Source organism: Olea europaea, chromosome 2 (genome assembly GCF_002742605.1).
Source record: "Olea europaea var. sylvestris chromosome 2, O_europaea_v1, whole genome shotgun sequence".
NCBI classification, from domain to species: Eukaryota; Viridiplantae; Streptophyta; class Magnoliopsida; order Lamiales; family Oleaceae; genus Olea; species Olea europaea.
In genome coordinates, this window is record NC_036238.1 from 26,017,482 (window position 1) to 26,073,752 (window position 56,271).

Below are 56,271 nucleotides of genomic sequence, written 5' to 3' on the forward strand. Positions count from 1 at the left end.
ACATTTACAAAATTGATGGCAACGCTGTCGATTAACAATGCTGTCACATACCAGTACTCTCATGGGTCCCACATTACACACTTCCTTGAGTATAGCCCCACTCCACCCGCAGCCCTGCCTATATATGTGGCCTCACTCCACTCTCATCACAACACTCTAAATTTCTCACAGAACACAAAGTACACACAGCAAGGAACACAAAATAAACATAAAAAAATGTTTGGTTGCGCACACATCACCCCATTAATCCTCATCCTACAACCATAAGATCTGAGTTCAACAAAATATTCATTCCTCAGTTTGATTGCTATACAGATAATGGTGTGCTGTGTTCTGAGTCAATATCTTGGGCTCTGCCTGACTAAACACTGCAGAGATGGAGATGAAAGTATGTTAACTTTTTTCTTTTTTGTTCTCCGCTTATCTATTTGGAAATGATTGTTAATTGACAGTGTTGCCATGAATTTATGAATGTATTTCAAATTTTCTAGTGAGCTGTAGGTTATATGAACTTAGTTAAAAAAATTCTCTAGTGATGTGGGAATAACTTCAAATTGACAATTCGGTTGTCTTGTGGATTGGGTAAAGTTTGATTTACATGTAGCAGAAATAAATGTCACTTAGCAAAGGATGTACTCATTACATATATAACCTTGGTTTAGCTATTACATATTAAAAACCATGTGCTTTACTTGTAGCACTTTTCTATGTTGACTAATGTGGCTTGTTAACATTGCAAATTCTAATTATATTGTAGAAGTATCATGCAAATACTTAATATTATGGGTTGCTTTCCATGTGCAGAAATGTAATACACTTGCATGTTCTCCATTGACAAAGCAAATATATTTACTCCTTATAGTGTGTTCCTTCCCTGCTTTATATGGTCTCAATGCATAAATTGGGTTCGATGTTTCTTTTGAATGATCAGATAGATGCCAAGTGGAGTTGGGGGTGTCATTTCTTTCTTTCTTTTTACATTATTTGGATAGCGGCCAATTGACCTAACAGCTTCAGGTTGTCTGCAAGCAAAGGCTTTCTTTCTAATTGATATATTTTTCTTATAGCTAACATTAACTACTTTTCATATGTGTCTCTGTTACTAAAATTGTGGGGTTTTTCCTTATAGGAATGCTTATTCAACCAGAGAACAAATTGATGGTGAGTTGGAAGCATGTCTTGGAGTCAAGAATGTTATTGGTGTCCTGTGAGTCCGTGAGTTTTTGGTTGTTTCTTTTATATTTCTACTTACGTTTTCTACTTTTCAAGTTTGTTGAACCACCCTAAGTTGTTCAACATTGAAATTACTAGGATTATACTTTATTTGTATTTGTTATGGTTTTGGAGATAACTATCTATTAGTCTAACAATAATATGATTTTTTTTTATGTATTTTGTAATTATTTATATTTTAATTATTGTACATTGAAGCATTCTTTTTATAGTCATAATTTATCTTTAATGGAGTCTATGTACAATAATAGCAATTTTGTTGCAATGTAAGAAATTGAGTGTTATTATTTTTGAATTTATTGTGCAACGAATATCCATTGTCACAAAATAATATTAGCAATGCTTTTATATGTTTGTAATAGAGTGCATGATATACATAAATAAAGATGGAACAAATTAGACGACAATTATACATCGTTGAAGCGACGAACTTTTTGTATTGTAGAATAAATTTAAGTACAAGCACAACTTGGACTCATAAATAAAATAATATTTGCAACAAACATTTTTCTTGTAAAAACTTTATTGTAATAATCATAGCGACAAACTATTTTATCGCCCTTTTATTTTTTAGCAACATATATGCATTGCGACGACATTATTGCTACAAATGTCATGCTGCTATTTCGTATTTTTTGCGTCAAATAAATAGTGTTGCAATTTTGTTAATGTGATAAATTGTCAAAAGTTGTCGTAAAACACATTTTGTAACTCAACATTTGCAACAAACATATTTCTCGTAAAAACTTTATTGGAATACTCGTTGCGACAAACTAACTTGTTGCCTTTTTAATTTTTAGCGACATATATACATTGCGACGACATTATTGCTACAAATACTATGTTGCTATTTCATATTTTTTGCGTCAAACAAATATTGTTGCGATTTTGTTAATGCGATGAGTGGTCCAAAGTTGTCACAAAATGCATTCTGTGACTCATATAGCGCGACAATACCCGCAACAAACATATTGTCGTCGCTAAATTACTTTAGCAACAAAATCTCAATTTTTGCGACAACATTTTTTTTGTCGTGAAATCGGTTATTTTTTGTAGTGACCCTCTGACTGAAATATATAATCTGCCCCTCGGGTTAAGAACTTTCGCCACGGGCCATTAGCCCCTTCGTGAATGAAAGTCGGTCTCAAAAACATCTCATAATCAATTCTAGAACGCGACCAAGGCCCTCTGTAAACTATATATACACGATCAAGACCAATGTTAGGTCAAGACCCTCCGTGTATGATAGAACACGGCCAAGTCCCCTCTATGAACTAGAAGAAGTATATAATCATAGGTACTTTTCTGGCCGATCTCAATAGTGCATGTCTCACATACCAAACAAATCTCAATATCACATGTCTTACATACTAAATCACAAATATGCCATAAATAATCTTTGATATTCCACATGTATCATAATAAAAAGATATTTTCATAATAACTATATAATTCAAACACACAATTGCATATAATTGCACATACTTTAACAATATACTTAATTTATAAATATTTTAAAAATATTTATATTTTTTCACTCACAATACTATGTTTGCAAAATCAATCCGGTTGGTAAGCTGTTCTGATGTCAGTATCGTCTCCCGAAATATGATATAGTTTTTAAATAAACAATTAATTATTTTGAATATTTTCAATAATTAAATAGGCGATACCCAAATTTAATCATTTCACGTTTGGGCGATTTCTACAGTCTCTTTAATAACTAAAACTAGTTTTTCTTTCACTTTACTCAATTTCATAGTTTATTATACTTAACCCCTTCAATAAAATTGAATTTGGTCTAACAATCTAACAACTATAAAATTAAATATAACTTGATAATAAGTAACATTTTACTTACCTTTCAAAATTGAGGAATTTAAGCTTAATACTAGAAATCACTTATTTTTAAACCACCTTGTCGAAATTTCCTTTTTTTTTCCTCCCTTTCTTCTCTTTTTTTCTTCTTTTCTTCCTATCTTTCTGCCAATTTTTCTATGCTTTTGCCCCAGTTCATTCCTCTCATTTCTTGTGTGTATGTATGTATGAAAAATAAAAGGTTAAGTGATTACTTGCCACCCGTCCAATCCAGCTGGTGTGTGCATGCATGTAAAATGAAGGAATGTGTTATACAATTGACTCTTGTCTTGTACTAGCCCAATTTTGCCATTCAAGTCCTTCAATGTTCATATATCATAGCATTAAGTCCATAACTTCCATAAATAGAAAAATAAGTTCCTAGCTTTATATTTTATCCTTCTTAAATCCTCAAAGGATTTTTCATTATAAAATAAGCCCAAATAAACTGATTTATTTCATTTAAGTCCCTATTTGATTTTTATATTGACTATTCGGACCTTTAACTATGAATGACTTTAACTATGATGAATGGGGTATAACAATTCTACTGTTGTATGTTGACGACATGTTGGTAGCAAGGCCCAACAAAGATCGTATTAAAGATTAGAAGGTACAGTTGGCTAGGGAATTTGAAATGAAGGACATGGGACCAGCAAACAAGATTCTATGGATGCAAATTTACCGACACAAAAATAATCGGAAGATTTGGCTTATCCAAAGAATTACTTGGAGAAAATCTTGCGTCGGTTCAGTATGCAAGATTGTAAGCCAATTTTTACACCTCTTCCTATTAATTTCAAGTTATCCTCAAGTATGAGTCCTAGAAATGAAGCGGAGAGGATGAAGATGTCTCGAGTAATGTACGCATCAACAGTGGGTAGTTTGACTTTTGCTATGATCTATACAAGACCAGACATTGCACAAGCAGTGGGAGTGGTTAGTCAATACATGGCAAATCCCGATAAAAAGTAATAGAGTGCTATAAAGAGGATCTTGAGATATGTCAATGATATCTCAAATGCTACATTATTTTATGAAGGATCGAGTTTTATTGTCAGAGGCTATGTTGATTCAAATTATGCAAGTGATCTTGACAAAAGTAAGTCCACCATAGGATATGTGCTTACTCTTGCTAAATGATCTATAAGTTGGGTTACGAAACTGCAGTCTATCATGGCTACTTTTACGACGGAGGCAGAATACACAGTAGCTACACAAGCTAGCAAAGTGACAATCTAGTTGCAAATGTTAATGGAGGAGCTCGGATACAAACTAGAAAAGATTGCTCTATTTTGTGATAATCATCTCTTTGTACTTGGCAGAGAATTCGGCATTTAATCAAAAGATAAAGCACATTTGAGTTCAATATCACTTTGCTAAAAAAAAGGTGGAAGAAGGATGTGTGGAAACACAGAAAGCAACCTAGTAGATATGTTGACAAAGCAAATCAGTACCGACAAGTTTACATAGTGTCGATCCTCCATCAATCTAGCGAAACGTAAGTAGCATGGAAACTGCAAGTGCAGGAAGGATACAAGGTCAACAAAAGTGATTTTCTTTTACTAAAAGGGCAAGCAATTTTCTTCATAGCCACCTTTGCATTCAATGCAATATTAAAGATTGGATTTGATGAGATTTTCAATATGCAGCCGTAAATTTTAAAGATAAAGGCAGCCAAATTTTGTTGCTATTTTGGTGCATAATTAAGGTGACGGGTGGCAAATCTTCCGATAAGTAGAAGATGAGATCGAAGAGGAATGGAGCAGCAAATTGAGAGGAAATTAAAAGCAATGAGTAGAGAGATAAAATTATAAAGAGAGAAATATTGTCTTCTCCTCCATGTTTCCTACTTAGTTTCTCCTATTACAAGTGAGATTAATTGTTGTTATATCCATGTATTTAAATAGTGTTATTGTAGTTCTCCTACTATAGTGAAGCCCTCATATACTTGTCCGTGGACGTAACTTAAATTGGGTGAAGCAGGTAAATATTTGTGTCTATTTTTGCTGCATTTTCTCAATTCCATTTTCGTTATAAGCCAAACTTGACCCCATGAGTTACTAACATAAATAAGGAAGCAATTTTAAACACCATTTGTGGTTCCATTAATACAATGCAAAGCTTTCCCAAAATCCAATAACAGTGGCTGACTATGTAAAATAAAACTTTGTTGCAGGTACTATTTCGAAACAATACTACGTAGAGAAGAAAACTTATCAATCAAGATATGTGATATAGCATGATATCTTGACTACTATGATCCTTTTGAACAATCACTTTCAAGATACAACAATCAAACCATTTGTACAGCAATCACAAATGATATTCAGAACCCTCAAGTTATACTCCAAAATAATATCTCAAAAAATAGAATAATATGATTATTGAATTTTTCAGATATTACAGAAGTAGAAGAATGATTTTCAGTGTGCCTTTTTTTTCCAAGAAAATGTAGGGATTTATATAGTTGCAGAAATTATAACTTCCACCAAGAATAAGTTTGTATTGAATAATATATAACCATGATTTCTAGTGCTACGGTAAACAATTTTTTGTGTGTGTAGTTAAAAATAATTAAAATTATTCTCTCTTAAATTAAAGAATCGATTACACATTTCTTCCAAAAAATTAGGTGAATAGATAATTAAATATATAATTAAATAAATTAAGGTCACAATTTATCTTCCCAGTTACGTACTAATCACAATTACATAACGTCACAGTGTCAAATCACAAAGTTATAGGTCACAATTTATTTATCGAACACAATTTATCAAATTAATTGGTCGCCACTTTTTTTTTGTTTGTTTTTTTTTTTTTGAAAACACAAATTTTATATGTTACAACTTATTTTATGGTCAAAAATTATTAAATTAATTGATTACAACTTATTTCACAATCATAAATTATGAAATTAATTAATCGCAATTTATTTATCAACCACAAAACACACAAATTGTAGGTCATAATTACAAATTTAGTAAGAAATCACATATTTTTTAGGTTACATATTATTTATTGGTCAAAATTTATTCGTTTTATTGATCATAATTACTCAATAGTTGATCACAACTGCTCTTTATCCAACCCATTTCATCCCAACATCACCAAAAATCACCAATCTCACCTCACTACCAGATGGAGTGACGAAATTTGGTTGAGTGAAAATTTCACCAACCAAATATATTTATGAAAATAAAAATCTCAACCTTTTTTTTGTCACCCCATCAATATGTGAAAATTTTGTAAATGGTGATGTACAAAAAGTATTTTTTTTCTATATTAAATATACTTGTTTTTTGATTAAAAAAATAAATTAGAATAACTGCATTTTGAACTTAAAATTTAAAATGTAGAGAATTAGGTAATTTTTCCTTCTTTTTTGTTTTTGTTTTTGTTTTTTTTCCTCTTTTGGAACAATTCACATTTAAAGTAGTTAGAAGATACCATCTCAAAAATAACAAACATATTTTAAACTTTCAAAAATCGAGTCATAATTAAATTTTATTAATTAAAATAGATAATCAAATATATTTTGTTAATTAAATATATTATGGACATAATACTTTACAATTTATGATTACAGTTACTTAATAGTCACAAATCACAAATATCATAGTTTACAATTATTCACTGGTTAAAAATTATCTAATTAATTAGTCATGCATTATCTCTCTGCCACAAATCACAGATTATGTCTCATAAATTATTTATCAATTACAAATTATCAAATAAATAGGTCACATATTATTTTTTGATCACAAATAAAGAATTTTATAGTCCACAACTTCTTTTACGACCATAAATAATTAACTTAATTGGTCACAACTTAACAAATTGTCAATCATAATTACATATTTAGTCACAGTCTCACATTTATAGTTCACATTTTATTAGTTTTCACAAATAATCTATTTTATTGGTCACAATCATCCAAATATTTGGTTACAATCACTATTTATCCCACTCACAACCACCATTTGCAAATTGACCCCCTAATCTAAAATTACAAGCAAGGACCTATAATTTCACAAATTGCATTAGAGGCCTCCAACCCCAAACTCGGTCAAACCCTAATTATTCCACCTTTTCTCTACAGTGTCGACACTGCCCATCTTAGGTGTATCATTGATCAATGCTACTATTGTAGCAACAACAATGTCGTCATGCTGTCATTTGAGGCAACCCCAACTTTTTCGCAACAACTATGAAGAATTGTGTCTCAATGCTATCGTTCACAGCAGCACCAGGCTACTCACTGATGATCGGTGATGTGATCTCTCGATGGTAGACAATGGTCTTTTGTGTGATAAAGCGAAAGAGAAGAGGGAAGGAAGATGATAGAGAGAAGGGGGAAGTGATTTAGGGTTTGGGAGTGAAATTGGAAGGGTGGTTATAAAGATTAATTTAATTTAATAATAATATTATTAAAATTAAAAAGTTGAGTTTTCACCTGATTTTTGAATAAAATAAAACTTTTAAACTTGATTTTGTATTGAAAAATTAAAATTTATGTGCGCGTGTAATTTCTACTTTTGGGAAAACTTCATATCCAAGAGATTAAGTATAGTTCAATTCAAAACTAAGAAACAATGTTTCAAATTTCAAAAACCAAATATTAATTAATTTTTATTTATGAAATAATCTATTAAAAATATATTTTATTAATTCAATATATTAAAGTCACAATTATATACTATTTTGTCACAAATCATCCAATTAACTGGTGACAAATTATTTCTCGGTCACGGATCAAAAACTTTAGAGGTCACAAATTATTTCATGGTGGAAAATCATAAATTTTTTAAGTCACAATTTATTCATCGATCACAAATCAAAAAAAATTATAAGTTACAATTTATTTATCGGTAACAAATCACAAATTTTTAGATCATATATTATTTATTGGTTATAATTTATCGATCACATATTATTTATTGATAGCAAATTAACCAATTTATTAGTCACAATCAATCAAATAATTGATCATAAACACCCCGATCCCAATGAGCCATCCCACTCACAACCATCACACCACCGCTTCATCTACCACCACCACCATGTCAATATGTACCACCAATAACACCAATATATAGAAATCACCACCACCACTCCAACAACCAAAATCAAAACCAACACCTCACTGCAAATCCACCAACCACCTATAGCACTACTTTCACTACTTGCACCAACACCATTGCACATCACCAAAACCTCGATTGAGTAGATTAGAGGGAAAAACCAACTCAAAACTCCAAAATTGTCGCCGTTGTACTCCACCCGTACCACCACCGCAAACACCACCACCATCACTGCACAACCCCAAAACTCCGACTAATCAGGTTGGAGAAATAAACCAACCCAAAATGTACATATCACCGCAGCACCCCACCTCAACCGCCACCACTAGCATCATTGCACACACATCACACATATCACCACAACATAGATCCGCACACACCACGGCATGCACATATCACTATTGCAGACCATGTACCACCGCAAACCATAGATCAACACACCGCCCAGCACAAATTATCGCATCACCGCACGTTGGAGGAGGACATTAAATGGGAGATTAGTATTTCGAAGGACATCGACGACGTCACAGCAAATAGGGTAGTAACCGGCTGCGATGGAGGCGACGACGTTCATATATGAGTGATAGGGTAGAGAGAGGAGGGAGATAGAGAGGGAGAGGAAGAAAGAGAAAATGATTTTGGGGTTTGAATGGATTACGGTATGAATATATAAATTAATTTATAATATTAAAATTTCAATTATCTGATTTTTGAAAAAAATAAATTGTAAAATTTAATTTCGAATTGGAAAGTTTAAAACACTTGTTGTATGTAATTTCCACTTTTAATTATTGGATTGTTGTTATCTTATCTTTTTTTATTGGACCGCTGCCTTGTTAGATTATTTTTAAATTGGATTGTTTTTCCTTTTTAGCTCATTATTGAATAACTTTTATTGTTATTTCGTTATCGGCTTAATGTTGGATTGTCCTCTCTCTATCTCTTCCTCTCTTAACTTTTTATGTTTTTAGTATTTTCAAATGGAAGGTCAAACTAGTGAAAGTACATTTCATAATCAATTGACCCAAGATTAACCTAAAATTTTGACATTGCAACTTCCTCCAATTTCATCTTTAGAAATTGGACATCTGTCATCTAAACTCTTGAATTGCAACCATGGTACTAGTATTGAACGGGATCGTGTCAATCTATGAAATGATATTAGAATCACATATGCAAAAGTTAGGCTTTATAAACGAAAATTTAAAAAGTAACCCTAGATAAAGGAAAAAAAAAACCAAGTTTATTGCTTTCAGATAAATTGGTTCATTGAATTCTGTGGGTTGAAGTATGATCATTCAACTGAAAGGACATATTGTTTTTACTGATTTCTTTTTCAGACAGATGGTAATTCATCCAAAAGCTCATGATTTGTTGATGATGGATATAACAATTGAAAGAGGGTTAAAAATAAAAATAAATGTGCATTTTTTGTTCATGCTAGTTCATCACATCATAAGACATGTGAGACAAAAGCTAAAAAATTATTGAGACCGGTTCAACATAAATTTTATCACATTAACTTTCTTAAGTTTCAATCGCTCGTTAACCAAAATAGTTATTCCGTCCCTGATAACATGGGCAAATCTTCATTGCCGATCATCCGTATAACAGCATCCCTATAGAAACAATTGCACCAAGCAAAGCACAACATAAACAAATACAGAAAGACTAATATTAAATACAAACAATAATGACTAGAATTTGGCAACAGATGCTCTCATTGATCACTAACTTTATAAGAGCTTCATCCTCTTCCTCCTAATTTCCAGTTTTTGTTTTTGAATTTCGGTCAGAATTTTGAAAAATCCTAAATTGCCTTTACCCTAAATTGAAAGAGAGAAATTTGCAACGTGAAATGAAAATCGCCATACTGTAAGGAGAATTATCATTGTGTCATTATGTAAATTTCCTTACCATTTTCTTAGAACATAAATTTTAGTTTTAGTCCCCAAAAGAGGTATTTAGCGTAATTTCTATTAATTTTCAATTAACTTGGAGTAATGTTAAAAATATTCGGCAATATTTTAAAATTATGATGGCATACTTTAAAGAATAATATTTTACATTGATTAAATTCAACTATGATAGCATTAAAAATATTCTAATGTTACAATGAAAAAGATCTTAATAGTAAATTTTCCGTTTATTCACTATATAGGAATAGGTGGCAATAAATTGTATACGAAAAAATAGTTTATTTTCTTTTCAACTTCTTCTCAACAAACCGCTCCATGAAAACTATGTGACACCAAATATCTTGAAATTTGAAATATTTTAGTTATTTTGCACCTGAGTCATCTAGTTTGCAAACATTTTTAATAACTAGTGGGATGAACATGTGTTGCATGTTAGTTGATTAATTAATGTTAGAAATAAGTGCTTGTAAATTTTCGAGAAGTCATTTGTAAATGTGAAAAACATTTTGAAACTGGTTTTAAAAAAAAAAATGAACATCTTGTTTAGAAAGAATAAAGTTCATCTTTTGTTAGTGAGTGATTCATCTACATTAATGAAATATTGTTATTAGACAATATTTTGTATGAAGATTAAACTTGATGTTTGTGTGTTCAAATTATGACTTTGTTTTGTTTGTTAGTTTGGACTTTTTTGAATGACTTTTTTTACAAAATATTTCATTTGACGATTGATAATTTGAGGTTGAATTTGTTTGATGTTTATTTTTTAGATTTGGACATATGTTACTAATTTATGAATATAGTGATAGATTTTAATGTGCACTTATCATATGAAAATTTAAGTTATAGAATTAGAATTAAATCAAATCAAAATTAAATGGTTCGGTTTTGGTTTGATTTCATATCTTTTAAAAAAAAATCATTGGTTCCATTATTAAAAAATTATTGGGTTAAGGTTTGATTCGGTTCGCTTGGATCCATAATTAAATGGAATCCTGTCAATCTCTAATGACGAAATTAATACACAAAATTCCCAAAAAATTAAGTATGCATTCCATTTGATCAAACTCTAAAATTAAGTATGCATTCTATATTCAGTTATAATTTATGAATATAACTTATTTTACACTTAAAACTAGTGTTCTCCAAAATATAAAAGTGCTGCAAGATAATGAGATCAAGTTTAAAGTTTAAGCTGATGCAAGTGAAATTTATGTATTAAAAAAATACAAAGTATGATAAGACAACAATATCAAACTTCATTGAAATTTAGATGAGCTTTTCAGAATAATGATTGATATAATAATAAAAATTTACACTCGCACCATTTTTATATATTTTCTAAGAAAATCTCTTTTCTACCAAAATTTCTTTATTAAGTCAATAAATCAAAATTAACCTAAAATAAGGGCCAAATTAGTTTAGCCAAAAATCAAATTTTTAGTAGATTTTGATAAAAATAGATAAAACATGATCACCCAACTTCTTTTCATCTTTTTTTGCTAATTTTTAAAATCGTAAAATGGTAATATATATATATATATATATATAAACGTTTTTGTTAAACTAAATTTTATTTTATTTTGAAAACCCTTTTTTTAAAATAACTTTTTATTATATTTTATTTTTCTAAGTAACGTTTTTATTTTAAATAAGCTTTTATTTTATTTTAAAAATATTTTTTTAAAATAAGTTTTATTTTGTTTTAAAAAAGTTGTTTTTTGAACATAAGTTTTCATTTTATTTTTTAAGTAACATTTTTTAAGTAAGTTTTTATTTTAATTTTTAAATGTATTTTATATATAATGTGAAGTTACCATTTTACCCATTTTAAAATTAGTAAAAATGATGAAAAAAAGTTGGGGGATCATGATGAAACGTAATATGAATTTGGGCGATTATACCGACATTAAGTATAAAGTTAGATTGTCATGATGAAACAAAATCAAATTAAAAGATACACAATTATAAAATTGGGTGGTGGTTGGTGAATTTAACCCTATATTTATACTTAACCCTAATCCGACCTTACTCTACCCACTCCGACTCCGCTATCATTTCGTGGCTTCATCCCCCTCCATTAAGCACATGCACAGATGCACCCTACCATTTCCATTCTTTTTCTAACTATCTTCTTCTCTCTATATATATACGTAGACGTGATAATGAGGTTCGAGAAAATCCCATCAATATTTCTAATATTTTTTTCACTACAATTCCCAACCTAAAGATCTTGATTCATTCCACCAATGATAAAGCACTTTAATCATGTTCTGCACTTTTGTTTTATTCTTTCTAAGTCTAGAAACATATACTCAAATACATTGATTTATAGTCAAAACAAAATAAAAATATTATCTTGAAACCAAATAATTACTCAAGAGAGATTAAATTTTTAGCACTAAAATATACGAAATATAAATAATATATAAAATGCTAAACGGGAAAAATTCTAGCTATTTATTCACATTAAAAAAAAAGTCAAATTTTCAACTTCCTGTAAACAAAATTCCATTTAGAATAAGAGAGTGTAATGCAAAAATAAAAGAGAGAGAAATGAGGTCACAAGCAAGACAACAACTCTCCAGATCTATGGCGGCTGGCATAGAGAGAAAGGGTGAAAATTGAATTTGTCCTAAACGACTTAAATCTCGTCTCTTAACCAAATATGATTAAAATGGATATTTGGATACTATCTATTTAAAAATAATAATAAGGAGCCTAAAACAAGAGCCGATTAAAAATTAAATAAATAAGACACAAGGAGCAGCATCTCCCATTTTTATTTTTATTTTTTTGTTTAAAAAAAATGTTTTTATTCTCTACGCTCATTGCACATAAACAACATTATAAACTCTTTTTCTTTCTTAACACTATCCATCCAATCTACCTCACAAAAGATGTACAAAATTTCCACCAACTTTTCCTAAAACACAAATGAAATATGCAAAAAAAGAAAAAAAAGAAAAAAAAGGGAGATATTAAATTTAAAATGAAGTGGGAAAAGAGCACATACCTGCTATCCGACTAATTACTCCAAAGTCTAGTTACCCCCTTTCTCCTTATCCCGTCTAATAATCATTATTCCTAAGTTTTGCCCTTCTATATCTTTTTAATACAAAATTGCAAGTGTCAAATTTACAAGCTTTTCATTTCTAAGAGAAATTAATTTCAATAATATAGTCTTACAAAATTATCTTAGAAGCTAATTGACCATTATCTAGAAGGTATTTTCGAACAAAATAATACCATGCCTGTTTACATAAACGATAATCAAATGAAAACTTAAGAAAAATGATGATTAATTCAAAAGAACAAGAAATCAAAAAAATATACATACATACAAATTAGAGAGATTCATGATGATATGTGACCATGGAATTGCTCATCTTGAATTGGTATAAAACAGTCTATGAAGGAGTTTGGTCGCAGTTATTGCAATTTTGGTCAAAATTGGAGAAATAATAACAAACTAAACCTTGTTTCTACGAACTTTTTAGAAGAAAGAGAGAGAAAATTGAAAAATCAATTTACAGTAAGAAAGAGACAAGAGGTGAGGTTATGGCAGTGGGGCTGGCGAATTTCGTGCAAAAATGGATAAATATAGGATGGTTGCGTGAAGCAAAAAAGAAAGGGAAAAAATTTCCGTACAAGACGATGCATATGCGCTACACGTGTCCAGCCTTTACTTCACTCTTTTATATATGTATGACAGTTGACAAATCAATTGTCATTATGTAGCTTTATGCGATATTGTTTCATTTGACTGAAAAATGTTGTGTAGTGAAATGTGCATATCAAAGATGACTCGATATCAATATCATAGCTTTCACCCTTACCACGGATAATGTAAATGTCACCTTATATAATTTAGTTACATTATTGATAGAAACAAAATACGGCTCAGTCAAAAGTACAAATATTGACAGAGAGTATGTTAAATAGCCCCCATGACAGAAAGAGAAGAACTGAATGAGAGAGCATTTTATTGATCTCTAGGCAATCTAATAAAGAGAAAATGATTAACAAAAGAGCACAATAAAATTGTAGAATTGACAACAGAAAATATTTACAATGAAATTGTTTGTTAAAATATATTATTTCTAATTTAGAGTTAAGGAGTTCCACTGAAATTAACAATTATTTGGAAGGAACTTTTCTTGATACATACTTGATTGATTTGTTCATGAGATCCATAAATTGGAATTATTCATACTTTATATTTCTAATTTCACATAATTTATAATTAACGAGCCCAAAATTTTGTGCCTTCTGCAAAATCCAAATGCATTATCTCTTGCAGTAATTATCCCAACATCTTTCTACTTGTTTATCAAAAAATATATCTAAATAACTAAGTTGATATTGCCCAAAATGCACTCAGAGTTGGAAAATTAGTAAAACCCTCGCTCGTGCGAGCATTTGGCTTGTACACGAGCGAGTGTACGCAAAGCTTAAATAGGACACCTGACCATTTGAAGATAAATGCTAAGATATCCCATGTTGCTATTTCGATTCGATAGGTTTTTCAATAATATATTATATACGTGGTAGAAGTCCATTTTTGATATCTTGACACTCTAGAATATCCATGTGTCCCATGCTCACGACCTTCTTCTTTGCACTCTTTCATTGCAAACATTTATCTTAAAAGAGCAACGTTATTTAGCACCGTTGATATTTTAACACCAGTGTAGATGGCACTAATGTGACATTAAATTAGAAGTATAATTATAGAACAATGTTATTCATAATCGTGACTAAGTCGTCCTACGTAGCATCCAACTTTTGATTATTTCATTATTAACTAGTCTGCGTCTCGTGCGTTGCACGAATTTTGTATTTATTTTGGTTTTATTAGCATAGAATTTATAGATTGTACAAAAAGTATTTGGAAATAAGAAATGTTTGTTTGATTCTCATCTTTTGGTCAACTGTATATTTTATGTCACGATAATTTATTTTTATTCTTATAAATAAGTATAATGAATGTTGTGATTGTATATATGTCAACGATAATTTATTTTTAATTATTTTTTGTATTTTTTGTTTAATGTAGATGAAGTTTTTTTATCTGATATTGTAAATAAGTTGTAAATTGAATTTCGCAAAATGCTTTTCTTTAGCAACTTCTATTCGAGAGGCTATACTTGTAGTTCAAAAATAATCCATGCAGTTGTAAATTGAAAGAAAATATCCACATACACAAATATTTAAATAACAAACTCAGGTTTGCACGTAAAATAACTTGAAGTGGCACTTACTGAATGTCCAACTCCCTTATTGGTGTAAGAATTAGAACCCTAATAGCAGGCCTATTCTTCGGATGATACAACAGTCACTCCAAGGTTGGTAGGGCAAAAGAATTTTAAATAAATTTTATTTGAAAAAGAAAAGAATTAAAAAGAAATTTAAATAAATTGATAAAAAAACCAATTATTTATAAAGTAAAATTTTCAATTTTAATTAAATAATATTTATATATTCTTCATTTAATTTTCATAACTTTATTTTATTTTTTACTTCTAAATAATTTTAAACGAATTTTTTTACTTATATAAATAATTTTTACATAAATTAGAAATATTTTTTGTTAATATGTTTATTTTTACATTTTTTTTTACTAAAAGTGATTTTTTTTTTTTTTTTTTACTTATAAAAGTGGTCAACACGGAGTAATGCGGGAAGGTATGGAAAGTTGCATGTTACATAGATTCACATTGTCTCTCTTACACTATATATATAATATAATAATATAAGCAAATGAGTTGATTTGAAAAGGCGTGCCATAGCGTATGGAAATGGAGAATGGAAAAGTACAAAAAAAAAAAAATTTGAATAATCCTCCGTGCACGGAAACCACACTATATATAATTTTTTTTAATTCTTTTGTCTTCAATTTTTTTAACATAAAATTAACTTTTCCGTTAAAATTGAAAAATTAAGTTTTATTTGGAAGATAAAAGAATTAAAAAGAAAAAAATAATTGATTTTTTTTAAGAAAAAAGTGCATTTTTAACACATACATTTAATCTCGATTTAACTATTTTCGATATTTATTTAGATCATCTGATATCTATACGATATAGTTCTCAAAATGAGTTTCGAGAGAATGTAAAACATTTATCGATTCGACTATCGTACAATGGTCGACGAATTTTTAAAGTTAGTTTGTTATCAAAAATTTCGAAATAGTAATAAAATAATTGATTTTTTTAAGAAAAACGACTTATGCGTATTTTTTAACACATACATTTAATATCCGTTTAACTATTTTTTATATCTATTTAGATCATTCGATGTCTCAACGATATAATTCTCAAAATGAGTTTCGAGAGAATGTAAAACATTTATCGATTCAACTATCGTACAATCGTCGATAAATTTTTAAAGTTAGCTTATTATCGAAAATTTCAAAATATAGTTTGAAAATGCCTACTTTGACGTCCCATAACATTTGCTATGATTGACCGTTTCACGCACCGTTAATGACGTGCAATACTATGTCGCGAGTACTTCAAAACGATATTAAGAATGTAATATTTTGACTTCGTTTGATTTCCCGTAATGATCGTGAAAATGAACACAAAAACATAAGTAAAATAAATAAATAAATAAATAATAAATTTTCATTTCTCTCATGGTCTCCGTGGTCTCCTAGCACAGATCCTCTTATTATTATTATTTTTTTTAAATAAAAGCCAATACTTCTTTATACTATATAAACTAACTACAAGTTTTAATTTTTTTTTTTTAACAACTTGAAGCAAACTTTTTACTATGTAAAGAAATATACTTAAAACATTGAGTTGATATTTAATCTAACGTAATATTTAGATAAATTTAATTTAAAAAATTCAATATTACTAAAAATATTACTATAAAATTAAATATTGTCTGAAATTATTATATATATCCAACTAAGATGATATAGTTTTTTTTTTGTTTTATATATCTATAATAATGTTAAAATATATATATATATAATCGTTCGCCCTTTCTAAGCCAGCTTTATGACCTCTTTTGATCGTCATACGCATGTTGAAGGCATAACGGATGGTCGTGGACGGTCTAATCGTTATTATTAGCCAAAACGATATAATTACCGTTGTAATGTGATTTGTATTGAAATGATTTCAAACTCGTCAAATTTGTACTAAACGATTTGAATGTCATATATATATATATATATATTATTTTGTTAAAATTAAAAAATTAAGTTCTATTTAAAAGAGAAAAGAATAAAAAGAAATTTAAATAAATTGATAAAAAGAACAATTACTTATAATATATAAAAAAAATAATTATAAACTTTGTCTCCATGCATGGAAGCATGGAGAGTTTCCATGCACGGAGATAGACTGGAAATATTTTGCCTTCGTGCACGGAGGTTTCAGTTTATTTTTTTTCCCCCTCCGTGCACGAAGACACTGTTTCCGTGCACGGAGAGATTACTTCTTCTACTTCTTTTTTTTATTTTATTTTATACTGTGTAGTTTTACGTTATAACTTTTTTTTTTCAATTTAAAATTCTTTTTAATTCTTTTCTCTTCAAATTTTTTACTTACAAGTAATATGTTGTAAAAAAAAAATTCTGTCGCATATTATTTCTATCTCTTTTTTTTTAATATAAAAGTGATATTTTTCTTATATCCTTACTATATATATCTATATCGGAGTGGGGGAGGAATGGAAATTGTGTGTTGCGACAAATTTGGAGATAGCGTACAATAAAATAAAATATATATCAAGCAAACGGCGTCGTTTTTGGCCCCCAATTGAAAAAAAAATAAAAATAAAAAAACTACAGTAAAGATGGATCAAGACACTGTTGCTTTCTACAGTGTCCTCACATTCCCATTTTTTATATAGTAGGGATATGGAAATCTATTTAATTGTTTCCCTTTTCTTAATTATTAAAATCATGACATGCCACGTGAAAAGACTACGGAGCGAGGGCTACTAAATAAAATTACGTCTGAATATCTCATGTTCTGTGTGCATCCAAAATATATTTCTGTTTTTTTCTTACTGCATTGTACCTAAAACAAAGGTCTGAAATTTGAGAATCCAAATTGCATGTATTGTTGAGGAATCACACCACAAAAGATATCTCTTTATTTTTAGAGGGGGCACAAATTTAACCTACCCAAGTGTCGATTGCAGTTACCCTCAAATTTTCATCAAAGAATTGAATCCGATTTAATGACACCAAAGAAACCAGTGCTAAAGACTTTTTTGAGGATAAGAAGACTATTTGTATCTCGAATGCATGAATTTTTTGTAGATTACAAGCTATGGTCATGCGTGAAAATTGTATTTCTTCAGGGAGAATCTAACAATTCTCATCGTGACACAGACAAATCTTGCTATTTTTTCGCCAGGAAAGAATTGAAATATTATTTACGAATGAATGAGGACATAGTTAAACGCTATTTTTGGTTCCATTAATACACTGCAAAGCTTTCCAAATGTTATCCGAATAACAGTGGCTGACTAAACACTCTACAGATAAGATTGAGCTTCAGACGAGTAAAATCGATCACAGCTCCAACGTATCTTATCAATGGTTCGCAAATTTTATTCTCTATGGTTTCTTTTTACAGTATGGAGTAAGCTCTAATCACCTCAATAATGGGTGCACGACACACAGAGCCGGTCCTTCGTCTAATGGGCCCTGAGCCGAACAATGAAAAGTAGGCCCCCCAGCAACAAAATTCAAAGGTGTATTATGCGACTCATTGCTAACTTAAAAAACTAATATTAAAACAACAACGAAATATATCATAGAAACGATTTATATTATAAACCATCAAACCAAAAATTTCAAACAATTAGTTAAATACTATTCGTCTTGCTGTTTTAGAGGCAAAACATCAATCAAATCTGAATAATTTAACTGCTCAACCATTTCTTTTTCTATTGATAACATAGCCAATCCGTTTAATCTTTCTTACGACATAGTTGATCGGAGATAGGTCTTGATCAACTTTAATTTTGAGAAACTTCTTTCCGCAGATACAACTGTAACCGGTATGGTTAACAAAATTTGGTAAGCAGTATAAGCATTTGGAAAACAAACATCCAATGTCTTCAAATATTGTAGCACTTCAATTGCTCTTATTGCTTCACTTGGTATATAACATCTCAAGACTTGTAACTCCGAACATAAATCATCTCCACTAATATCCGAACGCCCATTATGTTGAAGATATTTTTCAAGATTCAAACAAGATTTCAACAAACTTGAAAAAAGGTTGCATCCCTTAACCTCTTCAAACTAAACAAAAATCCAAATGTGTCATCATATTGTTTGAATTGTTCAAATCGAGTCCTCATAGAAGATAGAGCTTGATCAATTATAAAAATAAAGTACTCAACTCTAAAAGATTCTTCTGCTGATTGTTTTACCTCATCACTACCGCTTTCATCAAATTATTTTTTTTTTCGAATTATGCGTTTTTCTGTAAATACAGCTTCAATTCCCATTTCGCTTGCCTTTTTTGTCGCTTCATCTTTGGCAATAGCAAATCCAATTTCTCTATATTCTTCAAGAAATGAAACAAGCCCTTGCAAGAGGTCGATAGCATGATCAATATCCATGGATTCGGTTTGAAGAAATTTACTCACAATATTGGCAGCATGCAACAATCTGTACCAGATTATCATGCCAAACAAAAACTCAAAATTTTGAAGTTCATGTGTTGCTAATGACTCGGCTTCACTAGATTTAGACTATGAGCGCCACATGGAGTATAGAAAGCTCGGGGATTCATTTCATGGACTCTTCTTTGCACACCTTTGTGCTTCCCGCTCATGTTAGATCCGTTGTCATACCCTTGCCCTCTAATGTCATCAATATCGAGATCAATTTTTATCAAAGCCTTTTGAAGCTCGGTTGCAAGTCCAAGTCCTGTTGTGTCATCTACCTTCAAAAATTCTAGCCAATGTTCTTGAATTGTAGGTAAGTTTGCCGAATTATCTACAAATCGTACAATTAAAGAAATTTGCTCCTCCTGACTTGCATCTGGAGTACAATCAAGTATAACTGTGAAATATTTTGCATCTTTAACTTTCTTGACAATTGAACTTCTCACTTGATTAGCCAACAACTGTATCAACTCATTTTGAATTCTTTTGCCAAGATACGTATATTTAATCTCTTGAATTTTTTTGCCAAGATATGTATATTGAATCTCTTTTGCTTTAGCCCGCCGAAGGTGCTCTTGCATTACTAGATCAAATTCACTAACCATTTCGACCATTTGTAAAAATAGGCCATTGTTCTCAACATGTAGCCTCTCATCATCTCCTCGAAATGGCAATGTGTTTTTCGCAAGTCTTTTAACAATAGCGATTATCCTTTTTAATAGATGTCTCCAATGTTCTCTTTCAGCATCAATCAACAATTCAATTCTTTTATCAATTGTAGTTTTTGATCGAAACCTATTTTCCAATTCAATCCAACTAGTCATGCAACGTAAATGCTCCTCATTTCCTTCATGACTTTTAACAGACCGATGCAAATTATGCCAATCTTTGAATCCTTCATTACCTAGTTAGCCAAATTTTGTCACATTTATTGGTGTTTTGAACAACTTTCAACAAAAGCAGAAGATCCTGTCCATAGACACTGAATATACTAGCCATCTTCTATCAACTGTTTTCCCATTTGGTAGCAATCGCTTATATTGTGAAGAATCGAAATGTCTATTTGAATAGTCTTTCGGAAATAAGATGTCATCAACTCTTTTTGGACCTCTTTCAACTAAGTAATCCCTTGTTCTTTGATCAATAATTTTCCAATTCCCGAGATCATCCAAATTTAGAGAAAAGCAACCCTCTTCTTCCTTATCATCTTCTTCATTATTAGAGGCGGGCTTCATTACTTCTTCTTCCTTATCATCTACTTCGTTAACATCGGTAGGTTGACTCACTTCTTCATCCTTATTATCTACTTCATTAACATGGGCATGTTGAATCTCTACTTCATCCTCATTCAACACATTCACATTGTTGCTTTTGAAGTAATTGTTAATATCCCCTGCTTCACTTTGAATTCATGCAATTTCATTTCGTTTCCTTTTCCTCTTTTGAGCACCAGACTCATGTTTAGGAGGCATAGTCTAGGAGTGAATATCTAATATCCAATAATTAACCTAAAAAACAATTACACAATATCTCAATCATCTCACAATTATAGTTTCAAATATAGTTACTACGTGCGCCTGTGCAATTGTTTATCGTACAATAAGCAATCATATAAGCGACCAGGCTGAAATTATATAAGCCGACATGGCTTCAAACATTTCCAATATCTTCAATAACAAGTCAGGGCAAGCCATTACTTACTTGAGAAGTGGAATTTTGATGAAAATTGTGGAATTACACCGTTGAGAATGATCCCATTTTCTGAATTAGGAGTAAGCAGATCGCAATTTTAAAAATTTTAATAATAGCTACAAGTGCATTCACAATGGCTCCTACAAATTGAGATAGAGAAATCTCTTAGAATCAACTAAAATTAAGGGGGTAAAATTAAGAAAAAAGAAAGCAAGACAATTAAAACACCATAATCCGCATTCTATAGACATCAAAGTTGTTCTGCCATCTGATTAAATGAAGGATCTTTTGCTATCTATTAAGCTAATTCCTTGATGCTTGGATCCTGTACAGGCACAGAGTAAAGAATTTAAGAAAATAAATGACCTGCAAGTGCTGCAAAGAGAACCATTTACTATGTATGCTAGTAATGTCACTCTCACACATACACGAATATTTTGTCACATTATATACCACATACTTTTTGTTTTTCAGCTTCATCTATTTCTCCGTTTCATTAGTGAAATAATATAAGTTAAAGCAAAACATTCATCAGGAAAAAAAAATTTGAATCCCATAGCGAAATAGCCCTTTGTCAGAATGGGAAAAGCATATCAACATGCAAATAACAGATCATGCGAATAGGAAAAAGAATGATACTTTTTTTTTTGCATCAACAAATTGCAAAAATGGTCATTAGATTTCATTTTTCCTAATGGGTTGAACAAAGTACAGCCAACATATTATTCAACAAAAAACATACATTTTTCATGCCTCAAATTTAGGAAGTCATTTCTTTCCAAGCCCATATAGAGTTGACAAGAACTTGAATCACAAAACAAAAATATAAAAATGAAAATTTTCATAAAGACGACGACGTCGACGAGTAAGATTCTAGTATTCTACAAAGAAATGCTTGTCGGCAAAGTAAAGAACAAAAATTACAAAATCGATTATTGATTTGGGAAATTGAAAACAAAACAGTATTCAAAGCATAAACATTTACATACACGAAATCATCAAATTAACAAAAGGCAGCCATAAAATCACCAAAATAAAGCAAAATATCATTAACAACTAACAAAAGCAAGCACTAAAAATTGATTATTTGAATCGTGCAATCAAAAATATACCATAAAATTATATTTGATATACTAGATGGAATTACGTTTATACATTTTAGTTGCTGAAACGTGCACAGTAATCTGTAATCATAGTGCGTGATTTTTCCACATAACTAAAGTATATTAAACTCTTGCAGGTGGCTGAACTTTGAAGACCCTTTAATCAATAGTCAATAGACATTCATAGACTACAATGGAGGGCAAGAATCTTTTGTATAATAGTATCCAGCAGAAGGGTCTAACCGTCTAAGTGAGGACAAGAGCGAACTGCGAAGTAGGAGGAACTCAATGACAAGATTCAAGAAGCTACCTGGGCGGACTGGCGAAGCCGCGGAGGTGGACAGTGGACTGTGGTGAGACGTCGAGTGACCGGACGGCGCGACGAATAGGCCTTAGCACCGGACTGGAGGGTTATTTCTCTGTTGTTCTTTCTGGAGGTACCCTTAGCACAGGACCGGAACACCGAGCACGTCAACGTCGAGACTCAAGAGGAGCAGACGAGCAGTTGGAGTTGCAGCCCTAAATCGTCTCTTTCATATTTCAAATTTGGGAATTTGGGTAAATGGGTTGTAAAATTGGATTTGGGTATATGAGTTGGGTTGAAATTTTAGGGTAAATGGATTGTGGGTTGTTGGGTAATGAGTTCTGGGCCGGATCATATTATTCAAAAAAAAAGTTTGGAGGCAAAAATGGGCCCCTTAATGGTCATGGGCCTGAGGCGCGGGCCTCACTGGCCTCGGCCCAGGACCGGGCCTGACGACACAATGGACACTTTCCTCCTCTGCGAACCAACTCGTTTGCACATTTAGAACAAGTGCACATATGCCCACATCTGCAAATCAGAGAGACATATGTAAGGTGGCCGCAAAAATTAAATTTACCCCAACTCAAAAACAACTGTTGTGACATAAAACAGTCTGCAACTCTCCATATGGTGTCGATTTAACATAGAAAGTTCATATAAAGCCTTTTTCACCACCGTTGGACTCCCATTAAGCCAAGAAAGGTGACACGACCCGTCCCGAATCACCCTAGTGGACCCGAAACTTGACGTGCGTCGATGATAGATGCTGACTAAATGTCAAATCTATCAACAAGGCTGACTATGAGTTATTTCAAAAATGCAACAAAATCAAATACTTATGTCAAACATAATGCGATGGACCCAAATTATTTACTTTGTATTTTTAAAAATAAGTTATAACACTCAACATGTCGTGTGGCTCGCATTCCGAAATCATTAGGCTCTTCTACCTAAAAAGAATCAGTTTCCACCTGTAGGAAAATTACGAAAAAATATATGAGTTGATAGTTCAGTGAGTGGAGATATTCGAAAATAATTATGCTTTTTCATTTCTATATATTTATCGAAAATCGAGTTCATATCATTGATAACTCGTAAGATATCATATAATTATAGCCAAAACGTGAGACGTTCACATAACGTGGTAAAATATCATCTCAAGTCATGATATAAACATAAGCTGGTAATCATGCTATAATCTCATCACGTCAAATGTACTGAAAAATCTACCAAAACTGTACCGTTTGACTAAAATTTGTAATCCGCCCCTCGGGTTAGGAACTTTCACCACGGGCCTTTGGTCCCTCCGTGAACGAAGGCTGGTCTCAAGACCTCTGATAATCAATTCTAGAACACGGTCAAGGCCCCTTAGTGAACTATATGTACACAGTCACGACTCCTTCATCCCCAGTCGACCCCTCAGTTTAGTATAGAACACGGTCAATGCCCTTCTATGAACTAGAAGAAGTATATAATCACGGGTACTTTTGTGGTCGATCTCAATATCACGTCTCACATACCAAACAAATTTCAATATCACATGTCTCATATACCAATTCACAAATGTACAATAAATAATCCTTGAAATTCCACATGTATCATAATAAAAGAGATTTCCATAATAATCATATAATCGAACACGTAATTGTAAATATTTTGATAATATACTTAATTTATAAATACTTTAAAAATATTTATATTTTTTCACTCACAGAACTATGTACGTCAAAATAACTCGATTGGTAAGCTGTCCCGATATTTGTATCGCCGCCTGAAATATGATATAATTTTTAAATCAATAATTAATTAGTTTAAGTAATATCAATAATTAAATAGGCGATACCCAAACTTAATCATTTCACATTTAGGCAATTTCTACAGTCTCTTTAATAACTAAAACTAGTTTTTTTTTCACTTTACTTAATTTCATAGTTTATTATACTTAACCCCTTCAATAAAATTGAATTTAGTCTAAAAATTTAACAACTATAAAATTAAATATAACTTGACAATAAGTAACTTTTTACTTACCTTTTAAAATTGAGAAATCCAAGCCTAATAGCATAACCCACTTAATTCCTAACATGTTGATGAATTTTCCCTTTTTTCTCTCTTATTTTTCTTTCTTTTTTTTTTTCTTCCTTTTTCCTTTCTCTTTTCTCTTCCTGTTTCTCTCTGGTTTGTATTCTTTTGAGTGTGTGTTTTATTATGGATGTGGATTGTGTGTGTATATATTTAAATGGAATGGATTTGTTCCACTGCCTGCCGTTTTCTTTCTCTCTTTCTTCTTAATATTTTTTTTGGTTTGACTTTTCTTTTAATTAATTAAAAAGTTACAAAACTTACCCCCTTAAAAGAATTTCGTCCTCGAAATTCAATCAACTAAGTACCAAAAGTTGGAGATATTGAAAATGCATTTGATCTTCACTTTCCTATGTTGGCTCTTCTATTGTGTGATTCACCCATAAGACTTTAAGTCTCACATTAGTTTTGATATATGTGGTGCATTCTTTTATGTCTTACGTCTTCCTCGACTTTTCCAATTTGTATTTCAAGATGCTACCTTTGAGGTTCTCCAAACTGCACCTTACATCGTGATTTGAATTATTCTCGAATAAATCCTTTTTCCGTAACAATGGTTAAATATTAAGATTTGATAACTTTCTTTAGCAACTTTCATCTCAATAGATAAGTCCTTAAATATTCTAATATCATATATAACCTCAAAAGGAGTTATTTGTATCTAATTCTTATACGCCAACTTCAGGAAAGATAAATAAGTATCTCGATCTCATTTAAATAGTTACCCAAAAGTTAAATAGCATATCTTTCAACTTGTCTTCATATTATCTGGCATTTCAATAAAAGAAACTGCACAAATATAATTTATTTTTGTAACTCCCTACAACTAAGCTAAGGATAAATACTCAAAACTTTACCATATAAATTTATATATAATGAACTGGCTATATCATTTGAAAAGAATCTTATAACCTTTATCGATTTGTGAACAACGATTCGAACACCATTGTCTCCATTCTTTGTACTTGGAACCCAAAATGAAAAACATTTGAAAGTAACTACTCCAATTATAAATTGACAATACCGACAACAATTCAATTATTCATGATTTTCTAAAATTCTAGTTATCTCCAACCACCGTTGAGATAGCTCAATATGATGTTCTTTTCCCTTAATTCGATATCACTCAATGATAATATATACACAGCTTCAAGTTTAGCTCCTTTTCGAATACAAAGATACCTTAACCTCATGTAGTCGGTAAGTATTGATCTTTCCACCATGTGATAACGCCACAATTCCTAAATGTCAATCCCAATATAACCAACCATATATCATGATTTAATCAGATCTCTTTATCAATTTACAACATAATCCATATTTTATCATTCCACTTAGAGAATATTTTCTAAACCATAACATAAATCATTATCATGAATCAATCACTCATCATATTTAAATATAAGAGCAAATATTTTCTCAATATTTCCTGATAGCAAAACTTTTGACATTTCTATACCCATACAAATTTTGTTCTTTCTTTCTATGAAGAGAAAATAATAACATTTAATCCATGAAAATCTATACTCTTATTCCATAAAGAGGCCATCAGCCTATCGCCAATGCATAAGCTTTCTTGTATATTGCACAAAAACCTTCAATTAAGATTATAACCTAAAGATACCGTTCCATAATTGAATAAAATTTACATGATGATCATCTTAGACTTTAAGCTATCTAACATATCATTATTTGTTCCATAACGTGTAGCTTTCGAGAAGAACGGAATACTTTATTCATGATCTATGCAATTGAAAATAGCCCCAAAATTACATCACTAAAATTTCAATAAATTCATCTTAACTTCAAAATCTAACTCAACGCTTCCAAATTATATGGAATATAACACAATAATCCAACAAATGGCCTTAACAAAATTAATTAACTTAATAACCTAAATCTATCATCACATTATTTGGCTATAGGACAACCATTATATTCATTTACACGCTATCCACCATATCATGTTATGATCATGTAACCTTGGCATTTATCGTCATATCGTATGACCTAAAATATTTAATTATGTCAATTTTCCTTAATATCACAAGATAATAACCTTCATATTTATCACGTGAACATTTCACACATCAATATACCGCATGTTAATTTCCCAATATCAATAAATTTCAACTCTACAATTCTCTAATTTTATTTATTTATTTATTTTTCACATAAACATACCTAAATGCACATATCCATTTAATTCTATTTTTAAAGCTACAAATCACTCCATAATGGGTAATCATTATGAAGTTCATCCCTATTATTCTCACATTCTAGAATATGGCCAAGGCCCCTCAATTACATCAAGGCAAAGTTTGGGGACTAGATTGCAATAATCCAAAAGTTGAATTGGACCAAAGAACGATGAATTGAGAACATCAAGAGTCAATTGGAGTTGAAGAGAAGCTATTGGGACAAGAAATTTTAGGAAATGACCAAAACACACTTCAGAAAGTTTGGGGACCAAATTACAAATTGGCCCCTAAAATAATTGAACTGTGTGTACGCATAGGTTTGCAGGTTGTGCGTACGCACGATTGGAAAATTTAACTTTCGAAACTCAATTGAGGCTACTATGCGTACGCATAAAATGAACCATGCGTACGCATGATTCAATTCTGACAAAAAAAATTATGTTTCCTTATTTTGTTTTGGAAAGTCTTGGTTTACAATTCTTTGCACGATATTTATACCAAAAGTCGACAAAAAACACAGGGAACCTAATTTTTATCATCTTGGGGCTGACAAAGAAGAAAAAGAGAGCGAGATATACATTGAAGAACAAGACTTCATCACTTGGATCCGGAATTGAAGGCATAAAGTGGAGGATTTCAGATTCTTTTCATACTTTAATGATTCGGGTGATGTTGTTCTTTTATTTTTTTCTGTTTTTCCTACATTAATATGCTAGGCAAGATATCTTTTTATTGAATGGATGACAAAACTGATTAACTCTTAGTTTTTAATTCAAGACCTTATGTTTTTATCTTAATTCTTGTGTTGTGGTTTCTTTAATATGCATATCTATATTGTTTTAATGTTTGCGTACCATTAGGACAATAAGTTGGTTATTCGTAGTATTGGAAAACTCACTGTAGGTAGAACACTGTTATTGGAACACATGGACAATGAATGTTAGGAATAATATTTGTGACGTGTGTGATCATGTGTGATAATCCTATACATCAATGCGTGTTTACCATATAAATTCAGACTAGGAATAGGATCATTTAGTGGTAATCATAGGTTTATTATATCTTGGGAAAGAATAATAAATAAAAGTGAAATTATCAATCGTCACAATTACATGAGTTGAGATAATTGCCATAGGTTGAGAATTAGAAGTAAGAGTTGATCAATGGCGTTGGAAATCCAATACATTCACTTATCTGAATTCTAAAACAAATTCTTATAAATTTTGCAAATTTTTAGTTATAGAACTTAATTAGCTATTCAAACAAACGTCAACTTTTAGTTAATCACACGAATTTAATTATATCGAATACACTGCAATTAGACCTTATTCCCTGTGAGACGATAACTCTTTCATCACAATTATTGCTTGTACAATGAACCTGTACGCTTGCGAGATTTTAACGAACAAGTTTTTGGCACCGTTGCAGGGGAATAACGGTGTTAATTTTAGTTATTAGATATTTTAAATTCGTTTATTTTTATTTTTATTTGTATTTCATTTTTAGTAGTTGCTTTTAGGCTACCATTACACCGCTTAGTTCTCTTGTATCTTGACACTTTTTAGGCGACATTAGTTTATGCAAAATCCTGAGGAACCAGATCTCTTTCCAATAGATCACGAAATAGAAAGAACATTTAGAAATCGTAGAAGAGTTCAACGTCAAGCAAGGAGAATGGCCGATAACCAAAATCAACCACAACATCAGGTCCAGCTTCACGAACAAATACCGTAGCCAAATCAACCGAGAGCTATCCAGTACGAAGCCCCTGTCTTAGTTGGAGATTACGTCAATCCAATCCCTGCACCAGTGCAACCAGCTGTATTATATCCTCCCTTTGGACAACCTAATTTCCACCTTAGACCAGATGTCATCAATCTGTTCGAAAATCACCAAGATATCAAGTTCTTTGGAAAAGCCACAGAGAATCCTCATAAACATATTTCGGCGTTTCTTATGCTATGTGAGGTAATCAGTCACGAAGGAATATCAACAGATGCATTTCGAATGAGATTATTCCCTTGTACCTTGAAGGACACTGCAAAGGAATGGTTTTTTTGTTTACCACCTGGGAGTATTCAATCTTGGAATGATATAGTTCAAAAATTCACGATGAAACTTTTTCCACCTTCTCGAGTTCATCAAGTCAGGAATGAAGTCCACACTTTCAAGCAGAAAGAGCTCGAAAGCTATCCGAAGGCACGGGAGAGATTCAAGAATTTTTTCAGGAAATGCCCCAGCCTTGACATCCCTAAAAAGGCTCAGCAATATCTATTTTACTACGGTCTAAAGCAAGAATTCAAAAATATGATAGATGCTTCTGCAAGAGGATCAGTGATGAAACTTGATGTGGATGAGGCATATGATAGCTGAGAATCAATCGATGTGGCCAACCGATAGGGAAACTCCAAGGAAGACAACAGGACTGCATAATATAGATGCAGTAATACCACTGGCTACACAAATGGAAGTTCTTACAATGAAAATGGATAATCTATCTCAGTCAGTTAATATGGTATATCAATCTCCACCGATTTGTGAAGTTTGCGGAGTTGATCATAATACTACCCACTGCCATCTAGCGTCTACACATGTCAACCAGTCTAAAGAAGTGAGCTATGCGCACAACTTTCAGAGACAGCAAAATAGTCCCTTCTCCTACACATTTAATCTGGGTTGGAGAAATCATCCAAACTTTTCATGGTCTAGCAATCAGGGACAAGGACAAGGAGGTAACAATTAGAATAAATCACCGAGGTTCCAACAGCAAGGAAAGAAACCGTCTTTAGAAGATTTGTTGGCTCAGTACATTACTAAAACTGAGACCAACTTTCAAAATCAATAGGCCTCAATCAAGAACTTGGAACAACAGATGGGACAGATTGCAGTCGCACTATCAGGTAGAGCTCAAGGGACATTACCTAGCAACACCGAGACAAACCCTAAGGAGCAGGTCAAAGGCTTAACTACACGGAGTGGAGTCCAGCTACTAGAAATACATGCAAAGCGGCCAGCAACTATCATAGAAAAGACACCTACAACGAGTGAAGAGCAAGTTGATGAATTAGACAAAACAACAAAGAAAAATCAAATCGAGTCATCGGGCAGTCCACGAGTTAAGACAAGCACTCCTGTCAAAGCATATGTGCCTCCAATCCCATTTCCACAGAGACTGCAAAAAAACAAGCTAGCTAAGCAGTTTTAGAAATTTTTGGATGTATTTAAGAAGCTGTACATTAACATACCGTTCGCTGAAGCCCTAGCTCAAATGCCCAGCTACGCCAAGTTTATGAAAGACATCTTATCAAACAAGAGGAAGCTAGAAGACAATGAAACTGTCATGCTTACTGAGGAGTGCAACCAATGTTATTAAAATTGGACCGGACCTGTCGGTTCAACCGGGAAAATCGGGAACAGGTCTCAATACCGGTCCGATCTTCATGTATTAACCGAAAAAAGAAAGAACCGATCAAGACCCATAAAACCGACCGCTTTGACTCGAAACCCGGTAAACCGGTCTCGGTTTCGAACCAGTTCCTATCATTTTGGGTTTTTTTTCTCTTTGCCCAATTGATGAAAGAGAATGAATTTAACCAGTTATTAATGGGCCCACCAGCATTTATTGGCGTACAGTTGCACATTCACCAGTCGATTGTGGCTGTTTTTACAATTGAATATTCTTGTACTAAATTGTTTAACTTTTGATGTGGGATCAAGGCTTTTCCAATCTTTATCAATTTTCAATTGCTGATCTTAAAGCTTAAAATTCCTATACTAATATTATCCTACAGTTTCCAATGTGGGATTTGGAAAGTTTGCACAGTAAATTCACTAATGAAATTCCACTCATTTCATACTTGTAAATATGTTTCTATTAGAATTTTGTAGTTTCACTAAAAAAAAAAAAAAAGAAAGAAATGACATAATCATGTTGGTGTAAATTATTTGTCTCTTTAAATTATTATTTTTTTCATTATCAATACAATTTACTTGATCTTTCATGTAATTTTATTACATTAACACAATCAAATATTATAAAAATATTAAATAATTTACAATATGAAAAATAAAAATTAATTGTACTCAAATTTAATCATTAGTTGGTGCTTTTGTCTATATATATTAATTAAGTTGAAAAATTAACTTAATTTTCTCAATTTTGTGGTATATTATTTATTTATTTATCATTAACGGTTCGACCTCGATTCGACCCTTTGACCCTTGACCCTTTATCTTTTTCGGGTCGATGGCCGATCCAGCTTTCAAAACATTGAGTGCAGCACAATTTTCCAACACAAATTACCATCGAAACTAAAAGACCCAGGGAATTTTACTATTCCTTGTAACATTGGTAACTTGTATATAGATAAGGCATTGTGTGATTTAGGAGCTAGCATCAATTTAATGCCCTTATCTCTTTTTAGGAAACTAGGTTTGGGGGAAGCAAAAACGACTACAATTTCACTACAGTTAGTAGATAGGTCGATCAAGCACCCGTGAGGTATTTGTGAAGATATTTTGATCAAGGTCGATAAGTTTATCTTCCCAGCGGACTTCATTATTTTAGATATGGAAGAAGATCGGGACGTCTCCCTAATATTGGGTCGCCCATTTTTGAAAAAGGTCAATTAATATTGAGGTTAGATGAAGAGGAACTGACAATCAACGTGTTTATAGCCTTCAAATTTCAGAATGAACCAGATTCTTGCATGCAGATTGACATAATAAGGGAAGCAGTATCAGAGACATTCAAACTTGATCACCCTCAAGATCCGCTTGAGGCTTGCTTGGTACATTCTCAGGAATTGCCGTTGAAAAAAGAGGAAGCAGAAGAGTGTGCACGTTATTTGGTAGCCATACCACCACTTTTCAAGTAACCATTTTTGGAGCTCGGCGAAAGACCCACAAAACCTTTACCATCTATACTGCAAGCTCCAACGCTTGAACTCAAATAGTTGCCTATTTATCTGCGCTATGTGTATCTGGGGGAAAAGAATTCGCTCTCAGTAATTATCTCAAACAATCTTACAGAATCAGAGGAAGATCAGCTGCTAAGAGTACTTCGGAAGCACAAGACAACATTAGGATGGACGATATCAGACATAAAAGGAATCAGCCCTTCGCTTTACATGCACAAGATATTGATAGAAGATGATTACAAAGCTTCAGTTAAGCATCAGCGCAGATTAAACCCGAATATGCAGGAAGTGGTAAGAAAAGAAGTATTAAAGCTTTTGGATGCAGGGATAATCTATCCCATATCAAACAGCCATTGGGTCAATCCAGTACAAGTAGTGCGGAAAAAAGAGGAATCACAGTGGTCCCAAATGAAAATAACGAGATCATCCCTACACAGATAGTCATTGGTTGGAGAGTCTGCATTGAATATCGCAACTCAACAATGCCACTAGGAAAGATCACTTTTTCCTCCCTTTCATTGACCAGATGTTGGAGAGACTCGCTGGACATGCCTACTACTGTTTCTTAGATGGTTATTCGGGGTACAACCAGATTCCTATAGCACTTGATGATCAAGAGAAGACAACCTTTACATGCCCTTATGGCACTTTTGCTTATTGGAAGCCCTTCGGCCTTTGCAATGCTCCAGCCACCTTTCAGCGCTGTATGATGTCTATTTTCTCAGATATGGTGGGACATATTATTAAGGTGTTTATGGATGATTTCTAAGTGTTTGGAAAATCATTTAAGGGGTGCCTTAAACACTTGGGAAAAGTGCTGCAGAGATGTGAAGACATAAACCTTGTATTAAATTGGGAAAAATGTCATTTCATGATTCAGGAAGAGATTGTGTTAGGGCATTTGATTTCAGCACGGGGTATTGAGGTTGATAGAGCTAAGATACAAGTCAGCAAAAAACTACCACCGCCAGTAATAGTTAAGGGGGTTAGAAGTTTCTTAGGTCACGCTGGGTTCTACCGTCACTTCATCAAAGATTTTTCCAAAATCTCGAAGCCATTATGCAATCTACTGGAAAAAGGGGCCCCATTTCACTTTTCTGAGGAGTGCTTGACAGCTTTCAAAATCTTGAAAGAAAATTTGGTTTCTGCTCTAGTATTGGCTTGCCCAGATTGGAATTATTCGTTTGAACTTGTGTGTGATGTTGGTGATCACGCAGTGGGGGCGGTGTTGGGTCAACGAAAGGAGAAGAGTTCCCATGTTATTCACTATGCCAGTAAGACTTCGGATGAGGCTCAAATGAATTATGGGACTACAGAGAAAGAGCTTTTGGCAGTAGTGTTTGCCGTTGACAAATTTAGATCATATTTGATTGGGTCAAAAGTGATTGTCTATATGAATCATTTAGCCTTAAAATATCTACTAAGCAAGACGGATGCAAAGTCGAGGCTTATTTGATGGATACTCCTATTGCAAGAGTTTGATTTGGAGATCAGAGATAAAAAGGAAAGTGAGAATGTTGTGGCATATCACCTTTCTTGCCTCGAATCGCATGAGTCAAACCCTACAGTGGAGATCAATGACGTTTTTCCTGATGAAATGCTTTTTCAGATTATCACTACACCATGGTACGCCGATTATGTCAATTATTTGGCCCACTCCATCATCCCACTAGACTACTCGAGTCACCAAAAGAAGAAATTCTTCAGTGACTTAAAACATTACTTTTGGGATGATCCAATTCTTTATAGAAGGGGTCCAGATCAAATCATACGTCGTTGTGTACCAGAGGTAGAGCAACATCTAGTGCTAGACTCATGTCACTCTACACCGTATGGGGGCCACTTCGGAGCAACCAAGACAGCAGCAAAGGTATTACAATCGGGTTTCTATTGGCCTACATTGTTCAAGGACGCACATTATATGGTGAAACATTGTGGCAAGTGTCAAAGGACTGGAAATATCTTAAGGAAGAATGAGATACCTTTAAACAACATATTGGAAGTTGAAATGTTCGACATTTGGGGCATTGACTTCATGGGACCATTCCCTTCCTCCTACGGTCAACAATACATACTAGTGGCAATAGACTACGTGTCTAAGTGGGTTGAAGCTGTAGCCTTGCCAACTAACGACTGGCGAGTGGTAACTCAGTTCATGAAGAAGAACATTTTCACTCAATACGACACTCCCAGGGCAATTATAAGTGATGGTGGAAAGTATTTCTGTAATCGATTATTTGCATCGTTGTTGGCCAAATATGGAGTAAAACACCGTGTCTCGACTCCGTACCATCCTCAAACTAGTGGGCAAGTGGAAATCTCCAACATGGAGTTAAAGAAGATTCTCGAAGCTACAGTCAATGCTTCCTGCAAAGATTAGGCTAAGAAACTAGACGATGCACTTTGGGCTTATAGAACAGCGTTTAAAACTCCAATTGGCATGTCTCCATATCGACTAGTGTTTGGAAAGGCCTGTCATCTGCCTATTGAGTTAGAGCATAAGGCATATTGGGCAACTCATTTGCTCAATTTCAATATGAAGGCGGCAGAAGAAAAGAGGGTTTTACAACTCCATAAGCTAGAGGAATTTCGTTTGGATTCATATGAGAATGCAAAGATTTACAAAGAGAAAACCAAGAGATGGCATGACAGACATATAAGAGAGAAGGATTTTGAAGTAGGCCAGCAAGTATTGATGTTCAATTCACGTCTCAAACTCTTTCCTGGAAAGCTAAAGTCTAGGTGGTCAAGTCCTTTTACAGTAGTAGCCGTGCTTCCACATGGTGCTGTAGAAGTAGTATCTCAGGATGAAAAGAGAAGGTTTAAAGTGAATGGACAACGGTTGAAAGCTTGTTGGGGAGTTGACTACTCCAATGAGAAGACGACCGTACCTCTTAATAGTGCAGAGTAGCCTGAGCAACAAAGTCGAGCTATAGACTATAAAAATAGCGCTTATTGGGAGGTAACTCAATTCTCTTCCCTTTTATTTATTCCGCTTTGTTGCATTAGATTAGGATTTTTTATACGTTCTTCTTATTTCTTGGGTGTGTTAGATAGATTAAATGTCATCCATTCATTGCTTAGTTGTTGAGTCAATGCACAAGGCTTCAAGAATATCTAGATAAAAAATGAGATGTTACGGTCATCGAAGCTGAAACGTGTAATTTTGGGTACAAGAATTACTTACTTATAATATATTGATTCTCGCATCATTTGCACATTTTTAGATCATAGTGGTAAAGGTATTAGGTTGGGAGTGGAACATGAGTGGTCGGGTTCGGTTTAAACCAAAACGAACCTTTCGGGATTGGCGTTGCACTTCTAGGTCATAGTCGTTTTGCATACTCCTACAATGTGTTATGTAAAGAATTCAGTCGGAGGGGAGGCGAGCCGAGAGTCAATTAAAAAAAATTGGGTTAACCATGCGTACGCACGGTTGTGCAGATTGGCCGCCCGAGGCCAATCTGCTTGGGTTGTGCATACACACAGCTCCAAGCCATGCATACGCACAGCCCAGTTAAACCCTCACCCACAAACACAATTCTTACATATTTTCACCACTTCACATACACTCGAGCACACCTATATTTCTCTACAAACCGACGCCTCCCCTCCCTCCCCCCCTCAGATTTCTTCATCCCTTCACTTGGGCATTACAACTTGGTCACATTAGAGTACCTTGTACATCAACATCATCCACTCAAACACCCCCAGTTGCCAAGAACTCGAAGGTAATACACTTCACTTTGAACACTCTCGGGTTGCAAATTTTTTCCAATTTTCGTGCAATTTGATGGACTTTATGGATTATTTTCATCTAGTTGCATTCCATCGAACTAAGGCAGGAAAGGAAAAGGTTTGGGGTTGAAATCCTTATCAACTTCTTTCTTTTGAATCAATCCGCATTAAGAATAACATCAAAGGAGTCCCCTCCACGGTCGCCCTGAGAAGGAACCTTGTGGACCTGTGAACCAACCCCCTACAGTGAAATAGGCACAAGAAAAGAGTAATAGACCGAACCAGCCTACAAAAATAAAACGGTCCCTCCGTAACCAGTCATCTGAGATGTCCAGCGGATTCCTGGGCCTTGACGAATGGCTGGCCACCTTTTACGTTAGAAGAGCAAAAGGCCCAGGGCAGAAGACGAAGCGAGGAAGGTAGCTGTCTTTCTGCTTTGAGGTGGTGCAGTACCTATTTAACCGCTCCTTTGCCTCAAGTGTGGTTAATTCTGCATTTGCATGCACGGTTCGAAGGTGCTTGATTCCACAGTCGGAGGGGTTGAGGGAGGGATGGAAGAACTTCAGAAAACAGTAACACGGGGAACTTCACTCGCCTAAAGGGGTTGGTGGATGATTGATACGTATGGGCGCCTCCACGTTGCACCGCGCGTTAGCCCAAGCCGCTGCCCAATCGCTGAGGGAGCCGTCGAACCAACATCCTCAAATCATCCAATGTTCCCAGCTGAGAATGTAGATCAGTCATCAATAAGTAAGGGCTCGGTCCCAACCAAACCTTACTCGATAGTGGAGGTGACTAACAACTGGCCACTCTGGTGTTTCACCCACTGCTCCTTTATCTCATCTTTCAGTGGATAGGTTGTATGTCCACCCCTACCAGCTCCAAGACTGACTTCCGATATTTGGATCGAAATGGAATTCCTGAAAACTAGGGCTACACTTGCAAGCCCAGGAACAATTAAAAGAAATCGATCAATGTGTCCTGACCAAGCAATGAAGAAGCCTTATTTGAACGTTGACCGACAAAAAAAACATTCGAATCCATTAAGCAATCATAAGAGTTTTAACTCTTTAATCGCAACTCATAACTCAAAAATGCTCTTGAATACAATCCATCGTCCCTAATCTAATAAGGTAAGGTGGAATAAGCACTTTCGAAACCTAGCAAAAAGAGTTGTAAGGAGGTCGAATAGCCTGTCTTCAAGAATGATCTGTGTAGTCCCAGATTTGAGAGTCCATTTCCACAACTGGTATAGTGCCCAAAGCGCAGGCTAACAACGGTTGGTCCCCAGAGAAAAACTTTAGGATAATCATTCTAGTCTAGCTCTAGACGAATACGATATAGAACTGGATTGACCAAACAGACGGTAGGAATGGGGGAATGACTACTTGTAATAAAGCACAGGCTAATACGAGCCGACCAGAAGAAGCAAGGCTTAGTAGGTCTTAATCAAACTCCTTCTAGGAGTCTTAGGCCAAAAGAGTTCAGAGTCTAATCGCAGAGTAAGATTACCGAGTAAGGGAGCAGTAACGGACACTGAAGCTAAATCCGCCCAGATCGTAAGACTTCGACCTTGGTATAGGCAGATCAGGGGCCCACCTAAGGCATAAAGAACAAAATCATCGAAAACAACCTATCTGTCCACTTACTTTCAGCTCTCAACCTATTCTTGTGCAAACCAAGCCTGAATTTAGGAGTGAAATAAACCTTGTAGCTAGGACGATTTTCGACATTGGCTCGTATTGGTGGCGCAGCTACCTGTTGGTTCGCCGTCAAAAGAACTAAACTTGAAAAAGATTTTTGATCAATATCAATAGGAAGCTAAGGTTGGGCTTAAGTAGATTTTGATTTTGTTTAATTTGATGTAAACATTGGTAGATTCATAACAAAATAGGCATATGGGTGTTCTTGCTACAACATTGCCCACAAAGTGTTTGTTTAATTGTCCCAAAGACTCATTAGTCTACATTTTAGCTTGAATTTTTGCACAACACTTGGGCTTTCTTCAATTTAATGACACCTTATAGTTGCTTGCATCCACTATATTGTATAACTTGAAATTGAAGGAAAACAACACGTTGTACTTACCATCCCTTCCACCGCACTCCCCTGTTCTTCGCCACACATAGCACTACATTTTTCTCTTTCTTTGGTACTCATGGTATTTTCTTGATAACAATTACCCCATTCATCTATCTCATATTGCTTATTTTGTGCCTTTTGCAGGAATGCCTCCTAAACGCACACGCGATGCTCCATCCACTTCAAAAGGGAAAGGCAAAGCCTCTTCTTCGTCCAACCTGGGTCGCTCTCGAGTTGATGAAGGTGGCTTGCGAAGATTCCTAAGCCCAGAGCATAAGCTTCGATTTGAGCAAGTAGTCACCAAATGGACTGTTTTACCCGAGCAGAAAGTGGTATTAAAAGATTTCCCGGGGTTTGAAATTGAGACATTAGTTCATCGTGCGGGCTGGGAAAAGGTGATAGCTAAACCATTTGCTATTTATCCTACACTTGTTCAAGAGTTCTACACAAATTTCAACTTCTCCATCGACGAGCCTGGGATCGATCACCAGCACCGAACCTGGGTGTGGGATAAATGGTTTATGTTCACACCTGAGGTCATTGATGAATATCTTGAATTGAATCGAGAAGGAATCATCCCAATACCACCAGAGCAGAATTGGTCAGAGTTAGCACAGGTTTTATATGGAAGAGCAAATGCCTGGCCGCTCCGTCGATCGAATTTCTTATACAGTAATTTAACTGAGTCCCTCATGGTTCTGATGATGTTTGTTTGCCACAATGTTGATCCCTTCAAGCATCGTTACAAGTTCGATCACACTAAAGCTGCTTTGCTCTACCATCTAGCTAGAGGACTCAAATTTGACTTGGGCACTCACATCTATAATCTGATTTGTGCCCACGCTACTGAAGAAGACCCACGACACATACTCATATTCCCAAGCCTTATCTATGGAATATGCAGGGCTTACGGAGTGTAGCTCCTACCAGCTGAGCAAGCAATACGTCCTACTGCTCCAATCAACATTCTCTTTGCCCAAAACTCTTGGAGAAAAGTCAATCGGTACAAACAAAGACGATAAGATAATCAGGACGAGGCAGACCATGAGGATGACGTTGACATCCACCTAGACCCGCAACATGAGCCACCAGTTTATACCCCCATACTGCGACAGATGTTTGTAATGATGACCTGGCTGAGTAGGGATGTTAAAAAGTTGCAGCAATCATTTACAGTCCTGGATTTATGAGTACAAGATATACAAACTGACATTAGGATTGTACGAGCCAGCGCGAGCAGGACTCAAGAAGATGTCTCTGATTTACGTCAAAGTACTGATAGGCTAATTGGGAGGTTGGACCGTTATATTGGAATGATGGATGACACGCAATTTCGGGCTGATCAGACATACGACATGGTTCGTAATATGCAAATAGAGATGGGCCAGCAATATGCTTTGATGAGGGAGATTCTTTCCCGTCTACCTCCACCGCCACCTTCCGATTGACGAGGGGAGTTCTCAGTTCCTTTCACACCCTCCTTTTTGCATTTTATTCCTTATTGTGGTACATTGAGGACAATGCACCTGTTAAGTTTGGGCGTGATTTAATCTTTTATCTTCACGTTTACTTCTTTTCGCATGATTGGTATGTTTTATCTTTAAAAAAAAATTAACTTTTGTGTTTTGTTTTTAACTTTTGTGTGCTTGTGTGGGTTGGATGGCCTTGTTGGCAATGATCCATATATTGGAACTATGTAATTAACTAAGAATCGTGGAAGAATTATATGTTGAGTTAGTTGACACTTGTTGATGTGAAACTTGATCTCTATTGAGCACGATATTCATGTTCTATATTATGAGTTGATGACTTGGTTTGTATAAGGAGAAAGTTGAACATAGTTGATTCAAACCCGAACCAACACAAATAAATATGACCATAAAACCTCTTTTAGGAGAATTTGGAAATGACTAAACTAGTATAGAGAAACATTGAGATAAGTAAGGATTCCATGTGTGAAATGATTGTGTGGATTATCTAAAGCTAATAAGATGATTAGAGACGAAAACCTCAAGTTAGGGGTCGGTTTCCAGAATAGGTGTTTAACAAGGGCATTGCACTAATCTTGGCAATTAAAAGAAGTAAAAAGAACTTCTCTTCGAAGCCTTTTTGACTCGAGCAATTAAGCATGCAAGTGTCCTTAAAACCTAGTGCCCTATGGTCATCTGACTTGGGAGTCACCGGCTGAAAACTCGCTACAAGGGTCACTTAGTCGCTTAATGGAGAGAAGTATATAAAAAATATATATATTAAAAAAAAGAGAAAAAAATTTCGGAATGAGCAGGTGCATGAAACAGAAGACGCACCAAGTGTCAAGATTAAGCCTTAAACAATTATTTTAGGGACTTATAACTTTGACAATGGGTCATTAGCTCCATTGAGTCTTAAAAGCCGAAGTAATAAAAAATATGGGAGAATCCTTATTAGTCGAGATGGGAATCTATATTAGCTAAGATCTATCCAAATGAGAGAGGGTAAGGATCAGAATTAGCTAAAAATCAACCTTAGTGCATACCTCGGGAAAAGTGAGTAAAAATCATAAGTTTGGGGGTGTGCATCTTACGAGTGAGAAAAAGAAATAATTGACTACTGCATGTTGGGAATCAAACCAGTTATTAGTGTTGTGATGTTTACATGAATATTCACACACACACTCTTTATGTTTCACATTGAATAAGGGGAAATTAATTTCAAATGTGTAATTTGGACACTTTTCAAAGTAATAACACAATTATTCAATCATGAGACTAACAACATAGCATCTAACCAAAGTTTAATTGGATCGGGCTATAAATTGTTTGAGGGCAAACAAATGTTCAAGTTTGGGGGGTGTTTGATAAGTGTATTTTATACACTTATTTAGGCCATTAAAATTGAGTATTTGTTAATGAATTTGATGGAATATGGCTTAATCCTATTTATATATTGTGTGTAGGTTACAATCAATGGAAGATACGAGAATAAAGAAAATAAGTGGGAAAAACGACTCAATTACATCAAGGCAAAGTTTGGGGACTAGACTGCAATAATCCAAAAGTTGAATTGGACCAAAGAACGATGAGTTGAGAACACCAAGAGTCAATTGGAGTTGAAGAGAAGCTATTACGACAAGAAATTTTGGGAAATGACCAAAACACACACTTCGGAAAGTTTAGGGACCAAATTGCAAATTGGTCCCTAAAATAATTGAATTGTGATTACGCATAGGCTTGCAGGTCGTGCGTACGGATGATTGAAAAATTTAACTTTCGAAGCTCAATTGAGGCTACTATGCTTGCGCACAAAATGAACCATGCGAATTCCGACAAAAAAATTCTGTTTCCTTATTTTGTTTAGGAAAGTCTTGATTTACAATTCTTTGCACGATATTTATGCCAAAAGTCGACAAAAAACACAGGGAACCTAATTTTTATCATCTTAGAAGCCGACAAAGAGGAAAAAGAGAGCGGGATATACATTGAAGAACAATACTTCATCACTTGGATCCGGAATTGAAGGCATAAAGTGGAGGATTTTAGATTCTTTTCATACTTTAATGATTCGAGTGATGTCGTTCTTTTATTTTTCCTATTTCTCCTACATTAATATGCTATGCTAGATATCTTTGTATTGGATGGATGACAAAACTGATTAACTCTTAGTTTTTAATTCAAGACCTTATGTTTTTATCTTAATTCTTGTGTTGTGGTTTCTTTAATATGCATATCTATATTGTTTTAATGTTTGCACACCATTAGAACAATAAGTTGCTTATTCGTAGTGTTGGAAAACTCACGGTAGGTAAAACATTGTTATTGGAACGCATGGACAATGAATGTTAGGAATAATATTTGTGACGTGTGCGATCATGTGTGATAATCATATACATCAATGCGTGTTTGCCATATGAATTCGGACTAAAAATATTATCATTTCGTGGTATCATAGGTTTATTATATCTTGGAAAAGAATAATAAATAAAAGTGGAATTATCGATCGTCACAATTGCATGAGTTGAGATAATTGTCATAGGTTGAGAATTAGAACTAAGAGTTGATCAGGGGCGTCGAAAATCCAATACATTTACTCATCTGAATTATAAAACAAATTCTCATAAATTTTGCAAATTTTTAGTTATAGAACTTAACTAGCTATTCAAACAAACGTCAACTTTTAGTTAATCACACGAATTTAATTATATCGAATACACTGGAATTAGATCTTATTCCCTGTGGGACGATAACTCTTTCATCACAATTATTACTTGTACAACGAACCAGTACGCTTGCGGGATTTTAACGAACAGTCTACCTATTGCATCATGTTGATCCTCATTCTGCTCATCATTATGTTGGTCCTGATCCCTCTCTGGGGATGCTGGAAGAGGTAAGTTCCTGTGCAGATCCCAGTCAATGGGAGACCTGCCTAGCCTTTCTATATATGATTGAATCAACTGATCTAGGCTCTCACGAAAACCACTACGAAGAAGATTAGAGACACTCCTCCTACAATGAAAAGTAAAAGCACGTTTGGGAAGTGCTTATAAATAGTTTTATAGAAATTAGGTTGCTGCCTTTGTGAAGCCCAAAGTTAATATGCCCAACCCATGACCCGGTTTAATGGCCCAAAAGAAAGAATAATCTGGAAGATCAATTGGGTTAAAAGAAAGACGCGTTTTTCAATTGTGAAAAATGACTTTCATCGAATTTCGACATTTGGCAATTGCTGGACCATTGGATCAAATAATTTGTTTCTCCCATATAAAAGAAACTGAAAAGCCTAGGGTTTGGTTCTCTCTCACTTTACACGCAGCTTTCCTTTGAGTAAAAAATTCTCTCTGTAGTTTGGTTCTCTAATTTTGGATCTTGTCGATCTTCTGTTGTTGGTTGAGAGAATGTGTGATATTATGAACTCTTGTGTGAGTTCTTCGTGTTGTTGAGGGAATTTTTGTTGTTGTTGTGGCTGAAACTGTGTGTTCCGTTTGTAACTCAAAACTGCTGTAATTTTTGGGTAGGTGATTTAGTGGATTCGAGCTTATTCCTTCATGGATACTCAACGGGGACTAGGCGATCTAACAAATCGCCGAACCTCGGGGCTTCGGCCGAAAAATTGCTTGTATTCTTTACTGTTTGTTCAGATCTACGAATCTTGATTTTAGCTTTGCGATTTTTCGATATTTTTAAAACGTTCCTAGGTTCCTACAGTGGTATCAGAGATTGGAAATATTTTTCTTTGTTGTTTTTTAGCCCCTTTAATCGAGGGTCTGAAACTCCACTCACCGGTCGAAAGGAAAAACGGCAGGTTTTGAAAGATCTGCCAACATTCTTTTTTTTTCTTTTTCGAGTAACATTGAAACTTTGTTTTGGCACTGTTGGGTGTGCCTCCTTCAAATCTGCAGTATTCATTTGGGTGTCAATTTTTTTTGGAACCGAAGCTACTTTGGTTGGTTTTGGAGTCCTCTTAAGTCCGGTTGGTGTTGTGTTTAAAAATTGGACAGAAATTCTTGGCACTATAGGACTTGATCCCCTGCAATGTTGGTGTTGATCCTTCTTTATAAAATAAATGTAGCCTATTTTGTATTCTGTAAATGCTGCAGTGTAGTGATAACATTTGAGTATATTGTGAGTTGTAGGCTAATCTGTTTCTTGGTGAAATTCACAAATGTTTCTTGTTTGTGTTATGGTACCTGTAGTCTGTAGACATTGCATTTGTGATTAATTAGACATTTTTGAGTATTGTATTGTTGGTATTGTCTTTTTTTTGGTAATTAAATCATTTTCAAAACCAGGGTTTTACTGAACCTCCTCTAACTCTACCCTAGAAACTTTGTAGATTAGGGCTTCAGTTCAAAAAAATGTAATCTTCAAAAACAGTTTTTTGAAATTTCTCACTGTGTGTGGATAATAAAACCAAAAATTATATTTCCATAGTTAAATTGTTGTACATTCTGTGTGAATTGTACTAATACTCAAATTGATCTTCTCAAGTGTTGAACTGCTGAAGGATAATTGCTTCAAAGGTACATACATTGCATTTACAAATTTTGGTAGCTTACTGTGTGCAAGTTTATGTGATTAAATTCATTGCATGCTTAGTGATCTGTACATTGAATATGTCTAATTTGGTTGATATACTCCTGTACACATCACACCTAAGTACAATCTATACATAATCTGAAATTGGAATAATAACACGGTGATCTTTGTGACATACTGTTGACTGAAAAACTACTGTGATATATTTGTTTTATCATACTTGTGAACAATTTCACACTGCTGCACACCATGAATTCTAAGGTAGATGTCCAAATTTGGGATGGCAAAGGAGACTTTATTCTTTGGCGCTAGAAAATAAAAGCACTCATGTTACAGTTAAAATGTGCTAAGGCTATTGATGAATCTTGACCAGAAACCTTATCTGAAGCTAGGAAAATTGAACAAGAAGAACTAGCCTGGAGCACTTTGTTTCTACACTTATCTAATACTGTGATTAGGAAAGTAGGAGAAACTAAAACTACTGTAGAATTGTGAACTGCCTTAGAAAAACACTACCTCACTAAGACTGTACCAAATAAATGTTTTCTTTGGAGACAGTTCTTTAGTTTTAAGTTTGATCCTAATCTTGATACTGGAGATAATATGGATAAGTTTAATAGGATCACACAAGACTTAACAAACTGTGATGAGAAAATTTTTGATGAACAGAAGGTAATTGGCCTACTTAATGCTCTAGGAGATAAATATAAAGACATTAGAAATGCTCTAGAGTATGGTAGGAGTGATCTCACTGTTGAAATAATTCACAGTTCTCTTCTGAATAAAGAACTTGAATTAAAATTCGAACACAAAGAAGTGTTCCATGTAGAGGGTGTGTCATCAAATCAAAAACCATATGTTAAAGGAGTAAGTAACTTCAGTCATTCCAATTTTAATAAGAATAAAAATTTTAACAAAAGGCAATGGAATAACACCAAAGGAAAAGGCAAAAAACCAATTAAAGGAAAAGCGAACAGCAACAGCAACAGAAAATGTTTTTACTATGAAAAAATAGGCCACTTTATTAAAGATTGTTTTAAAAAGGCAAATGACCAAAAGAATGGGTCTAACAATGAAAATGCTTCTTTAGCAATTGATACTAATTATAAAGAAGCAGAAGCAAATATTGGAGTTGCATATGTGTCTCTATCTGAAAATACTGATCAGGACTGGGTCCTGGATTCAGGTTGTTCTTTTCATATGATACCTAATATTGGCTGCATTTCAGACTTTTGTAGTCTGGATGGAGGATTTGTAAAACTTGGGAATGATGAGTCATGCCAAGTGAAGGGAATTGGAAATGTGCTATTGAAATTTAAAAATGTCCATCACATGTTGTTAAAACATACAAGATATGTACCAGCACTCAGAAGAAATCTCATATCCCTAGGAGTTCTTGATGATGAAAATTACCAAATTGGTATTAAAAATGGCTTTACAAATATAACAAGAAATCAAGAACTTATTTTCAGTTCACCTAAGTTTAATGGAATTTATATAGGGCCTATTTGGTAGCAATTTTTTCGTCTAAAAAATTGATTTTTTGACCGTTATTTCACTATTCCAACCGTTATATTTGACTTCTTCTCTCACACGTGGACCCCACTTTTTTCCTAACGGTCAAAAAATCAATTCTCAAAATCACTCCCAAACAGGCTCATAATAGGTGCTGAAATAATTTCACCTAAAAATTCTGTGAATTCTGTCACACATTCCGATAAATCAAAACTGTGGCATAAAAGACTTGGTCACTTAAGTGAAAAAGGTTTAAAAACACTATCATATCAAGGGGCATTTGGGAAGGATAGTGTTTAAAAATTGACTTTTTGTGAACATTGTATCATGGGAAAACAAGTCAGACTGCCTTTTAAGGCAGGGTTACACAAATCCCAAGATGTCCTTGAATACATACATTCTGATTTATGGGGACCTGCATCTGTCCCTACTGTATCTGGTTACATATATTATCTTCTTACAACTGATGACTATTCAAGAAAAAACATGGATTTTCTTACTAAAATCTAAATATGATACTTTTACAATTTTCAAAGACTGGAATGTACTGATTGAAAATCAGACTGGTAAGAAGATAAAAATTTTAAGAATTGACAATGGCCTTGAATTTTGCAATATCGAATTTGATCAATATTGTAGTAAACAAGGGATAATGAGACATAAAACTGTGAGCTATACCCCACAACAAAATGGGGTTGCCGAGAGGTTAAATAGAACAATTCTTGAAAGGACCAGATGTATGTTAATCAGTTCTGGCCTTCCAAAAAATTTCTGGGATAAGGCTGTAAAAACAGCTTGTTATCTTATCAATAGATGTCCTTCCAGCTCTCTAAATAACAGAATTCCCAGACAAATCTGATCTGGTTCAATGCCAAACTATTCTCACCAAAGAACCTTTGGATGTGCAGCTATGCACATCATACTGCCTGGACTTTAGTTGAAAAACCAAAAGATTGTAAATGGATTGACTGTAAATGGGTTTATAAGATTAAAAAGTGTGAGACTAAGGCTAGTGATAAAAGGTTTAAGAGAAGACTTGCAGCTAAAGGCTTTAATCAAAGGGAAGGGATAGATTACACTGAAATTTTTTCACCGGTTGTTAAATATACATCCATTAGAGTCCTACTTGCTACAGTGACACAATTTGACTTAGAGTTAGAACAACTCGATGTGAAAACTGCATTCTTGTATGGTTCTTTAGACGAAACCATACATATGACTCAACCAAAAGGGTTTGAAATGGAAGGAAAGGGAAACTTAGTGTGCTTCTTAAAGAAACCCTTGTATGGCCTAAAACAGGCCCCTGGACAGTGGTATAAAAGATTTGATTCTTTTATACAAGGTTGAACTTCAAGAAATCAGAACATGATCCTTGTTTCTATTATAAGAAAGAAGGTGAATCTGATTTCTTCTATCTGCTTCTATATGTCGATGACATGTTCCTTGCTAGTTATCATTCTGATGCACTTAATTCAATTAAAGAAAATCTAAAATCTGAATTTGAAATGAAAGATTTAGGATTAGCTAGAGAGATTTTGGGTATGAAAATAAAAAGAGATAGAATAAATTGAAAGTTGCTTCTAACACAAAAATCTTATGTTGATAAGGTCGTAAAAAGGTTTTCCATTCATGAATCTAAGCCTGTTAGCTTGCCTTTATCTGTTGGTATGAAATTATGTATTGATCAATCGCCTAAAACTAAAAAAGAACATAAAAGAATGATGAATGTTCCGTATTCTAATGCTGTTGGAACTGTAATGTATGTTATGGTATGCTCTAGACCTGATATTACTTATGTTGTGAGTGTGTTAAGTAGATTTATGAGTAACCCAGGTGAAATACATTGGCAATACATGAAAAATCTGATTAAATATTTGAAAGGAACCAGTAACTTAGGTTTAATGTTCAAAACTAATAAAAATGGACTTAGACTTAAAGGCTATGTAGATTCAGATTTTGTTGGTAACTCGGACAATAGGAAGTCTACAACAGCATATTTCTATGTTATAAATGATACGTGCGTTAGCTGGAAATCCCAGCTTCAAAAATTGGTTGCATTGTCTTCAACCGAAGCTGAATACATTACTGCAACTGAAGCAGTTAAGGAGGGTTTATGGTTGAAGGGTTTACGTAGTGAATTAGGACTTATAGAAATTCAGGTGGAGCGGTGTTCAGACAACTAAAGTGCTATTTTTCTAAGTAAAAATCCTATTTTACATGATAGATCCAAGCATATAGATGTAAAGTTCCATTTTATTAGAGATATCATTGATAGGGGTGATATTAGATTGATCAAAATACCTACTAAGGTAAATCCAGCAGATGTCGGAACTAAGGTAATCCCTATTAGTAAGTTTGTTGATTCTTTAAGATTAATTAATCTTGAAGAAGACTGATTTTCACTATTTTGTTTTTACAGGTAATGAGAGCAAATGAAATGGAGATAAGTTTTGAATCCACAAAAGCATGCACAAAAGACAGTAAAGGTGGAGAATGTAGAAATTGGGTTGCTGCCTTTGTGAAGCCCAAAGTTAATATGTCCAACCCATGACCCGGTTTAATGGCCCAAAAAAAAGAATAATCTGGAAGCTCAATTGGGTTAAAAGAAAAACGCGTTTTTCAGTTATGAAAAATGACTTTCACCGGATTTCGACATTTGGCAATTGCTGGACCATTGGATCAAGTAATTTGTTTCTCCCATATAAAAGAAACTGAAAAGCCTAGGGTTTGGCTCTCTGTCACTTTTCGCGCGGCTTTCCTTTAAGTTAAAAATTCTCTCTGTAGTTTGGTTCTCTCATTTTGGATCTTGTCGATCTTCTGTTGTTGTGTTCCGTTTGTAACTCAAAACTGTTGTAATTTTTGGGTTCGAGCTTATTCCTTCATGGATGCTCAACGGAGACTAGGCGATCTGACAAATCGCTGAACCTCGGGGCTTCGGCCGAGCTTGTGTTCTTTACTGTTTTTTCAAATCTACGAATCTTGATTTTAGCTTTGCGATTTTTCGATGTTTTTAAAACGTTCCTAGGTTCCTACAAGTTTAAATTATAAATAGATAGCAATGAGCGGTTGGCAAGTGCGTAGTGCTTGTGAGTCCCATGAAATGTAGAATAAAAAGTGATTTGACCGATTATAAATTATTTATAAATATTAGCCAAACATGGGCTAAGTTGAAATTAAGCCCAAAAAATATAAAGCTTGAGCACATAACGGTGTGAGACAATTACCTGCTAAGAAGCTCCCTGAGTTCCATGCTGTACACGTTATCATCATCAGGAGGGTGGAACCTGGTGCCTCTTCTGTATGGTAGAGAGTCCCGCCTTCTTGGAACATCTGGAGGTCCTTCCGACCAATTATCTATAGCTTCTCGAGAGCGAGAGCCATCATCACGCCAAACCTCATGGACTTCTTCCAGCTGACTTTGACCTCTACCTTCATTTGCTGATGCTTCCAAGTTCCAATTAGGTACAGGATTTTCCTGCCAGTTCCTATCAGTGTCTTGCAATGTGCCATCTCTCCATCCATTAGACTCATTATAGGTTGATTCTTGCACGTTTCTCTCTCATCTTCAGTAATCTGTTCCTGCCAATTGCTTCCTTGATCTGCAATAGCTTGTTGAACTGTACTTTGAACAGCTGTGCTGCTATTGAAATTTGACATACGATCCAGCAATTGGTTAACTTCACTTTCCTGATTTCTAAATTGAGATTGGTCATTATTCTCATGTTGAACTTCCTGTGAAGAATTTGTACCAATCTGATCATTTCTAGAATCGCTGTTGTTATTGTCAGATGAAGTTTCAATTTAACTGCTTACTTGGACACGAACAATGTTTTCCAATCTGGAGCGGAACCCTTCCCTGAATGAAATTTATAAGCATGCAATCAAATAAAAATTGCAAAAATTTCCTCCAACATATTATAAAGAAAAATGACCAGACATAACAGATTACAGCGTTGAGCAAGTATCATGGACTTTCCTTACTTAAATAAATCATTAGGTGCACAATAAGGACAAGCCCTCAAGCAGAAGAAAAAGTTACATGTAATATGCATAAAGAATATCAAAGAGGATACCCCTCCGAAAAGCAGAAATAACCCTCAAGCAGAAGAAAAAGTTACATGTAATATGCATAAAGAATATCAAAGAGGATACCCCTCCGAAAAGCAGAAATAACTATGATACCAGGAAATTTTAAAAACGAAAAAAAAAGGCCCATCAGTGGACTTTTATCAAGATCAATCAACATGTGTTGTACATAAAAACCTAAACATATTTGTGACAAAGATATTTGAGCACTCATGCAACCTTGATTCATGCCAGTCAAACACAAAAAGGAATTAACTCATTATTATTGGGCCTTCTATATTTTCTTCCTCCCCTTCTCTTTCCCTGTCGTCCACTCTTATTCTATGTTGCTCGGAATTGGGTACGGGTGTCCGGTATGGGTATACATCTAGAATCGAATCGTATTTCTTCTAAAACTTAAGATACAAGGATGTCTAAAAATGATCCAAAATTTGGACATGGGCAAATGCATATGTCTTTCAAACATAAACATAATTTTTTTAGAATACTATACTAATAATTTTATATGTATTTGTGAGTGTGGCATTAAATGGGCTTGGTTTCATGCCTTAAAAATCTTGGTTTTATGCCTCATAATCAATTTTATTGCTTATCTCCCAGCGACTTCTACTTCCTCCCACAGCAATCTCCCTTCCATGTTTCTGTCTTGTACATTTCTAAATTAAAGAATCCAACACAGGATCCATACTCATATACTTATGTCATGTTGTATCAATACAAGTACGTCATCCAAACTAAAGAGTGTGAGCATCATAGTTCTAATTTTTATACCGTCTCCATCGATACTACAAACGCATCAATTATTTATTTCATCTTTGTTAAAATGATCAAACCTGCACGGCATTAAAATCTTAGATCGATGAGCTTGAAAATTAGAGGAAGCTACTGTTGTCCACCAATATCACATAATCAAGAAGAGAGACCGATGAAAATACAGTACAAGAAAATGCAGGTACGAGGAAGCATTCTTGGAAGAAAAAATAATAATTACTATTTACAGCTGTTTTGTTTAGGCTCTATTATTGTTTCTTTCGGTAAAAGAGACTCTAAAAGAAAGGAGATTTCCTTCTTCTTGAATGCTCAGAAGTTTGTTTATATAATAATAACAAGATTGCGTATAATAATGATGTTATTATTGAATAATTTAAGGAATAAACAAAAATGAATTAGCTTTGTTTGTAGGGTTTTCGGAGATAATTTTTTTCTTTTTTGAGTTTATTTCAACATGAAGAAAAGAAGAACTTGGAGCGGTGGCACTGATGGGGACATGGGAATTGTGTGTGCGAAAGAGAGAGGGTTCTCTCTCTGGTTACATCTCCTTTGCAGCCTTCCTCATCTTCTTCGCATTCCTACCTTGCTGGTTAGTTATTCTAATTCTACCCTGTTAATTTGGTTAGCTTAGAAGAGCTACTTATTTACTTTTAAGTTACTTATTTTGTAAAACATAATTTTAAAAGGTAACATTTAAAATTTTAAACACTGTGTTTCAATAAATGGATAAAAAAGAGAAGGAAAAGACGGGATTCTGGAGAGCGGAAGAGACATTAGGAAATGGTCAAGGAGAGAGCAAAAACCGAAAAAGGTAGATTTTAGAGGAAGATGACTCGATATCAATATTGGTCCCTGAATTATCCAAAAATGTGGTGTAGTGAAATGTGCATATCAAAGATGACTCAATATCAATATCATAGCTCTCACTCTTACCACGGATAATATAAATGTCACTGAATCTAATTTAGTTACATTATTGATAAAAACCAAATACGGCTCAGTCAACAGTATAAATATTGACAGAGAGTATGTTAAACAGCGCCCATAAGAGAAAGAGAAGAACCAAATCAGAGAGCATTGTATTGAAAAACCCTTACTCGTGCAAGCATTTGGCTTGTACACACAAGTGAGCGTACACAAAGCTTAAATAGGACACCCGACCATTTGGAGATAAATGCTTAAATATCCTGTGTAGCCATTTTGATTCGATAGGCTTTTTAATGATATAGTATATACACGGTGGAATTCATCTTGACACTCTAGAACAGGGGTGGACACAAGGAGGGTTTTGGGGGTCACATGACTCCCCAACTTTTGAGTGTTCTTTTTTTTTTTTTTTTTTCAATAAAACTCTTATTGATATGAATTAAAATCTAAATTTTAATATAAATCAAAATTAACGATTAATTTTAATAACATATTTTATAGAATTTATAACTTTTCAATTTTTTTCAAAATTTACTAGAATTTTAATTTTAGTCTTCATCAAACATGCACAAAATTACAATAGATTTGAACTTTTCCATTTTTTTTATACTCTTGTGGGCTCTCTCACTCACGCATTTTTATCAAAATCTTAACTCTTATAATTTTTTAAAATTTGTCTATAGTTTCTCTACAAATGATAACATTTTCTTCGTTTCCTAATCATATTTTGAACCTAAATTTGCATTTTCTCTTATCAAATTTTGTATATAGAATGAGTCTTAAATGATTATACCCAATTTGACTCATATTTAACAAACTGTGTTTATTTGATTGAATATTATTATTGAATATTGGTAATAATTTTTTTCTTTTTATTACTTAAATTGATTGTTTGTATCAAATACATTATAAATTCTTTAAACGAAAATATGCATTTTGTTATGATGAGCAAAATATTAATAAAAGGAGTGTTCAAAATTAAATGGATAAACATGATGAACAAAATATTAATGAAGGAATGTGTTTTTAAACTTAATTCTACATTTTCTCAAGTCAAGTATGAATTATTCAAAAATCAAGAACAAAGTATTCGATCTATACAAGGTCTTATTGTGCCTCCTAACTCAAAAAAAGTCACCGTCCACTTACGCCCCACACGGTCGCAATCGATCCGTCCCGATAGCGATCGCAAAATAGCACAGGTAACGCGTTTCAACAGGACGGAATAGCTTGCAGTAGGGGACTCAGGCAGATTCGATAAGGGACGCAGGCAGACTCAAGCTAGGGACGCAGGTAGCCTGTTGGGCAGAACGCAGGCTGCTTGAAACGGGCTGTTTTCCAGCACGCTTACGAGATTTTTCTAAGTCCCGAACAATCCATTTTGGAAGGAAAGAGGCATGCACCTGCAGTCGGATATTTTGGAGATGCAAGTAGGCAACTTACATAACTTGTCCACTTGTGCCACTTGCAAGATATTATCAACATGCAAGCTAAGATTGCGTTGGCAAAGATATTATCAAAGATGCAAGCTACAATCAAGTTGGTAAGGATAAATATCAACGATGCAAGTTAAGCACGAGTTGTATCCACTTGCAAGGAAAGTGGTAGAGAATGCCCACTTGACAACAACTAAACATTAGTTGTAAAGTGGTATACAAAGGAGGTTTAAATCAACTTGCATCCAATAAGGGCCCTTAGATCAAATAAATCATGGTCATTAATTTGAAAGCAACTTGCAAGGTTTTTGCCTATAAATAGAGATGGAAGTCCCAATTGTAAATCATGTAGAGTGAAGTGAGTTTATTCATTAGAGAGATTGTAAAGTTTTCCCTTTCATTTATACAAAGAAAGTTTCCTCATCCTTACTTATTTTCCGTATATTCCTTACTCCAAAATTATCTTCTCAAAGTGCGTATAATGTAACCTCATTGGTTAAATTATTTGTGAGCGTGGAAAGGCTGACTTAACGTTTTCTCGTGAGGGACGGGAATTTTCGAAAGTTAAGGTCGCATGGTTCTAGTTGTTCGGGTATAACGAAACTAAGTCCGTGACAGTCCGCCCTGCTCTAGAATATCCATGTGTCCCATGCTCACGACCTTCTTCTTTACACTCTTTCGCTGCAAACATGTCTCTTAAAAGAATAATATTATTTAGCACCGCTGGTGTTAAAGTTTTAACAACAGTGTAGGTGAGCACTAATATGATATTAAATGAAAGGCATAATTAAATAATGATGCTATTCATATTCGCGACTAAATCATCCTACATGGCAATCTATATTTGTGAATATTTCATTATTAATATGGAAATCCATTTAATTGTTTTCTTTAATTACTAAAATCATGTCACATAAAATGTCACGTAGGAAGACTACTGTAGTCGCTTACTATGAATAACATTATTCATAATTAAATAAATTACTTAATTCTATATTTCATTGAGTTTATCACTTAACGTCAGTTATATTAATGTTGTTCTAAGACTAGTAAGGCTAGATAGCATTATTTCTCTTAAAATTTTATACTTGCCAATACTAAAAATAAAAGGGCAATGCAAATTTAAGAGGGCGACACACAACCTGACCTTTGCCGTTGAAAGCACAATTTAGAAAAACCAAACAATCCAAGAGACTAAATGATTGTAAAGAAAAACGATATCTAAACCTCATGTGTCATCTTTTGTGCTTCGTTTCAGTAACGCCTTATCATGAGTTTCAAAGGCTTCTTATAGTTATCTTTGTTGTCCTCTTCGAATAGGCCTAAAATCGGTGTTTAGAATGTCACGACTGTCAATCTCCTATAAAGTGTGTCTTTTTGTACATTTGAGCATTGATATAGCATCTTAGAATAATGTTTTTAGTTCTTTCGTAGGGATTAAAATCAAAATTTTAATTTAGTGAACGTCAACAATTAATTGTAATGACATATTTTAATGGACCTATAACTTTTCAATTACAAATTTCATCAATTTTTATCAAAATCTACTAAAAATCTGATTTAGTTCCTCACCAAACAAAATCTTAACTTTTATTGGTGCTCTTATTGTCAGAGTTAATTGCTTCAATGATCACTGAACTTAAGTTCATATCTTTGATTGCTCACTAAAATTAAAAATGTCGAGTTTTTGTCATAAACTTTGGAAAATGGTGTACGTTACTAATTAGCATAATTTCCGTATCAAACCTCTAATGAAATTGGTGACGTGGCTAACGGACTGCATATGTGGCATCCCGTCACACCGTTAAACTTTGAGATGGTCGAAATTTGACCACTAAATTTTGAAAAATGTCTTCTATTGCCCATTGAACTTTGAAATTATTGAATTTTGGCAACTAAACTTTGAAAAATATTTTCTATTGCTCACTATAAATTTTTGAAATATAATCATACGTCTATACAATAAAATACTTTATATGTAAATTCAATTTTTTTCCCAACTTTTTAACCACATAATCTCTTTAAAAAAAATGCTATTTTTAGAGCTCTTTATGTTTACAAAAAATATGGCAATCAAAATGGGGCTAAAATTTGTTGTTAAAAAAATTCAAATTTAATTTTATTTTTTTACGATAAATATATTGTGTGTTTCATTGCAATTAGTAGTCTCGTACAACTTTGCAAGCATTGTTTATACCATTAGAATGATTACTCAACTACACAGTAGCAAAATTTAAATTTATTTTATTTTTTTAGAATTTGAAGTTATTTTCATCATAATATTCGAATTTTACAACGAAACACACAATGAATTTGTTTGTTGTTAAATAAAATTAAATCCAAAATTTAACAATGAATTTTAATTAAATCCAAATTTACTGTGAGCCAGAAGACGTTTTTCAAAGTTTTATAGCAAAAACTCGACCATACTCTGAACTTTGAGATAGTTGAATTTTGGCCACTAAAATTTGAGATGGTCTAGTTTTTAAACAGTGATTATTGGAGAATGTGAGGTTAAAAAGCTAGGAAAAATTTTGAGTTTACATCTAAAATATTTTATTCTATAGATGTTTGATTAAATCTAAATTTATAGTAAACAATATAAGACATTTTTTCAAAATTTAGTGGCCAAAGTTCGACGTTTTTAAAAGTTCAATGGCCAAATTCGATCGCTTCAAAGTTCTGTGAGCAATAGAAGACAGTTTAAAATTCAATGGCCAAATTCGACCATCTCAAAGTTTAACGGTGTAATGGGAAGCTACATGTACATTCTGTCTGTCACGTCACTAATTCCATTAGAGGTTTGAGATGGAAGCAATACTAGTGAGAGTAACGTAAAACATTTTTCAAAGTTCAGTGGTCAAAACTCGACAATTTAAACTTTAATGAGTAATCAAAGACATAGACCTAAGTTCAATAATCAAAACTCGACATTTTAAACTTTAGTGAACAATCGAAATCATGGATCTAAGTTTATTTAGCATTGAAACAATTAACTCTCAATTATCACGTTGTCCAATAAATAAAAATACATTCAAAAAATAACAAAATACAGATGGACATCTCATAGATATGAATCCAAGAGATAATCTTAATTTGTCCCTTTATTTCTGTGCTAGCCACTACATAGAGGCTGGCTGGGTGAGAAAAAGCCCATCTTCTCACACAGAGAGAGAGATGGGTTTCAGTGAGAAACAAGTTTGGTGAAGGAGTCATGGAGGTGATGAAACAAAACTTTCCTGAGCTCAGCCTTCGTTTCTTCACATTGTAAGTATATACAGAGAAAGAGATGACAAAGAAAAGGCCCTATTAATATTAATATTTGTTATTTATAATGGAACGGATGCAGGATTCTGGAGATTGCCCCAGCAGCAAAGAACGTGTTCTCATTTCTGCAAAACACAGATGAAATTCCACAGAACAATCCCAAACTCAAGGCTCGTGCTGTTAAGGTTTTCAAGATGGTAATTGATTTAATTTCTGTTTAATTATTAATTTATTTATTGAATTTTGGTCAATAAAACCTATTAAGTATTTTGGTCAATACTTAATTAAAACCTTCTTAATTTGGTTCAATTATAGAGAGAGAGAGAGAGAGAGAGAGAGAGAGAGAGAGAGAGAGAGAGAGAGGGAGAGGGAAAAAAAAAAAAAAATACA

At 33.7% G+C, this 56,271-nt stretch overlaps 2 protein-coding genes across 2 annotated transcripts; one reads left to right on the forward strand and one right to left on the reverse strand.

The window, feature by feature from the left end:
- Positions 1-9,732: 9,732 nt before the first annotated feature.
- Positions 9,733-20,349, reverse strand: LOC111374526. The gene is made up of 5 exons (XM_022997201.1): positions 20,235-20,349; positions 19,931-20,120; positions 19,568-19,745; positions 19,051-19,373; positions 9,733-9,793 (listed from the first exon to the last, which is right to left on the reverse strand). The coding sequence occupies exons 1-5, from the start codon at positions 20,347-20,349 to the stop codon at positions 9,733-9,735; spliced, it is 867 nt and encodes a 288-aa protein (XP_022852969.1).
- Positions 20,350-34,485: 14,136 nt separating this feature from the next.
- Positions 34,486-34,956, forward strand: LOC111374533. Its single transcript, XM_022997210.1, has one exon. It carries the CDS (start codon positions 34,486-34,488, stop codon positions 34,954-34,956), a length of 471 nt encoding a protein of 156 aa, XP_022852978.1.
- Positions 34,957-56,271: the final 21,315 nt, after the last annotated feature.

Excerpts from the sequence above, each read along its gene's own strand:
- LOC111374533 (XM_022997210.1), top strand. The coding sequence starts at position 34,486 with ATGTCTCCATATCGACTAGTGTTTGGAAAGGCCTGTCATCTGCCTATT.
- LOC111374526 (XM_022997201.1), bottom strand. The coding sequence starts at position 20,349 with ATGGTTAGTGAATTTGATCTAGTAATGCAAGAGCACCTTCGGCGGGCT. Across the intron at positions 20,121-20,234 it reads GATTAAATATACGTATCTTG|ATGCAAGTCAGGAGGAGCAA; the intron begins GCAAAAGAATTC and ends ATTGTACTCCAG. Across the intron at positions 19,374-19,567 it reads GCGAAATGGGAATTGAAGCT|TTTGAAGAGGTTAAGGGATG; the intron begins GTATTTACAGAA and ends ATTTTTGTTTAG.